Genomic DNA, 60,944 nt, shown 5'->3' with positions numbered 1-60,944 from the left:
TGTTAAATCCTGCCTGAATTAGTACAGTTAGAGATAACTTCAGGTTTTATCTTTAATTTTTTGACACACAAACTTATGACCGACTTGCTCATTACTCATTCAGTCTGCTCACTTGCGAATTTTGCACCATTAACAAAGACAATTGTGCAGGAACTACTGAAAAATCTGAGTGAAAATCTGTCATTGTTTGAGTCTGTGGGCTGGACCTTAAGTACATTTCCAAAGGAGTAACCTGAAAGTTAACTTCCCTGGTATGTCATATAATAAGACTCTGCCTTGACCTCTGAAGTACTGAGCACCTACAAATCTATTTGGTCAATAGAGAGATGATAATTGCCTCTGAAAGTGAAGATCACAGCCATCTGTAAAAAGCACTTTTTGTCAGCTTTGTACCAAATATCTTCTTAGTCACTGGTCTGCTAAAATCATTCTGCTTCTGCAGGAAGAAAATTTATTAGAAGATGTGTTTAGGTACTTTGCCTTTTTGGAAAGTAATATATTGCTTTGTTTATCTTCAGCACAAGCTACCGAAGACCAATGTGATCCATTCATCATGTTAAAGTATTTTTAATTGGTTGTTTTTGCACACCTTTTAATCTTCAAAGGAAAACACAACCAAGGATTCATTTTAGTGTAAGTTAGATTCTTTCATTGACTGTAATTCATTGCTTCCTACAAGGCAACAAATGTTTCCATGCAGCAAGATACTTACTTTGCAGCTATGAATGATTAGAAGTATTTAGGTACTAAAGAGAAAAAAAATCCATTTAGCATTTGTACTCCAACACTAAATATTACAATTCTAATTAGTTACAGCATCATACTTTCATAATGAAATCTAGGTGATACGCTACCAGTGGGGATAAGAGTGGTCTGTTTAAATAGCCCAGCTGTTGTCCCACCTGAGGCAGAAATTTCAATTTTTATGGTTGTTGCTTTGTTCATTTACTTCTGCTTGTACGGATGCCTTTTGCCACTGGATAATGAAATCTCGGTTGTAACAAGACCAAAACAAAATGCAGAAAGAAGCAAGGAGTATTTTCACTTCATTAACGTGTATTTGCCAGATGATCTATGAAAACTCATTGTCCTCAGACGGGCTTCTGACAAGCCTGCCATGAAAAGGGGCTTGGCCTAGTGGAACTTGGCCAAAACCACAGAAGTCACTTCCTCTGCGGTGCAGCCTTGCTGCTGTGCAGCTATGCTTCGCAACAGACCGCATTCACCAGGATGCAGAACTCAGCATGCTCTTTGCTCAGCTGTCAAGGGCTTGCTGCCACTCCTTGCAGTAGCACTACTGTAGCACTTACGCCAAAGAAGCTGCGAGCAGGACTGCCTTATAGTCAGATCATGTTTACTGCATTAGCCAAAACCTATGCTGTCCCCGGACCTTAGGAAATCTACTCGGAGAAGAGAGAAACTGAGCCACAAACACCAATTAACACAAGTGCCCGGTTGCTGCCTGGCTCTGCGGGGCGTGGAGGAGGCAGCCCTCTGCCCCGGAGTGCCTTGGGGAGGGAGCCACAAACTGCTGACTGTTGCAGGCCTGGTTTCGAAGCACTCCCCAGGTTTTCTAAAGAAGCTTCCTGATAAATCCAATCTTTCCTTCAGTCATGTACCTTAATCTCCTAATCACGTGGTTAAAGCATTTCCCATTTTGTTACTACTTTGTCACGTGAGTCCAGTTTTATCAGAGAATTGTTTTGTGGATTGTCACAGTTCATTTGGGTCTCCCAAATTCACAGAGCAACATACTCTGTGATTCAAGTTCCATCTCATGAGCTCATTGGCAAAGGCTCAATCTCCTTTCAAAAGACTTGTCCAATTTATTAATTCTCTAGATTGCTGTTTCATTAATTCACCCACTCATTAGTTCACAAAGTCACTAACTCACACATTTATCAGTAAAATAGTTGCCTGGCTGAGGGCAAGAATACTCACCCCTCCTTCTCCTCCACCACGGTGCAGCCATCTCCTGTATCACACTGGGACGACTCACACATTTACTTCAGGCAGCTTTTTGGGGTAAGCAGGTGCCTTCCAGCTTAAGGGTTACTCTATACCTTTCCAGTGAGTTGTTGCAGTTAATCCTGAAGAGTTTGTCTTATTAGAAACTACCAAGGAGTTACTCCCGCAAAGGTGCAAGGAGAGCCGACCTTGTCCCCTTCTGCCCTTGGTACCCCCTGCACGTGCTGCTCTTCCTGAGAAGAATGGCGCTGCTCTCAGCCAGCACCAGGCCTGAGCAGGAGCTGTGTGCTAGGGCAGCACCTGACAGGAGTTGAGGGAACAGCCACAGGCATTTATTTCCAACACTGCCTTTTTTCTTCCTGACTTGATTCATGCTGGTACTGAACACAGCTCATCATCTAGAGCTGAGTCTGGATTTTTTCTGTTAGAGATCACTGTTAGCAATAGCATTGCAAGAGTCCAGGGCCTGATTTCCATGGCAGTGCTGCCTCAGACACAGTTCTAGGTGCACTTGAGGTGCATTCAGTGTCAACCTGTAAGAAATCAGCTGAGCCTCCTGCCGGCAGAAGGCCTGGCTGTGAGCATGCGGAGGACAGCACTAGATGGTGCAGTCACACCAGCGCAGCCACCCGGGCCTCCTGGCTCGCTGTCCAGCAGCCCGTGGCAGAGGCAGGCACCTGGTGTCCCACAGAGCCTTTCTGCAGCCGCCCCTCCATGCCCACCAGCCCAAGCGGGCAGAACGGGCCCTCGCTGCCCCTATCTTGGAGCAGTTGAAGTAAGGGCGGTAAATCCAGCGCTCAGGAGGGGAGCAGCCTTTCCTGAAGAAGCTTTTCCTTTTTCTAAGCACCCAGTTCCTGCAGAAAGAGGTGCTGGAGGCAGGAGGTGCTGCAGGCTGCCACAAATGGCATCCACGGGTGTCGGAACAGCCTGGCCTCAGGTGAGGCCAGGTGGGGAAGGGGCAGCGAGCCTCCGGGGGGTCCTGTCCCTGCTGTCTGTCAGCAGAGCTGCCAGGAGAGAGACACGAGCCAACAGCTGGGTGGCAGGGAAACTGCAAGGTGGAAACACCGGCACTTCCCTTATTACTAGAGAGGAGCAAAGGCAGAGGGGAAGTAGACCTGACCCAGGACAACCCAGCAAGTTGGGTCTCAGTTCTTCCCACCCCGAGCCTTTTCCAGTGCCACCGGAGAGCAGAGCAGGGGGCTGCCAGGACACGGCTGTGCTCCCAGCTGCAGGGTTGCAAAGAAAATGGCCAGCCCCTTACCTCCACTTTGCCTCCTGTTCACCTTCTCCACCCCAAGCCCCCCACCACCACCTGGGCACCAGGCCACCAGGGTGAGCTCTGGGCTCCGTATCCCACGGGGGTGTTTGCCCCCGATGCTGGTGCTGCAGCCAGCACTCCACATCTGTCCCAAGGCTTGTTCTGTGCCTGTGTAATGGTTTTGTCCTTCCTTCGGTGCCTCAGAAATCAACAACACGTCTCTTGGCTTATTTTCTACATCTGCATAACTTGTTGCTGACTGCTAAGGTAGCGTGTTTCACTCTGGCTCACTGCTGGAGCTCTTGTTTTTTCACTTGGTATTTCTTCCTGTTCCACAAGGAGCAGACGACCCACCTGTGCTCCTTCCAGAAGATCAGGTGTATCGCTGGTGGGAGGGCTTTCTCCTGCTTGGTGGGGCCTACTTGGGTGGGCTTTGTGTGCTGCGTTGGCTCAAAGGCAGCTGCCTCTTTTTTCTGGAAGTTTGTACATAGTTTGTGTACTCTGGGGATCTGCAGTCTCAGGCTGAACACCGCTCTCCTCTGATTCAGCATGGGACTGTCTCCACTCAAACACGCTTCCAGCAGCAGCTGTAGAGCTGGGCAAAGCCCACAAAGCCAACCCCTTCTGCATCTCCAACAAGACCCAAACCTGAGGCCTTTCATGACAGAATTTTTTGGAGGGAAATACAGGCTCACCTGTCTCCTGAGTAGTGCAGGCGCTGGGATCCTGCCTCACACGGGAAGCCTTATGTACGATACCTGTACGGCCGGGCTTGCTCACTGGGCCGACCAGGGCAGGGTGTTAATTCCCCACAGGTCATTGCCAGAGGCTGGCTGGAGCGGTTTTAAGGACGGAGTGTGGCTGCCCTGGGGGATCTCAGCTGATAAAGGTGTGTCTCAGAGAGACTGGCTGCAGCATCGCTTTTCCTTTCTGATCTCCACCTGCTGCAAGCAAAACGAAAGCAAAAATCAGCTGCAGGAGTCAGAAGAGACTAGAGAGCTATGCTGCCTTTCATCTGTGCGCAGAGCCGTGCGATGGAGAATGGGGAGCAGAAGTATGTTGAAACAGCAAATGCAGGCTCGAGGGGAGGGTCTGAAAGATGACTAAGCAGTTAGGTACTCAGCAAGCAGTCACCTAAACTGTAAAACTGTGACCATGCATCTAAGGACACCACCTTTCCTGTTTTTTTGGTTCGGTTCGGTTTGGTTTGGTTTTTCTTCTCTTTTTGGTAAGCGCTGTTAGGTTTTGCTTTTGTTTGTTTGTTTGTATTTTTACTCTGTTTCCTCTCAAGACAATAGGAACATATAAGGCGTGGAAGTAACAGTGAAGTATTTTACATTTATAGATTTTTTTTGACATTGTAGATGTTTCTGTGATAACTTTGTAAGGTGGATATGTCACGTGGGCAGCTGGCAATGACAGCAGTTTTCACCGTGCATTCAGACCATGCCCCAGTCCTAGAACAAGCAAGGATCTAGGGGTCTGTGCCTTTCAATGTCTTTCTCAGACTGAATTGAGAACGCTTGGCTCCTGCTGTGTCAACAGAGGGTAGCAGCACTCCAGTGATAGTGCTCCTCTGAGGGCTGGTGCTTCCTTCTTGCCACTGACAGCCAGAGAACAGAAGGTGATACCGAATGCAGTGTTCTTGCTCCAGAGAATGGGAGCACCACCTTCAGTTCTCATTGGCTTGAGGGTCAGAAATCTCTTAGTATGGGATTTGTATCTTTGTAGAAAAAATAATAATAAAAATCATAGAATCATTAAGGTTGGAAAAGACCTCCAAGATCATCTGGTCCAACCATCCCCCTACTACCAATGTCACCCACTAAACCATGTGCCTAAGCACCAGGTTTGTCTTAAAGAGAAGAGCATACTAGGGATTTGGAGTTGATGGTTGTATTGATATATACTTTTTTTCCCCTTCAGAAATTGTGAGAGATGGATCCTCTTGCTAGAGAGCTTCCTAAAGGAGTTGTTTTCTGTTCCAAAAGGAAGTTGTCACACAGAAATCAGAAGTCCTCAAGACCTGTATTTGTGTCTCAGCACAAGTCCTTGATACAGAAGGGCTAAAACCCATGAGAAAGTCACCTAATGTGGCAGTGTCACGTGAAACATTTTCCTCCTTCTGATACTGGTGAAGGAGAGTGGGACATGACGGCTTAATCAGAATCCGGCCATGCCCTGGTGGTGGTCTCCTCCAAAGTGCTTACAGGCGCTGAGGTTTTGCACGGTGAGAGAAGACAAGCGCAGCTGCTGCTGCCAAGTGGATTTATTTGCTCTGGCGTGTGACTGCTGCTAGTGGTACTAACTTGCAGTGCCACACCTCTGTGGTGATACTGAAATGAGAAACGAGCACATTTATTTCCTCCTGCTGCCAAGGAACACAATTAAATGTGGCTCTGAGGACCAAGAAATAGGGATACAATACCACAGACACTTAGCATTGACATCTCTGCTGCTCAACATAAGGGAGAGAGGTCATTTGCAAGGGTGACACTCAAAGCATTAAGCTGTCTCCAGGATAGCATTGAGGGCTATGGATTGCTCTGGTTGAAATGAAGCAGGCAATTTTGCAAAAGCGCCAGCTTGCAAGCTGTATATAAGAAGGCAGTTCCTCAGTTTGCTTTTAAAACTTGCCAGCTGAGTGGCAAAATCCTTCAGTGTCTGAAGGGATCAGCAGAGAGGCATTTCTTGGTATCAGCCTGCAAGAGGAAACGTGTTAAGATTACACAAACAAGTTGCTCTGGCTACTCAGAAACTCACGAGAGGCTCTAGGGAGTAACCAGAGCAAGTCAAACACCTGCTCAGGAGACGCTTAGGTCCAGGAATGACACTGCCTCTTCAGCTGACAGGGGCATTTGTGGCAAAGACTTGCACTGCAGCCAGAAACCAATGACCTGCCAAGCAGGCCTCAAGCCCAGTGCTCTCTTAGACTGCCCTTTTGATGCAGAAAAGCCACAATCCAGAAAAAGTCATCTAAATGCAGCTGGGGGGCCACAGTCTGCCTTCCCCAAGACTTTTTCACCTTGAATGAGGGCTGAGGGTTTTAGACAAGGCTCAACTTGTAACCAAGGTGTAGGGTTAGGGCTAGGGCTAGGACTGGGAGGGAAACAGAGACAAACCTGCAAAGGGGCCACTGAAGGAAGTGGGAGGCTGCAAGGACTGTGCAAGGACTGTGGTGAAGATTGCGGGCACAGGACATTGCTTGTTCAGCTGGAGTGACACCAAACGCATTGTTCAAGCATTCAGAAGTAAACTGAATGTGTTTCTCTCCATTTCTTTCTCTGTCTATTCTCTCCTAATGTCAGCTTTATTTTCCATTTCACCCAAGAGCATGTGCAGGAGATGCCCCTGTTTCTGTCCCTGCCTCCTCACAAGAAAAGGGAGAAGGAGAAGGGGGACTCCTTGCTGCCCCCCTGTGAGGGAAGAAGACCAAGAGTCTGCTGGTATCTCAGGGCAGTAGTGCCTTTGCACCACATTCACGTGGAACACACATTCACCTGTACTTGGCACTAAAGGCATTGCTTTTTAATGACAATGACAAAAAGGTGAAATCTTCAAAAGAACGAATGTTAGCATCCCTGAGTTAAGCCACATGGATAAAGCTGCTGGCTCTGCCACAGCCTTGCCAGTTGTTCTCTAGAATGAACATCTCTTCAAATACCACATGGATACTCAGCACATCTAACAGAAAAAGGCTTTGTAAATAACATCTTACTCTCCCAAGAACATCTTATTTTCCCAAGCAGTTCTCAGAGATGGAGATAAGGAAGGTCCCCTGACTTAAGCAAGTGCAGTAAATAGCTTGGGGCGGGTCTGTACCTATCATCTGTTCTGATTCAGATTTCACTGAAGTGCAAACAGCTTTGGGCATGAGGCACTCCATGTTTATCATGGAAAGCAATAGTCACGTCCTCTTGGATTTTCAAAAAGCTTTACTAGAGGGGAAGTGTAGTGCAGACCAAATCTCATAAACCCTCAAAGGTAAAATATCTATAGTTAAGAAAACTGGAAATTATATGCTTTACCTCTCACAATAATCACCTTAAACTACAGGCTGGAGGCCAAGATAAAGGGAAACGCTATTAAAGCAAGGGGTAGTGGTACATGAAAGAAACAAGGTGTTGAGTGGTGAAGAGAGACAGTAAGGAGAAGGGAAGAAAATGGCCTGATGATTAAACTGATGAGCAGCACTGCCTCCAATCTCCTTTTCACTAGATTAAAATAACAGCTAAGGAGACAAGATTGGAAGGGGCCCAGAAATTACCCCAGAAGGAGAAAGATATTGTTTCTTAAGATGTTACTTACATTCAAGGCCTCAGGAGCAATTGAGTCCCAACCTTATGGAAGGCCACAACTGCCTTCATGGCAAATATCACCCTCCCATGTCTATTTTCCCATCTTCCACTGACAGGGGGTGTTCTTCTCTCTCTGTGTGTGTTTGCTGACCTGTACGTTGGTCTAGGATATCCATAATCTGCCCAATTTCTTTTTTCTTTAATTCTACTTGGTCTATGTCTAAGGGATTCTATGAATTTATTTCTGAAAGATTTTGTTCCCAATCCTGAATTCAAAAATTTGCTGTTTTCATTGAAGTGTCGTCAAGGTGACATTTCCTAGTAGAGCTCCTGCCCCCCCCCCAAACACACATGTAGTCAGCAGGGTAATTGTCCAAGGGTCAGACAAGCCTCAGCAGTCTCTTCACAACACCCCAACATGAGCCCCCAGCAGGCTTCAACCATCCCTAGATATCAGGTGAGGTGGGAAGCTGGGGGTGTCTGTACCCTGCAGCAAGGAGTACCGTACCCACTTTTATCACACGTTTCTTCCTCCCAGTGCTGCTGCGGGATTCAGGCTCAGCGTGCATGGGTGCTTCATCTGACACAGCTCCCAGCCTCTTGCCTGCTCCCAGCGCACTCAACGTGCTTAGAAGCTGTGAGTCTTCAGACGGAGCAGGGGCCACCCTCCACAGACCACAGGTGACAAGCTTCCAGCCATCACTCTCGTGGGAGCCTTTACATACCAGCCGGATTACACATAGATGCCGCCTACTCCTCCTTCAGTACCGCTCCTCCCACTGCTCCTCTGATGACCTGTGGTGGCGTAGATCATCAAAGGAGACCTGCAGAGCTGTGTCCTCCTCCTAGACGCAGCTCTGAAAAGCAGAAGTTTGAGCAATGCTGCAGCTTGTTTTCTGTGTCACCTGAAAATTCGTGCTTTTTATATCAGTGAGTCAGCAGGGCAAACCGTGTCTGAGGACTGGGATGTAGGACAGCTTCTGTGAAGGAAAACTCCAAAGCTGATCTCCAACACAAAACCAAGAGTGAGTTTCTGTGTTGGCTCTCCATGAAGTCTGCTGTGCTTCTTGGATGCAGTTCCTGAAAGAGCATTTCATTCAGCCCAAAAAGAGACACAGAGAGTGTATCTGCTAACCAGCTGTGCTGAAACATGTCTCTGTCTCCATAGCCTCTTGAGAGACAGTGACAAAACCAGACATTACTGAGTTTGTTGCTTTGGAGAATGATGCTCTGTGTCTCACCCCATCAGAAGGGACCTTGAGATGACAGCGCAGCAATGTGTTTAATTTGAATTCTGCCTGTCTGGTACTGTAGGGATAATTGTCCATCCTCAGAAAATAAGGGGGCTGTGGCATACATAAGATGATCAACAGTAGGCAGGGGGAAGGGGAAGAGACCAAAACTCCCGTGTTCCTGTGTTCATTACGCAAAAATCAAACAAGAGTTTTATCCCCTTCCAATGCACTAGTCTAACTTATCAATTTGCTAATTCATTACTTCATTAATTCACACACTCTTTAACTCACAAAGTTGCTAATTCATGAGCTTACAAGCAAAACAGTTGCCTAGCTGAGGGTGAGAGTGCTTGTCCTTCTTCCTCTGTCACACTGCAGGCATCCCTTGTGTCTCTGGGAAGCACGGGAGCCTCAGCAGCTCTGCTGCTGGTGGATCCGCTTCAGAAAGCTTGTGCTACACCTAAAGGCAGTGGTTTGCCACCAAGAATAAGCTTAAGAATAGACAGTAGCACATGCAGTTTTACATCCTCTTGCTTGGGTCATAGATTCATTTGCTACCAGCCCTTTGTTAGCTGCTAATAACACCTTTTAAAAGTTGAACAATTGTGCTGAGCAATCTGCCGTGCTTTGGAAAGCAGTGTTAGGGTGTTGGCCCCTGCTGCCTTTGTCCCCACCAGCATCCCTGCTCTCCCACCTGGATGTACAGCGAGAGGGGCTGCTTAGGGTGGATGAGCCCCAGTGGTTGGTACACATTTACATGTTTCTTTAAAAGTTTTGGGGTCCTCATCATGTCGTGGGGTCCATTCCTATAGTAGGTTATAGGGTGGTTAGGCTATTACACCACACCCTGGAATACGTGCCCTCCGACATCCTGAAGTCCCCATCACAGCACACAACTCCTGTTCTTCTCCCCCCTGTCCGTCTGACTCCACAGCAGATCAATTCCTGCCTGGGAATTTTTTTTTTCTTTCGGTCTCTACCCCAGCAAACCGTGGATGTGTTCAGACGAGTGTCCACAGCCCGGCCGCAGGATCCGCCGAGCGGCCACCCCGAAGGCATCGCCGATGCATTGCCCCACAGTGACCTCTTGTGGTAATTTGGTGCTTCCAGCTTCTCAGCCAACGTAGCAGGAGCAGAGAGAGTGGGAGGACGATGTGCCAAGCCTTGCGATTCACGAGTAAATGTACACCCGAGTCTTTGCCAGTGACTCTCCCCAGGGGTGCCCACAATAGAAACAGATTGTTTGCTAGCTGGAGCCTGTTCTTTGTCAGTGTCCGTACCTACCACCTACATTTGGGCTCCTGTGTCGACAAGGGTTGTTGTAACATGGTGGTCATTAACTGCCACCGTCATCTTGGTACTTGGATCCTCAGCAGTGCAATTAGCACTCTGACTGCCACCAGATCAAGCCCCAGCCCTGGTTGCCTGCATACGCGTGGTCCAGGGGCACTGCAGGTAGATGTCAGCACCCCTGAGCTTGCATCTCCAACATCTCCCAACTTAGTCGTCATTTTTTTTTAATTGCACAGTGTCACCACCATCCCTGGGTACAGAACCCAGAGGACTATCATGGGGAGTTGATGAGAAAAACTTGGCCAACTGATGTAAAACAGCAGTTGTCAGCCCGTTTAACTGACTCAGGGAGAGCTCTTTATCTAAACACAGTTTCCATAACTACTTACACTCAGAAGTGACTGGGGGGTGCTTCTCTATTTCCCCCATTTTCCTTTTCACTTTCGCATAGAGACAGGCCTCTTTTCCATTACGTTAGCTGAGGTTCTCCCCATTTTTTTATCATTTGTGATATATACTAGTACGTATCACATATTCTGGGAACCCCCTTGGAATGTATTACTACTTAAACCTGGCTAAGGCTAATGATTCCAGTGCTCCCTCTGCTCCCTTTGCTACGGGACTGAGATGTCCCTGCTCACAAATAACTGCCCAGAGATTTGGCTCTGCCAGGGGGGTAGGGGTGGGGGATGTTTGGCTGGCACCTGGGACAATGGGGGCTGCTTCCTCCATTTCAGCTAAAACAGGGGGTTTCAGTTAGGTAGTTTTCAGTCTGACTGCCACAGCAGCCAGGCAGTAAGGCTGGTGTCTAGTAGTTATTACAGGGGGAAGCAGGCACACACTCATGGGAGTGCTCTGTTGTCCTGTCTTCATTACTGGTAGAGGGATGGGGGTAGGAGGATCATCCCTGTTATCATCTCCCCCTGAGGACAGGGGACGAGGATCCAATAAATCCCAAATATCCAACAGACTTTAAGTTGGTCTAACAGTGGCTTCCAGCAATCTCCTACTGTGCCCTTTGGCTTCTGCAATTATCTGGGGCTGAAGTTTTGATTCAAGCAATTCGTTTTGCTTTTCTATCTGTCTATACTTTACTTCCCAGGTACTCCTTCCATTTTCCTTTTCCTCATTTTCCTCTTTCACTCATACAATCTCTCCCTTCATCTTGTCTGTTGCTGCTCTTAGACAACTGCCTAGTAGCCAACACATAGCATCTTTCCCTTTTCCCTTCTTTAAATTACAAGAAGCCTATCTTCAAACTCATGCCAAATTTCATCAGCATCCATGCAGCAGCTTTCCACCCAGGACACATCTCACTTAGATTTTCACAGTCCCTCTTTCCCAAATTTGTCTCCCAGTCGTTGACACTCATTATTCAGTTTTTCATTTGTCACCATGACACACACACTCACTTAACCAATTGCCTCAGTTGGCATGGTGAAGCAGCTCGTCCCTGCCAACAGACGTGTCAGGGAGAGATCCAACTTCTGACACTGATAAAATGTCACGGTTCATTTGGGTCTCTCACATTCACAGAGCAACATACTCTGTGAATCAAGCTTTCTTTCATGAGCTCATTAGCAAGGGTACAATCTCCTTTTGATAGATTAGACCAACTTCTTAATTCTCTAAATAGTTGCTTCATTAATTCACCCGCTCATTAACTCACAAAGTCACTAACTCATGCACTTATAAACAAAACAGTTGCCTAGCTGGGAGTGAGAATGCTCATCCTTCCTTTTCCACCACACTGCAGGCATCCCCTGCAACACTCTGTGAGCACACGAGCCTAGCAGCCTGGCTGCTGATGGAACCACTTCAGAAGGCTTTGATCAGAAACTACCAAGGAGTTACTCTTGCAAAGGTGCAACGAGAGCAGACCTTGTCCCCTTCTGCCCTTGGTACCCCATGCATGTGCTGCTCTTACTGAGATGAACAGGGCTGCTACCAGCCAGCACCTGGCCTTAGCAAGAGCTGTGTGCTAGGGCAGCACCTGACAGGAGTTGAGGGAACAGCCACAGGCATTTATTTCCAACACTGCCTTATTTCCTCCTGACTTGATCCACACTGGTACTGAACACAGCTCATAATCTAAAGCTGAGTCTGGATTTTTTCTGCTAGAGACCACTGAAGTAGCTTATTATTCTACATGTGCATCTTATGCACACACATTACCAATGCAAGCTGATGCTGTGATTCTTTTTCCTCTTTAACGACTTTCCAAGCTGGACGAGAGCTCATGTAACAGCAAAGACAGTGGCTTGAAGTAGTTGCTGCTTTTGCAACATCAATTTCTCCAGCTTTTGGGTTATTTATGAAACAAGAAGTTTCCTGCAGAAACAGCCACGAGGACCCCTGTAACTGGGGCTGCAGAAGTCACTCTGCTCCAGGGAGCCCATTCCAGCCTCACTCCTGCCTGGGCAGCCTTGAGTGCTGGCTTCTGGTTGGGTTTCCACATTAGCAATAGCATTGCAAGAGTCCAGGACCTGATTTCTGTGGCAATGATGCCTCAGATACTGCTCTAGGTGTAGGTGTGCTTGAGGTGTTGTATTGGGCTTACGTGGCAAGGTTTTGGTAGACAGGGGCTACAGGGGTGGCCTCTGTGAGATGAGGCCAGAAGCTGCCCCATGTCAGTTAAGGGGCAGACCCAGCTTTCTTCATAAGGGACTCACCACTGGGCAGATCCAAGCCAGTAATTGATGTTGTTTGTGCCTCTGTGTGAGCAGATTTAAGAAAGGGGAAGAAAAAAAACTGCTGCACAACAGCAGCTGGGAGAGAGGAGTGAGAAGCAGCCCTGCAGCCCCCCAGGTCAGTGCAGCAGGAGGGCAGGAGGTGCTCCAGGCACACAGCAGCAGTTCCCCTGCGGGCTGTGGAGAGGCCCCTGGTGGAGCAGGCTGTCCCCCTGCAGCCCACGGGTCCCACACGGAGCAGATCTCCACGCTGCAGCCCGTGGAGGAGCCCCCGGTGGAGCAGGTGGATGTGGCCTGGAGGAGGCTGCGGCCCATGGAGAGCCCCCGCAGGAGCAGGCCCCGGGCCGGAGCTGCAGCCCGCGGAGAGGAAGCCCACGCAGGAGCAGGGGGTCTGGGGGGAGCTGCCGCCCGTGGGGGACCCGTGCTGGAGCAGTTTGCTCCTGGGGGATGGACCCCGTGGTACGGAGCCGTGTGGGAGCAGTTCCTGAAGAGCTGCTGCCTGTGGGCAGCCCCCGCAGGCTCAGTTCGGGCAGGACGGCATCCCGTGGGAGGGACCCCACGGGGAGCAGGGGCAGGGAGGGACCCTGAGGGAGCGGCGGAGACGAAGCCTCGGGGACTGACCGCAGCCCCCATTCCCTGTTCCCTTACGCTGCTTGGGGGAAGGAGGTAGAAGAGGGTGGATGGGGAGAAGGTGGTTTTAATTTGCTTTTAGTCTCTCACTGCTCTAGCTTGTTAGTAATAGTCAATAAATTGCATTAATCTCCCTACTCTGAGTCTGTTTTGCCCGTGACAATAATTGTTGAGTGATCTTCCCGTCCTTATCTCAACCCTTGAGCCCTTTCCATCATATTTTCTCCCCCTTTCCCTTTGAGGAGAGGCAGTGGGAAAGCAGCTGTGATGGAGCTCAGCTGCCCAGCTGGGTAAAACCACCACGGGTACAATTCGTGTTGACCTGTGAGAAACCAGCTGAGCCTCCTGCCGGCAGAAGGCCCGGCTGCAAGCATGCGGAGGACAGCACTAGATGGTGCAGTCACACCAGCGCAGCCACCCGGGCCTCCTGGCTCGCTGTCCAGCAGCCCGTGGCAGAGGCAGGCACCTGGTGTCCCAGAGGCTGCTCTGGCCAGCCCAGGTGGGCAGAACGGGCCCTCGCTGCCCCTGTCTTGGAGCAGCTGGAGTAAGGGCGGTAAATCCAGCACTCGGGAGAGGAGCAGCCTTTCCTGAAGGAGAAGCTTTTCCTTTTCCTGAGCACCCAGTTCCTGCAGAAAGAGGTGCTGGAGGCAGGAGGTGCTGCAGGCTGCCACAAACGGCATCCACAGGTGTCGAGACAGTCTGGCCTCAGGTGAGGCCAGGTGGGGAAGGGGCAATGAGCCTCTGGGGGGTCCTGCCCGCACTGTCTGTCAGCAGAGCTGCCAGGAGAGAGACACGAGCCAACAGCTGGGTGGCAGAAATGATTTACGGGGGGGAAAATGCTGGATGTTCCCTGCACACCATGTTCCAGCTACGCGAGGGAAGTTCAAGGCCTAGGGGCAGCCACTCTCTGGGCCCCAGCACTGCCTGTACCAGTGGATGGTGGGAGGCTGCTGCAGCTCCGCGTCCCCAGGTCCAGTGAGGAGACAGAGCCTGAGCATGTCCTGTCAGTGAGCACACACACACAAATACATAAATGCCCAGGCACAGAGGTTAACACAGAGAGAAAGCTCTGTCTCTACCAGCACCCAGCTGCATGCCCACAGCATGGGTGGCCTGATCCTGCTCCTCCTTTCCCACTGATCAGGATTGGAGTCTGCTACTGCAATGTGGCCCCCACAACACGTGGGTTGCTCCTGCTGTGGGCTTTGGGCCCTCAGCCTGTCCAGTAGCAGCCCCCAGCCCTCTGCCCTACTCCAGCCACTGGCAGCAGCACCCAGAAGCCCCGAGGCCGTGGCTCACCCAGCTGCTGGCACACAGACCTCTGCTCCTGCCTGCGGTGTTCACACCTGCACGTGCAGAGCACACAGCAAGGCCATGCAGAAAGCAGCCAGAAATCAGATTTACACAGGGTAGGGGACTGATTGTGCTGATTAAGCACAGGGCTCAGTCTGACAAGCTGCTGATCAGCCACCTTTACATTCAAACAGCCCTTTCTTACCTCTATCCTTTTCCTACAGTTGTTCCTCTCTAGTCTGCCTTATTTCCTTTCCCCACCTTTGTTCCTCTCACTAAACACCCCCTAATTCTTAAACCCTTCCTACAGTCCCCTTCAAACATCCTGTAGTCGGTTTTATACAGTCCCCAAATGCTCTTCCTCCTGCATCCCATCCGTCCCTTAGCAGTTTCAGTTGGCAGTTTTCTGGGGAGTTTCCCTGTTGACTCATCCTGGTGGGTTTCACACCTGAGACAATGGTCTCATCCACGAATGGTCTTAGGAAACAGCCAATTCAGTGTGCTGTAATTATCGCTGATTAGGTTTTCACTGATTAGGTTACAAAGGTTCTTCCACCTATCATTGTTTCTCTGATTTTCCCCCTTTCCCGGTGTCCGTGTGTTTATGATGATTAGAAGTTGCCCTTAGTTGAATAACTAACAGATGTCCGTAGATTTGGTTAAAAGTAAACGAAGGGAACTCAGATCTTTCTTGTTTGCCGAAGTAAGAATATGATACCCTTTCTCCACACCTGTTTGAATTAAGCATTGTTAACAAATGGCAAGGTGTGAGCCAAGGACTGCAAATCTTTGAACAACAGAGGATGCTGTAGTCAGCCCACGTGGCACCAGGAATCTGCTACATCTGAGGCCGCAGAAGAGACAGACGCTCCTGGTGTCAGCAGTATTACTACAGAAGCAATGGTAATGTCTTGAAAACACCTGGCACAGAAAAAGCTTATCCTCTGAACTCTGTTGAACAGCTTGTGCTTAATGTCTGTAGTGCATGTGGTACCTTAGTCATCCTCAATTACAGAGCTACTAAAGAGTTGGTCTACATTCAGCTGCTGTGTGAGCATTAGTGTCCTTTCCTTCTCTGAGGGAATGATTTACTTGGAGGGAATACTGGGGCAGAGAAGAGGACTCCTGTTGGATGCAGAGAGATTATGATGCCTGCTTCTCTGGCAGTGGAAGGAGCAGGTGCCATGGTCTGATGCAGAGCCCTTCTAGCTTTTCTGGATAAATATTAGTTCATAATCTAGTAAATGGAGGGCTGTAGTGTTTTGTTACCAGGATTATGAGATACTTCTGAGAGGTAGGTAGATGTAGTTACACATCTAAGGAGGGCTTCAATTACTGTCATCCTCATCAGACCACAGAGGGCTTACCCATAGGGGAAATCAATGTGTCTCTGACCAAAAGCTGTCTCTAAGCAATATCTTGGGCAGAGAGAGAACAAAACCTGCCAGAAATGCTGGTGACAGGAAGGTTTGGAGGCAGGTGGCGAGTCAAAGCAGAACTTAACTCCCTCAGTTTCTGGGTACAACCTCTGAACAGCAGCACAACCAGCAGCCATTGCCATTCCCGAGAGGCAGAGCAGAAATAACTACCTCCTGAGGGAAGGGGAAAGCACAAGCGTCAGACAGCCTCAGTGACAAGCAATGTGGACAGTGAGTCAGGAAAAACAACCCATTTTCTTCTGCCTCATGCTAACTTCAGGCATGTGTTGATTCCAAAGTGCTCCAGCAGGTAAGAGTGCAATAGCGATATACTACAAAGCACAACTGTAACATTAGATCCTGTCACAGACAGCGGCTCTAAGCGGGTACGTGAGGCAGGGTGTAAGTACATGACGAGCATATGTGGTACTTCCCTTTATATTTTCACAGACTCAGTTTTGGGATTTCCTGACTCAGGTGTGCCTTCTGCATATTTGAAATCTCTCAGTGGATTTTCTTCCATGAATTAATGCAGTGTTCCCTTTCTATCCATATAAACTTTCACCAGGTTTTTGGCAAGGAGTCTGGTAGGATAGTTACCTTTCACACATGTTCCCTGAGAGGTGTCCCTTCTTCAGCACAGATCACCTCCTCCCAGCCTGGGGAAAAATGTTAATTCTCCATGCGTGATCACTACTACTCCCCCTACTTTATTTTCTTTGCTTAAAATCAGAGTATCTTTTTTTTGTTACTGGTGCTCTGTTCCCATGATTTGGTTACATTTTGAGCTCACAGCAGAATCAAGCAGAGATTTCTCACCGGAACATTAAAACGGGCTAACCTCAGCGCTCCTCTTTCAACAGCCTATTTTAAGCTCTTCTAAGCATAAGAATCATTAATATTTCAGTCTAACTCATTTAAAATTCAAATGTAACCTTCTAAACTTTGGTCCATGCCCTTTATCTATAGTAGATTATCCAGTTATCCAGACCCCTTTATCTAAACCCATTATCTATTCTCAGTATCTCCCTTTCTATTACTCAAGAAAATAGCCATGAGGGGAAAAATAGAGCTACACTGAACTTTATTCTTTAAAGGTCAGAATTGGTTGTTCAGATACTTTTATATTTCTTGTTTTTATCAAATTTTAAAAGATGCCACTCCCACCGCCTCCTGCAGAAAGGGAAATCACTATCTTCACAGCATTTTCAATTCATTGCTAAGTATAACTTTAAAGATATGAACAGATTATTCTTATTACTTACGCTGGTATGTATGAGCATATTCTTTAACAAGGTCTTCATCACAGAAGTTACACTGTGGCCTTCTGCTGCATTTAGGTTTTATTGATCAACTTTATTTCTTGTAAAGCTAGTTTTCTATCCACGCACACACAAAGGGAACTCACTTCAATTTGGTGGCATTTCTGGGGGTGGCGGTGGTGGGATTGCTTTGTTTGCCTATTTTTTATTTTTTTATGTTGTACATAGCAATGAGTAGATCAGAACATTCCTGAATTCTTTACTGTTATTTTTCATTCTCTCTTTTGTAAAGACTAAACTTAGCGTCCAACTAGAAATGCCATCAGCCCTAAATTAGATATAAATATTGTGGTGGCCAAGCTTCCACCTTGCTAGCAGCATCTTAGATGTGTTCACACCCCTTCTTTTGCCACTGCTCGTCCATCACCAAGAAGCCAGGACTTGACACGCTGTGCTGCCGGTCCCACTGGGCCACAATTCCTCATTGCTCCTCGTACCAAACCATACCTTTCCTTGCAGGGCCGCCAGCCTCCTCAGGCCCGCTCCCCTCCCACGTGGCTGTGTGACCGACAAACATCCAGCATTCGGCATCCAGACGCGACCATCTCAGGCATCCTGTTTCTGGCAAGCTGCCGGCCCGTCCCCAGGCACTTGCTGTATCCAGGCTGTGCAGGTTCCTCCGCGAGCACAGCTGCCTCCCATATGCTCCAGGTCTGAACGGGAGAGCCAGACCTGCTTCCAGAGCTTGAGCTAACAGGCAGGATACTCAAGCTATTTCCAACAAAACAGCCTCCTGCTGATTCAGGTGGCTTGGTCGCCAGTCCCTGCACTGATGCTTGTTCAGGGACCTTCATATTAACGAGTACCAGGATATCATAAATGCACAAACCTTGCACAAGGATGGGCAGAGGACTTGTGTCTGCATTTACTGTGACCAGCGCAGGTGTTTGCTGATAATGAATTTAGCATCTCAGCTTCATGGCTGAGACAAGAACACAAACATAGCTTTTACAAAATGAGTTCAAGTGTGAGTCTATACAAGGCACGTGATTTACTGATTTTTCATTCTGGCTCGCTGAATACTATTATCTATCTTGAATTTAATGGATTTTTTTTTCTTTCTTCACAGTTTTCTGAAGTATCTTAATAGTACATGCATATTTTATAGAAACTTATACCCAAGTTGCCATTTAATTCTGCAATTAGCTCCATTAATTCACATCAAAAGCTGAAGGTCAGTCAACAACAAATGAATCGTCAGGAGCAAATCTAACTCTGAAGATTAAGCAACCATCAAAATAACTTACAGTAAGCAAGCTGAAAAAAAAAAACACATACACACATTAAAACAAATTTGTAGTTGTATTTTATTTAATCAATGAAAATCTACGTTAAAAACACAAAATCAAATTCAGTAACCCAATACATTGGATTAAAGAAAGCTTCAAGCTTTTAAGCACAAGCCAGAAGTCACAGTCTCAAATGAGAGTTTCAGAGGCCAAAGCAATATGCTGGAACAAAGTAGGATATTTAGACGGAGTCATGCTCCTTGCACCGTTAGCATGGGTTCAGGTGCAATATATATTCTTAGCTGTCAGTTACAAGAAGCCTTTGTATTTGTTTTATAGTTACGGTTGTTGCATTGCTTACCTAGGCCCTGGATTAATGGAGAAAACAAGCAAGTTTAAGCACTTGCCTGCCCAATTACTACCAACAGACAATTTACATTGTGATAAAGCTAGCTTTATTTAAATGAGGTTCAGACAAGAATTAACTTTACATATTATTAACAGCTTTGGAACTACAAACATAGGAATCAGGATTACACAGGTCATGCTATTGTTATCTCATTTTACCTGCTGCAGTCATTGCAATATGGCTTAACGTACATAGGTACACAATTTGTACAAATTCAGCCAAGTTTGCACTTGTGAGGTGTTATTAAGAGCATGATTAACTTGCAAGCCAACTTAAACCTGTGGAAACCAACAGAATTTGTTGGAATTGCCCAAAGCTAAGGGGGAAAGCTGCCACTAACAATGGACAAAGACAGACTGGATTGTTTGAAACCACATTGTTTGGCTTTAAATATTTATATAATTTGCTCTGAGGTAAGGAAAAATCTTTTGATGCTTCCACACAGGGCAGCACCAGATGGTGCAATCACACCAGTGCAATCAGTCGCATTGCTTGCTGTATGTGCAGCCCCGAGGAGAGGCAAGCACCTGCCGTAACAAGAGCATTTGTACACTAAAAGTTGTTTTTAAAATAAATTACTATACAGGTAGGATAGTGAGCTATTGTTCAACTTGGTGGGCATCGGTTTCACAAAGTGCGATCTGTAACCTTCACTTTAGAAATCAGAGCTGTGACTGGTACCCCGTGTTTGATTTTAATGTAAACAACAAAAGGGAAGACCTACTCCTGTTAGGGACGGACATCCCAGGACCTCAGCACCCCAAACTTCTGTCTTTTGCAATCCAAAGCAGAATTCATTACCTGCCTGGATGTTAGATGGTGTGGGTGGAGGTAAAGGCTTGGGGATGAATGGGGCAGTGACCAGGACTGAGCAGGGTGTGATTTGGGTGTTGTGGTACAGCTGGGGTTGCTGTATGAGTAAGACAGCAGGGAAATACTAAGTCTGGAGGGTTCTCAGAAACCTGGGAGGACTGCAAGCTGAAGTGACGTTGGTCAACACAGTTGGATCTGACACAGGTCAGGGCTCTCCTTTTGTCTTTAGAAATACCATAGTTCTACATTAAAATCGGAACTGGGCTTAGGATATACATATAAATATTCAAAGCATGACAGCCAAGTTTTGGAGAGATTTTACAAAGGGAAAAACCTGGAACAATAAATAGGAAACTACATGTTATCAAATTCCACTCCACCAGTATCAATTTCCTCTCCAGGCTACTCTACAAAATTCCTTTAAGGGTACGCCTAAACGGTACAGAAGTATCATAGCTCTACAATAAAATCAGAACTGGGTTTAAGACATACATATAAATATTCAACACATTACAGTCCAGTCCTGAAACCTGAAGTCTTGAACAACAGAAAAAGAGCATTCTCAATCTCCTTTCAAGCTACACTGTAGAAGTAATTTCTGACTAAATCAGGCCTGCACAAACACAACTGAAGGATGGATGGAGATACCTGAATGGGACTGAAAGGCAGAAATCTTGAGCATCTTGCTCAAGGATTTGTGCGTGATCCAGTTCCTGCTGTTTGCTAGACACGTCTGCTAGTCAGCCAGAAGTCTCGTGTGTTCTCATCAGTCAGCTCTCCTCTTTCCCCTCAGCACAGAAGTTGAGCAGCAGCTGTGGCCGCTCGTAGGTCGGATCAAGGCAGCTACGGAAGATGTTTGGGGGTAAGGGAGACTGCAGAAAGGAGGTAGGAGATTTTGGGATGAATGAAGGGATTCAAGAAGTCAGGGCAGAGACAGGACGCGTTAAGTGAGGGGACGGTAATAACTGTGGCACAAATTTTAGTGGTCTGTCCATTCACTCGGTTGTGCATTTCCAGTCTAAACGGGATATTTTGGGCAGAGGCAAATGACCTTTGAATGGAACACGTGTAGATATACCCAACATTAAAGGCATTGTTTTTTAATGACAATGACAAAAAACGTGAAGTCTTCAAAAGAGCAGATGTTAACATCCAAGAATAAAGGGTAGTGAATTAAGCTCCTGGTTCTGTCACAGGATTGTCAGTTGTTCTCTAGGACCAGCATCTCTCCAAATGCCACGTGGATACTTAGCACATCTGAAAGTAAGAAGACAGTAGAAAAAAAAAGTATTAATGTCAACTTACTCTCTCAAAAACACCTTATTATCTTTCCCAAGCAGCTTTAGAAATGGATTTAAAGACAGTCATGTGGCTTTGTTAAGCATAACAGTAAATAGCTAAGAGAAAGACTATACCTATCACCTTTTCTGATTTGGATTTCACTGAAGTATAAAGAGCTTTGGGAATGAGGCACTTCAAGTTTACCATGGAAGGCAACACTCACCTCCTTTAGGATAAATTAAAAAAAAAAGTCTGTGGATTAAATCTTATACACATCTGTATGGCATGTGTTTAACGTATCTTGGAAAACTGGAAACTACATGTTCTGCCTCCCAGAAATATCACCCTAAACCACAGGTCAAGACAAAGGCCTTTAATGTGAGCACAGCTGTACAGAAAACTAACAAGGTGTAAAGTAGTCAGAGTAGGGAAATCTGTGGCCTGTTGGTTGAAAAGGGGAGCACTTGTCTTTCACTGGAATTAAAAAAAAAAGAGGAGAGAGACAACAGTTGTAGAGAGCGCAAAATCTACTTTGGGGAGAAAAAGAAATTGCTGGCTAAAATTGCTACTTACATTCAAGGCCCCGGGAGCCAAGGAGTTCTGACTTTGTGCACCATCACAAGACGTGCCTTCTTGGCAACCATCATCTTGCCACGTCTGCATCTTCCCGTCCTCCACCGGTAGGTGACATTGTTCTTCCTCCCTTTCTGCACACGTTTGCTGACCTATATGTTGGTCTGAGATTTCTGTAACCTGCCCAATCTCCTTTTCCTTCAGTTTTAGTGGGTGTACATCTAGAGGGTCTTTGGTTGAGTCTTCTGAAGTACTTAGCTCTAATGCTGATTTCTGAAGTCTTACACTTTCCTTTGAAATGTCTTCAGGGGTAGGCACAATACTTAGAGAATTCTGACTTTGTCCATCTTCCAGCACCTCACAAGTTAACAGCATGTCTTTTGTTTTTCCTACAGTTGCATGAATTTCTGCAGACTCTATTAATGCAGCATGTTTCTCTACTTTGGATTGCTGGAGCTCTTGTTCCATACTTGATATCTCTTCCTTTTTTACCAGGAACTGGTGATCCACATGCATGTTTTCCAGAAGTTCAGGTATAATTGTACCTGATGGGCTCTTCCCTATGGTCTTAATGTGCTGCTCTGACTCAAAGGCCTCTTCTGTTTCTGCAAGTTTGTTAACGGCCGTCTGGATGACATTCAGTACAATTTCTGTACTCTGGGACTCTATAGTCCCAGAAGGAACAACATCCGCCTCAAATTCTGTGTGGGTGAGGGAGAGACCATCACTTAAAGGAGCAGCAGGCTGTTCGGGTAGTCCCGTGCTCTGGGGACTCTCTGGTATTCCATTCATGTAAGCGGGACTTAGTTGAGGCTGGGGTGCTTCTGCCCTACCAGGCTCTGCAGTTTCACTGCCTGAAGAGTCAATGGTGGTAAATGGGACCTCATCAGAAACCATTTGCTCTGGTGTGGTTGCCAAAGGCTCTGCAGTTTCGGCTGTTGTGTCTGTGGGCGTGACGGTTTCTGCCACGACATGCTCTTCAACTGCTGCAGCTGCTACAGGCACAGGCATTTTCTGAGCCTCCAAGCTCTCAGCTAATACGATGTCTGAGTCGGGGCCCTCCTCCCGCGCAGTTAAAACCTCTTGCTGGACAGCTGTTGAACAACATTCATCACCCCTCACTGCTTCCTGTTCTCCAGATCCAAATACTTCTTTGGCTCCTTCCATCAATTGCCCGTTTATGCTTTCTTCTTTCTGAAAGCCTTGATAGTTCGAGGTTTCTACAAGTTCTTGTTCTGTTTCTGCAGTCCTTTCTTCAACTAAGCTGCTTAGCGTTTCACTTGTCTTAGGACTTACGTCAGTGAGGGCAGTGCTTCCATTTTCAGTGATAGCTAGGCATGTTGATGCTGCATTAGATGTGCTGTCTCCTTCAGTCTGGGGCATGGCCTCAGTGAGAGCCTTATCACTTGGTGAGTGTGTTTCAGTTTTGAGCATGGCATCTTCTATTTTGCCACTTTTGGTTTCATCACTCTGGACGAGGGTTTCAGTTGTTTCTATGCATTTTGGCTCTAGGATGGGGACAGGATCTTTTGCCACTATCTGCCTATCATCCCCATCCCTCACACTCTGCTCAGCAGCTTCTGCTGCTTCTGAGGCTGTGGTTTCAGAGATAAGGGCACAGGTTTCTACCTCATTCTGCGTCGGGACCTCAGCAGCAGTGACTTCTGTGCTTTTTACTCCAAGGAGCGCAGCATCTTCTTCCTCTCCCTGGGCAGGTGCCGTGCTCGGAATGCTTTCAGTACAAGTTTGCTCTTGTGAGTCTAACTCAGGAATTTTGTCTTGTCTTTCAGGTTCAACAGGGACCACAGTGACAACTGCTTCTGTGCACACTGGTCTTGTGGTGAGAGTTTCGCCCTCTCCTTCAAGCTTCACGGGCTCTTCACCTGGAAGCCCCAAGGCAGAGGTTTCATCTTCGGTCTTGTTCTGCACCTGTGGAGAATCGTAACAGATCCTTAAAGAAGGGTACAAGCAGGGAGAGACTGAGAATGTTCTGGGTGAAAGCACCAGAAGATGTGACCAGGAGGAGAGGAATGTTATAAGAAGGATACTGAGATTAGCAGGTCACAAAGATCCCAGCACATCCAGTGTGTCAGGACACAGCTCAGGAAACAAAGGGCAGCCTAAAGCAAGGGACAGCTGACAGCACTTGAAACCAAGACAGCCAGAAAGATAGTGGAGACATAGGTAAGAAGATAGGAACACATCAGTCACAATAACTCCTGCACACAGATGGAGTTAGTGGTGTCATTTCTTTTCCTCCCTTTGCAGAAGTGTCTCAGCTACAACTGTATCTCTGCCTATGACTGAAGATGCCACCTGCTGTGTACGGTATCATATGGATCACAGCTGCATCATGTGTTTTCATATAATATCTTCAGTCACAGCGTGCTGTGCAGGAGCCCCAGTGGCAATTGTTTTCAGCACCTTCTGATCCATGCACACCATCTCCCACCCCCTTTCTGCAACCATTGCATCCACATCACTCTGCACATGAGCATCAGTGGCTGCTCCTTCTGGACATCTGTGTGTCTGTCTCACTAAAAACGAACTTCAAGTGCCTTGTGCTGCACAAGGAAGGTCTTTGACAGGACTATTGCCACAACCTGGCTCTAAACCAAGTATAGTAGTTAACACTTGCTGAATTTTTCTTTGACAGATCAACCTTCCTATCTCATGTAATACTTACTGCAGCCTGGACTTCTGGAATACATTCGTCTCTCATCTCATCCACTGTTAACTCTGTTAGTGGCAGTTTCTCTTGTTCTGAAGGCTCCTGCTTTGCTAATGGCTCTTCCTCGGGAGTGACTATTTTGCTGTCTTGTGATGAAGGTTCCTCAACTGTCCTCTGCATTTCAGATATTTCTTGGTCTTCTACAACTTCTTCACACGCCTGCCGCTGCCTTTCATCTCTCAATACATCCACATTTTCATATCCTTCTGTACTTTCTTTCATTGCAGCAGATACTTCACTACTTTCTGAACCTTCATGTCCTCTCTCTTCAATTTTATCTCTGCCCTGAATGCTCTCTGCACTTTCCACGGGCTGGACATCATCCTCTGTCTGTTCTGCTCTTTTCAAGGACTGATCAAGCAAAACTGTTTCCTGACCTGCAACTTTCCCATCTTTAGCATCATCTTTCACTTCTGACTCAATTTCTTGCACTTTTGTAACTACAGTTGGTGTCATGGTTCTTTCACTAACCAGCTGTGCTACTTCTGATGATTTTACTCTTTCAGCAACTTCGTGAAGAACTTTTTGCGTCTGCTTCTCTAATTCTTTCAAATTTTGTTCAGTGGCTTCTACTTCTTGTACTGGTGTAACTTCTTCTGTAGTATCTGGGGTTTCTAACAACTGTGAAACAGCAGAAACCATCTCGGTTGTCTCCTCAGCAAAGGATACTTCCACTGTTTCCTCAGCACAGGAAGCTTCAGTTGTCTCCTCCAGAGCCGTCACTGCCTCTGAGGTTAACTCTAACTCACTTGCTGCAGTATCATCACTTAGATCCTTTCTCATCTCTGGCACTGTCTTAGCAACTACCACTGCTTGTTCTACAACAACTTCTGATTCAAATGCTTTCTCAGTTTCTTTCTCTTCCTCTTCTTCTGCCTGCTCAATGCACTCTGTCAGAGCAGCAGATATCCACGATGGTGACCTTTCTTCAATACTGGTAACGGCTCTTTCCCCTTCCACAACAGTAACAGTGACTGCATGTACCAGCCCTTCACTGGGTTGCTTAACTCCTAGGGTGTCTTCTAATTTTTCTGCTCCTTCTTCCTCTGAGGTTTGTTTTTTCATTGCTTCAGCATCTTTCACTTTCTGGGCTTCAATTTTCTCTTGCTCTGCTGCTTCATATTCAGACAAAGGAACAACAGCTGGAATATCTGAATCTTCCTCAGTTGTTTCTGCCATGTCTTCTCTTGCTTGTTTAAGATGCGTTGGTTCTGGCTTTCCATCTGACTTTTTCTTCCTACGGCCAGGCATAAGTTTTCTAAATGGAACCCATGATTCATCTTTTCCAGGCTCACCATCCGATGTTGAATGTTCCAGGCTAGATCCCACAACAGAGTCTTCAGTTCTCTCTTCCATTCTGGTTTTGGATTTCCTTCTTGGAGTGACTAACCTTTTAAATGACTCCCATGTTGAAATACCTTCGCCTTCAGATGGGCTTCCAGCTTGTTCTGGAGAGGAATTCCCTTGTCCTTGATCACTCTCCTGAGAACTAGTAAGAATTGCATCTGTTGCTGTTTCTTTGCTCTGTCCAGATTCTTCTATTTTTTGGCCATCTTGACCAAACTTATGCTCAGCTTCTTCATCAGATGATGATGATTTCCTGGCTCTTTTCTTTGAAGAACCTACACATATAAAGGCTTCCCAAGACACAGAGGTGTCAACCTTTCTTTTGGGCTCTTCTGTGACTTTCTCTGTTTTCTGGTCCATCCCATTTTCTTTTAACTCTACCTGATTTTCTTCAGCTGCATTTTCAGTTGCAGACACTGCAGCACTCTTTGTCTTATCAATTTCTTCTTCTTTGTCACTTTCAGAAGGTCTTCTGACACGTTTCTTGGGAGTCACCATCTTTTTAAATGATGCCCACGGAGTAACACTTTCTCTTTTTCTCTCCACATCTGAAACTGCAGCATCTTCATTTTCAGAGACCTGCATTCCATCTACGGATTTTTCCAAAGAAGGAATTTCATTCAGCTCCTCAGGAGAAGAAGCAGAACTCTCCACCTTTTGTTCTTCCGGGCTATCTGGGGAATCTGATAGCTGTTGAGTTAGTTCTCCCTGTTCCCCTAACTTAGATTCTTCTCTTTTGCCTTTATGCTTCTTTCCAGAGAGTTTTTTTAATCCAGTACCCGTAAAGAGTTTCTTTAAAGGACTGCCTTGCAGTTTATTTTTTTCTTGAGAAGAGAGCAGTTCAGCTTCATTTGTGATACCCTCTGGAGGCCTCTTTCCTGCTGCTTCTTCAGGAGTTATTTCTGTGGTTATTTCACCTGGTTTGGTACTATCAGTCATAACTACACCAACTTTGCCTTCATCAGTGGGTTTGACTGATCGTTGATCATCCGCGGTATCAAATGACTGTTCAGAAGTAGAAAAGGACTTTTCTCTAGCAGCCTCCAGAGTCAGTTCTGTCTCGTGTCCTTTGCTTGCCGCCTTCTCTGTGGTTTTATCATGAGCTTCTCCTTGTGCCTCTAACTTTTCAGTGACATCTGTTGCGGGTGAAATTTTCAATTCTGCTCTCTCTGGTTTTTCATCAAGCATTTCTTTCACCAGTGGCACAGGTTTACTTCCTTCTATTTCTTCAGACTTTTTAAACTCTTCACTAGAGATTTCAGTTGCCAATGAAGATCCTGCTTCAAGTTTCTCTTCGGAGGATATTTCAGTTCTGTCACTTACTTCACACTTCTCTGTAGACTCCAGATTTTCTCCTACAGGTAGGACTTCCGAGGATGCCTTCAATTCTCCATTCACCCTGTCTGTGATTACAGGGATTGTTATTAGTGGTTTCTCTGTCACTTCACTTTCTCTCTCTCCTTCTTCAGTTTTTTCTTCCGTTTCACCAATATTTTCTGTGACTTCTACCAATTTACCTTCTTGATCGTCTTCAGCTTTTTCCTCCTTTGCACTTGTAGCAACAGTTGTCACTACATCCTGCTCATCATGCTCTAGTAGCTTTTCCTTCTCACTTGCATCAACTCCAATGGCTGTTTCAGTCTTAGACTCTTGCTTTCCATCTTCTGTTTGTTCTTTCTCGTGTGTTTCAACGGTTACTGCGGTCACACTCTTCTCTTCAACTTGCTTCTCAGACTCAGATTTCTCCTTTTCGCTGGTTTCAGTTGTTAATGTTGCCCCCTCTTTTTCTTGCTCTTCTTCTTTTGTAGGAGATGGTTGTTCATCTTCTTTGGGCTTCCTAAAACTCTTCTTTTTTCTAAATCCAGCCAATCCCTGAGAAAAAAATTTTCTTAATGGTGATGCAGTATCATTGGCTAAAGCAGATGACTGAGAACTAATCTCATTTGCTTCTGGTGTTTTAGGAGATTCATCTTCCGTTTTTTCATTTTTCAGTGCATCCTTGGCGTTGTCTTCTGCAGAGGGTGCATCTTCAGGCATCACTGTTTCTTCTGAGCTGACTTCTTTTTGATCATCAGCTCCCTCAGTGACTTGTGTTTCCTTTTTTACAGTAAGCAGCTGAACTGGTTCTGATTTTCCTGTCTTCTCTTTCTTCACTGTGAATCTGAATCCAACAAATTTAAAAACCTTTTTAAAGCCCAGATCATATGATGGTGTCTCAGATGCTTGTTCAAGGTCTTCTGCATCTTCTTCCGAAGATGGCAACTGTTTAACTATATGAGCATCCTCTTTCTCAGCATCTACACCATCTTTGGTGCTTGAGTCAGATGGACTTGTCTCCATAGTTTGGGTGTCTTCCTTCAGAATTACAGCAGAATGTTCTGTTTGTTCAACTGTTTAAAAAAAAAAAAGGGAAAAAATTGAAAAAAAAGTTAATCTCCTTCTTGATTAAATGTTATATTATACCTTTAGGTACATATACATGCTATTTTTCTACAGTTTTATCAAGATTTCCTAAACATACATGTTCCATTATCTGCGTGCCTCCGTTAAAATTTTTAAGGACTAGTTTTTCTGATCTAAGATTACTGTAATTCCTTTCCTTTCTCACTTCATTGTATATATCCTTTCAAAGTTTATTTGAAAATGCACCTTTAGAACTCTCTCTCTCTTTTGCAGTATTTTTCTTCTTTTGGAATTTAACACAAACTTAAGAGACAAAAAACTAATTTCTCTCCAATCAATACTCAAAGAATGTAAAGAACAACATGTGCAATTATTTCTGAAGTAAAGCTCAGGATCCTTTCCAGGTAGAAGGAAACCTAGAGGGGTGGGAGCAGTGGAGAAATGTTGACTTAAAATTACAACAAGAAAAGGAAAGCTCATTTTACAGCTCTGTCCCAAAAGAATGGTAAGATGTTAAAATGCCCATGGGAAATTCCCTATTTTTCTGAAAACTTGTAAAGCCCAGAACAGTTACATTACAACACATTTGTTTTAAAGATCGTGAATCTTGGAATTCTCCCATACATCACATCACCGCAATTGCCAGACAGAAACCTCATCCACAGCAATTCCACACTGCCTGAAAATAACGAAGTCGTTACTACGCAAGCAGGTAAAATTCTACCCTTCAGTTCTCACACGTCTGTGTTTGCATTGCCGCTTTCTTGAGCGCTGTTTGAGTTTTTCCTTCAGGACACTGGCAGCCAGCCTCTCAGTCTTGCTGGGACAATTTAAGCATTATCACACCCTCTAGCCATGAGCTGCCTAAATTCACAGACTAGCATATAAACTAATCCCCCTGAAATACAGCAGTTAAAAAGCCAGCACACATCCATTTTAAAGCACAAAACTGTAAGCTCTACATACCCCCAGATAAGTAACGTGTTCTTACAAATTATTAACAAATTATTGTAATAAGCCTAAACGCAAGTTTAACGATTTTTGAAAGAATTTTGGACCAAAAAAAATAATCCAATGTTAAGTGGCAACATCTTGGGAGAAGGAAATGCCCTCATCTTTAAGTTGTATATGTGTTACTTTGATGCCTAAGGGCATACAGGAGACAGCTTTCAAAAGTACATGCATCAGTGCATTCCCAAAAGTGAACTTGTTTTTATTTGAACCATCTTCAAGTTGGATCTAACTGCAGAGAGCCTTCCTTTGCCGGGGACTGGACCAGCTGAGCTCCAGAAGTCCCTTCCAGTTTAGATGCTTCCCTGCCTCTGTTTGCTTACGACTTCTTTAGAAAGAACTGCATCTTTGTAAGAGTATACACAACATGCCCTAGGGTAAGGCTGAAACACAACTAAATAACAAGTAAAACTAAATCTACAAGTACATTGGCTTCTAATAGCTACGTAGAGGGCAAATTATGTTTATATTCACTATCAGCAGCCTACTGGTTGTTACTTCTCAATTGACATAAGCAAAGCGTTTTTTTTCCCTCTTTATCTAGCTGTTTAAAATGACTTACTTTAATTGTTAACTCCTAATTCTCTTAAAAGTCTGACCTCTGATAACACCCTAGCTCCCTGAACTTTTCAAACAATGATAGAAATGTTCAAATTGAGTAATCTGTGCCTGAGCCAGGTAAGAAGAAATATATATATATTTGAAGAAGCAAGGATTATTACTCCTTTGGTAATAAACCTCTTGCAAACATCAGTACAGTCCACAAGCAAAAAAAACTCACTGTAAGAACACTTCAGTCATTGGCAGGGTAGGGAAGGGAAATAAGGTTCTAAGCATAGCTCGAAGCAGCAACAACACATTTGAACTCACTTTTCATTTTAAGATAGCTAACAAAGGAAGAAAATGTATTTATTTTCCTAATGTTTTTGGACTCTTATGAATCAAAAATTATGGAGTTGCATGCTAAGACTACGTAACGATAAAGCCAAGGAACCACTTTGCTATCTATGTTCGCTTATTCTTAGGTCCAGAAAGAAATGCATTGTCATTGCCATCAAACCATGCAATTTAACAGGAAGCTTATCATGGCTCAGTAGAAATTCATAAAGTTAGAGGCATTTCTTCAAACACTGGGGTACATATCACATTTTAAAAATATTTAGTAACAGGCTTACTTTAGATCTTTAGAGATACACAGATACACATATAGAGAGATAAAGGGACATCTGTAGATATATACATATATATTTGTTTATATATATATATAAAATCTGTGATAACAAAGCTTGTACATACTGCAGTTTTCAATACAGCAACATATTAATTCCTCTTTTTTTCCTGTGTGGAGAAGGCGATATTTCTTCCCTTTGTCTATGTTACAAGGTTTTTTTTGTTTGTTTGTATGTTTGTTTTCTCCCTGGGTCAACCAGCTATGAAATTAAGCACTTGTCATTTAATGTTAAATACAGATTTGTTCATAAGCCAAACCTCTTACAATCTCCTATGGAAAAAAGGTCTATAGAGCCTCCCTCCTGTTACTCCTCAATCCTGCACTAATGCCAGCACGCTTCCTCTCACATCTGGGACGCTCTGTCTCCATCTGACATGACTCAGATAAAGGTAGAGCAAAAACCAGGGCTGCGAGCCAGGCAGGAATGCTGGCTCTATGCGGGAAAGAGGAGAAGCAGAAAGGCAGTGGGAGGAGAGGAGAGGTAAAAAGGCAGTCATGGATCACTGTGGGCAACTGCTGAGCAGCTAAAGACATCTTTGTAAGGGCTCTCCTCTCCTCTCCTCTCTCAAGCAGTCCTGGGGAAGGCATATTTACTATTTTGGAAAAAAAAAAAGTTTCAAAAAACAGTTTATAGTTGCAGTTTAGGCTGCATTTCTTTCTGTTTTTGTTAATTCCTAGAACACAAGTTTAATGTTTAAGAGGAGTTTCAGAGGTTTACATGTAAACTGGTTTACTGTAAGAGGGGAATGATACAGGATATGAATGAGTTATTTCTGAAGTAAGATATAAGGCATAAGACTAGTCTATGAAGGCATCTCTTCATACTCATGATAAGCAGTCATGATTTTTGCTTATGAATGCATTAATTTACAAATAGAATAACACACTAGGACAAAGACTAGGTATCTGTTAAAAGCTTTGCAGGCAAAAAGAGCTAAAAAACTACTACAAAAGCTGCAGATCCAGTGAGTATATAGTAAGATGGCAAATGGAATCAGAAGAATAAAGAGGACACGGAAGTTTAGAGGAACAGGAGTAAACTTTTAAAAACTGTTAAAGTAGGTTGACAGCAAGTAGATCTCCCTTGCGGGTCCAGCAAACATGCCGCCTTGCAATACTTTATTAAAGAAACTGCAAAAGGTAAAAAAGACCTAAAGAAAAGTGAATTTTTATATTTTAATACCAGTCAGAAAAGCTGCAGCTATGCTACACACGTCACTTTTGCATCGCTCCCTCATAGCACAGGCAGTGGGTATTGCGCCCACAAGGTAACACAGAGCCTGGATGCCAGCTGCCAAGTGACATGCTGCCGTTGTTCCCAGCCTCTGCTTCACCTGCTTCCTTCTGCTCTTCCCCATTGAAATCACTGCACCAGCCCCTTTCAACCAAGCCCATTTCCAACGCCCTTCCTCAGCGCTGTGCGGGGTGATGCCCTTCCGGACAGCTGCCCTGCGTGCTGCCAGGGGGCTGCCGCCACTGCTTGGTGACCAGCTGCAGCGAGGTGCATGCCCAAGCGATGCTTCTGCAAGGTGACAAAGGGTGCTTCTCTATCCCACGGGCACGCAGTAAACAGAAGACCTGAGAAGCCAACCGTACATGCTGAACTTGCTCTTTCTTTGGCAGTTGGATTCTTTAATGACGTTTTTTATTAATGACATTCTTGGTGCTCAAACATTTCAGGGCACTGCTGAATGCAAAACAAACAATGAGTAACTCCATTTGGAACTTACTCACCCAAGGTATTGTTCAGAGCACTGCAGCACGTCACTGCCACAGGTATTTTGGCAGGGCACCTAGCTCTTTGTGAATGAAGTTATTGAATTTGAAAGTATCTTTAAGAAACGCGGGAGATCTTCATCAAAATACTTCTTTTAATAAAAAAAGCCTAGTAAAACACTTATGAACGCAGTTTCTTCAGGTCTTCAGGGGTAGGGCTGCATGCGCTATCGGCTCACAAAGAAAAACAGTGCAATAAAGCTACATCCAGAGGCAATGATAAAAAAAATCATAGGTCATATCATAACATTGATCCACTTCGCTATTTAAATCCACTGTGGCTAAGAACTAGAGCTGAAATTCCACTTTAACTGCTTACGTACCAGTCAAACTTTCAAATATTTTAAAATCGAATCAAGGTGCCATTTGTGTTTTTAACCACTACAAGTGGTCTCTTTTATCCCCAAGGAAACATATGATATTGAAGGCCTTGTATAATGAGAAGTGCTTGGTCCCTACCCCCCGTCCCCCAAATTTCTTTAGGTAGCTTAGTCCATAGTGAGAATTTATTTGCATTTTTATGAGAAGTATACTGATCAGATGTTGGAAAATTAATATTCTCAGACTACTTCCTAACTCGTTACATTCAAAATGAAATGAATTTATAGCACTTCTGTTTTAGCAGGCTGAGAGCCACTGTGGCAGTGTGACTTCACTGCTCCCACCATCTCGCCTGTCTCCAGAAGTGCAAACGTGTTCCTCTGCTGGTAGCTGCCAGAGGGAAAAGCAGCTCTCTGACTGCAAGAGTTAAATCCGCAGCACTTCATGTGCTTGCAGTCAACCATGTCAACATCTGGAGCTGGTTGACTTCTCCCCCTAAGGATTTGCAGTGCTGTGCTGGATTTTTTCCATAAATTCCCTGCATTCTAAATCTATCAGATGGATGTCACACACACCCTGCGCCCCGTGTTTCAAACCCAACGGGCCACTGAGAGACTCCAGAGGACTTTTTCACATTGTTGTTTTGTTTTCTTTTATTCGATGTTTAAGTATTCGAGGCCAGACCCTGCTTGTAGTCACATACACAATATCCTTGGTAGGCTTGCTTAAGCAAGAAGGAAAACTGAAGCCACAGAGCCGAGGGGCGATTTCAGAATCGTTTGCCTCCATCGTACCTGGATTTGCCACAAAAACAACTTGTGCAGAACACCTACTGCTCGAAAGCTCACGTGGCAGTGATACAGGAGAATGTAATTTAAAGAAGAATTTGAACCGAGTGTCCTTGATATTTCACACTTAACACCAAGCTTTCATTCATTAAATGCATTTTTCCTTAATGGCACAATTCTTCTAATTATTAGTAGAAATGTTTGAAGACAAGAACTGATACAAATGGAGAAGCAGTAATTAAAATACGTGGTTTGAAACAACAGCTACAGAAAACCTACCCTAAACAGGTTTATTCGGAACAAGTTATCTATTGGGGATTATTAGCAAAATTGAATACCTAAACAACAACGAAAAGCAAGCTGTGCTTTTGGGTTTTCATCACAGTGTGCAAGAATCGAACATTATTCCTCAATTCCTTTGACCTCAAATTTCAGGTGATGAATTTCAGTAAATCAAACAAAAAAGCACCCCCCCCCCCCCGCAGTAACAGAATTAAGCAGGAGTATGTCCAGGTGGTACATTTCTAACAAAGGTGGGGATTGTGTTGTTGCTTTTAACTACACAGTTTAACGTACCAAAATATGTAAAACTGCTGCTTCTTGACAATATTTCAGATTCTTGCTTCCTTTCCCTACTATTCATGATATTTATGTTTCTGCTTCTATGTATAAATATTTCTCTAATGGATAGCGCACACTTCTTCCCTCCTGATTCTATTCGCTCAATTATTTCTAAGGACTGACTCACGGTGTTAATTGTGGGGAAAGGTTTCTTTCTGAAAAATTAAACAAAAAGAAGGATTTACAAAGATTTCACATAACAAATTTCACAGTGCATAATTGCAATTCATGCGCTTTCTAATCCTGTTCTTCTGTCAAAGCATTAACAAGTCCCCTTAAATTCAGTCTTCAATTCTCTGGTACTTGGGAGGCAACCAAAGAGTTAAGTCTTAAGTTTTCACATACTTTTGTGTCTCTTTTAAAAAAAGAGAAAGAAGGAAAAAGTTGCAAAACAGCTGTAATTTTTCATGGCTTAGGACTCCTTCAGAAAGCAAAAACAATGTCCCCAAAAAAGGACATCACACACAACCTCATATGAAAGAAACCAAAAGAAAGCATGATCATTTCCGCTGCGATGCTAAAACATTCCTCATAAACCTTTTATTTTTAGAAGTTTATGCTTTAGCTGTACTTGTCTGCTCCAACCTAGAGACTAAGTTCTCAGATTCCAGCGTGAGATGTTATAAATTTCATTCATTCAAGATTTTAAGATATTTCTTCGTTCAGTTCGATGTTTCGAACAACAGCACTAAAGTTCAAAAAACAGTAGTTAAGATCCTACAAAATTGTTTTCTTTTTTTAAAAAAAAGGTCATTAACCGTGGCTTGGATATACAGTTACTGTATTTAAAGATTCTTCATTAAACGAACTCACAATAATAAACTGCTCTCAAACTAGTCCAGCTGTTCTGCCTGTGAACCAGACCAGCACGCTGCAAATATTTATGAAATTTCATGGTTATCCATACCATCCGCATCTCATGTTCTGCGACTTTGTTTTGCTTTTTAAAATAGAATGTATTCACTAAACCTAAGACAGATGCACTGGGGTATTTGAGAAAAATAGCTGCTCTGCTAAGAGCAAGGAAGGGATAAGCAACATGGCTTAGTAGTTGTTGTGACATTTTTGAGAGCCCCTAATGACTAATGAAAATGCACAATGGGAAACAGCTTGGAAGTTTTCTTTGTCAAAGCATCTGCATAAAGGATAACAGACACACACAAACAAAGGAGTTTTAGCTTTAGCGACGCTAATCAGACAAATGATAGCTTAATACACTCCCGCTTACCAATAAGGAAATGCAGTCTGTCCCTTCAAAGAATGATAACGCATACCATGAGCTAGATGCACTTCTTGCAAAATGTACTACAGAAGCAGCTGTGCTACAGTGAAAATCCAAGTTTCCACAAGAATTATTAAATAAAGAAAACCTCAGATGATCAAACTGTGCAACCCTACGAAGAAATTGCTTTTGAAAAACAGTTTAACCTTTAAATACTAACAATAAAAGGAAATAAAAAAATACAGAACCCTTGAGGAAAAAGACTCAGCATGTGATAAGCTCATTAAACATCGAGTTTAATGAAAACCCTATTGTAAACAGCAGTAGGATATCTCCTCCCCTACTAACTGATTCAAATCACATACAGTCCTCCCCAGGGTCAGCTCCAAATGGAGCTGGACTTCTGCAGGCTTTGTTGTCCGTATGCATTGTAACACTAGAGTACTTTGCATGAATAAGCCCCCACTATTTGGGGAATTGGTTCACTAACGCCAGCAAGTAAGATAAAAGTAAACAAACAAATATTCATACAAGGCAATAAAAAAAGATTTACTAAATTACAAGAGACACATCATCAGTCTGAGGGAAGTTCTGATGCAAATTAGTTACCTTTACGGAAAACTAAGCTTTTGGTTTTTTTTAAGTACAAAAATTGTAGTGCCACTTTGTTTCCAGATAAAGACAAAAGCTTACGCAAAAGCAGCAGCATGAGGTGTTTTTTTTTTCCTTTTAGCTTTTCACTCCTGCAAATAGTATTATCTTTTCAGAAAGCCCAATTAGTTTATGGTGTTAGCTCAAACACTTCAGTGGCTCATGCACTACTTTCTTAAGCAAGATGCACAGAGTCCTCCGTATATAACATCAAGATTTTGATATCCCAGGCTGGAATCCTACTGGGATCCACACACCCACCCCCATGCCATGGTGTTAATCTCCTCTGGATTTTTGCTTCATTATAATTAATGAAAAAGAATAACAGCTTAACTTCTCTCATGCAAGTATTTTTTACAACACCTAAATGATGCCTACTTCTCCATTTCCTTACTTTTGACTGTATTTAGCCTGTAAGATATTTTACTGCATTATGCTATTTTTTCTTAATCAAGAAATAAAAAGCATTGTAACTCTTGATTGTTGCTGCTCAATTTCAGACCCTATGTCACAGTCCAATACTGCAGAAAAAAAGTAAGCGTCCTCTAGTTTATAAAAGTCTTGTATTACAAGTGCCACTTCAAGCATGCAATTGAAGTGACAAGAAGTTTTAAAATTTCAGCAGCCTTCACTGTGAAATGGTTCTCATTTTGATAAAATATTTAAGGCAGACCTTTTAACTCCAACTATGCCGCCAGGAAATCTATCGAAAGTAAAACAATACTTCTGAGAGCCCAAGGAGCGTTCCAGCATGCACACCACAGCTCGCCCCACCCCAGCAAGTCATAAAACCGCTGCAGCACAAAGTCACCAGATGTCACACACGCAAAGCCAGGCACTAACCAGCAGAAAGGGGGGAAAAAAGAAAAAAAAAGAGGAATGTGCTTACGTTTTAGCAATGCCACACTGCCTTACCCGTGATTGTTATGGTCCCCAGCATTTTTAAATTACACTAATAATAAGAAACTTCCTCCTCACAGTATGAGGTTCCTGATATTTATTCGTCTGGAGCAGCCTGAGCGTGGGGAGCGTGCAGCAGAGCAGCCTCTTGCCTCAATGAGAGCGCGTGAAGCCTCGTCCGTCTGATGAGAAAGGCAGATTGAAGCTGTGCTTCCACAGCCTCTCTCACTTGGCAGCTGCTCTTGGTGGACCATTCCCTCCTCAGCTGTTTGCTGCACAACTAAGGGAGCAAAAAGCAACTTGGGGGTGGGCTGGGCGCACGTGATGCGCCATAAGGACCTGGATCCCTCCCCTCGTCTGCTCCAGCACCAATTGCTGGCTACCAGACCTCATGCGAGGCTCTGGAAGTGTTCGCAGGCTGCAGAAATGCAGTTTAACTATTCTCTTTCCATCGTTTCCACTGCTGGTAATTAAAATAATTATACTTTGAAGTATTTGTCTTGATACCTTTCAATTCAAGCACCTTTTTTTTTTTCCTCCTTAAGAGAGGAAACGTCAGCTTTGCAGTAAGAAATAATCACTTTTAAAACTGACTGCTTCATTCCCAACTTTTTAAATAGTTTTGAAGCAGCCATGAGACATCCAGACCAAGCTGATATCTCAATATGTGCTCGTTAATATCCCTAGGTAATTTAGTCTTCATAAACAAAAAAGCATATTAAACCCTTTTGTTTATCCATAGCAAATCACTTGCTGCTTTGCATATTGACGGTCACTTTTGGTTGGGTAACATGAAGAACTGTAGAGCTACAATGATTTATTTCCTTGGATGAAGAGAATTCTCCTCATGGAGCATTTAAAAGATACCATCCCCACCCTTATTCACCTGCCTAAAGGACATGTGGACCAGACACTGAAAGGTCCAGAGGATTGATATGAACAATGATGGATATCTAAGTATCATTTTCACTTGAAGAACTAGCTTTTCAGTGCTTTACCAGACAGTTTTTGTCTTCTGGATGGTGTGATTTTCAGCTACTGCTACCAGAAAATATATGCTGTATTGCCTCCATAAAGGTTTGTTTTTTTTTTTTTTAATAAAAAATTAAAAGTTACTTTAAGATCAAACCTGTGGAATTGTTTTCCCTTTCATATAAATTATGCTACCATCTAGGCTTCGTTCCACTGACAACAGTGAGATAAATCCCAAATAAACAGCAACATCATGCAACAACATGACAGATTAAAGAAAGTAAAGCCTTTTGGGGCAATCTATTCAAGTACAAATTCCTAATACTATCCATATTCATAAATTCATCATGCATTTCGTCACCTATAGTCATCTACATCTAATGGAGCTTCTCACCTCTTCTTCTTTATATGCCTTAAGAACACAATTCCAATACAACCAAAGCTACAACCCATAGTTATTCAACAAAGATTACTTTGTTAAGTTGAAATCCACGCCCTTTTAAAGACCTTTTCTATTACTTGATCCAGAAGCTGAATGCCAACACAAAACCTACTTCAAAACATCAGGTATTTTCTCCTCCTTTGTGACTTTGTTGAGTATCCTCTCTCATACCTATCCTCTCAAGAGGAAAGCTTTAAAGGGGAACCAGTGAAAGCCAAAACATGCCACACCACAGTTTTACAGCGCCCCTCTACCAACGCCAAGAAGGTCGGCCTGCTGCTAGGCCTCTGCAGCCAATGCCACCCAGGGCCGGGAAGGGGCAGGAGCAAGAGGCTGGTGAGGGCAGGGCCTCTGTGAGAAAGATTTGGGGGTGTCAAAATGCAAGTCTGATTAAAAGCAGTTTGAAAGAGAGCTTTAAGCAAAACCAAGCCAAGGGATTAGCAGCCTGTCCCTTCCTCCTGAGAGTTCAAATGGTTCCTGGGCACCCTGTTCGAGATGGCCCTGCTCAAGCAGGAGGTTGGACCAGGTGACCTCCAGAGGGCCCTGCCAACCTCAGCCAGTCTGTGATTAATATTAATATCATTAATGAATATAATAGGATTTCTACCCTATGAAAGAAGGGATATGCCTATTCAGCATAAACTCCTAACACAGGAAGAGAAAATTGAGCTGTTCCCTCAGGTGAATGCTCGAGCAATTGGTAGCAAGCAAGCAGAAGCACTGCAGGCTCCCACTAAGGAAAAGGAAGCACCTCAAAGGCAGAAAGGATAGCATCCTGTACCACTGACAGCATCAGCCCCAACTCGTTTGTTGTCTAAAATCTTCTATAAAGAAAATGCATCCCAATAAAACACCCTAGAAGAAGCACTTAAGCAACCAACAGATAACCTGAGAAACTCTCCATTCACAATGAGATGGCCAGCTGAGTCCCATTTCAACTTCTCATCCTGCTCAGCACCCAGACCTCTAAGATCAGTCTGTTGAACCCAGATTTTTTACTTACCATCTGTTACAAGGGCCTCTGCTTGCTGTCCAGGAGGTTCCTGGATTGGTGAAGCTACCTCTGGCTGCTGCTCATTCAGCTCCTGAGGTGTTGTGACGGCTCCTGGCTGCTGGGGCTCCTGTGGTGGGGCATCAAGCTCCAAGTTGTCTTCATTAACAACAGGTACTGGTAAACTCGCATCTAAATCCTAGGCAGCCAAGTATTGGATGAAGGATGGTAGCAGAGGAGAAAGATGAAGAAAGAAAAGTAACATCAGTACCGGGTCAACCTTTTTTGCACAGAACATTGTTCTTTTGTTCTCATTTCACTTATATACGTGCAAGCATTTGGGGAAGTAATTACTTCTGTGCAGCATCACTCCTTCTCAAGGTTATTAACTTTAATAAATCAAAGTACTTCTGTGAGGAAAAAAATACACGATATAATCTGGGACTATTTATTGTACTCTTCTGCTGCATGAGATGCGTGGATGAAGAAAGTTTTACAGACAATGGCCTATAACCTTGTGTAAAAATACATTTCTAGCATTCCTTCTAGCATGAAGGAAAGCTTCAGGATAACGTGAAAAATATCTTTCCATTAGCTAGATTCATTCTTCAAAGTGTCTGGCACAATTGCTCCTATATGTGCAGGAATCCTGTCTACATTTTGGCCTTTGGTATGGCTCCTCTGCTGACGTGCTTATCTTGTGATCATAAACAGTACAATTGCAAAGAAAATTAACTATTTGGGACAGAAAGCCGAACATGTACACACAAATCCCATGAGGAAATTTAATGAAACTAGGATTAAAACTAGAGTTTTGGGGCCTCAGTTATTACGTAGAGCTTATTCTTACAGGGGAAAAAGAAGTTTGCAATACTTTGGGACTCCTCACTATAACATTTGAAACTTTTTTCCTAGATGTGCCAATAGAAGGGAAAAAACTCTCAGCTTCTACATTTGATACATTTTAATCACTTCCAGAATTTCTATAGGCATGCCATATAACAAGGGAGATACTTTTAAAATAAAAATGTACTTCCAGAAGTATGAAGTGTGTTGTGGTCATAAAAAAAGCTTCCTTACGCTTTATTTGTTTAATTGACTAGCTCTCCAACTGATCACATTCCCTTCCAACAGGAGCTGCTTCAACTAATTAACCACATCTCAAATCTCTGCTCCTGAAGTGCAAGTTTAAAGTTCCTCTGGTGGAACAGCAGACCTTAATTACATATCATTTTCTTATTACTCAGCTGTATTCCCAAAATGCTGGCATTGAAGACCTGTTAATTATATGAAGGAACCACAGATGCATCCCATTTTCCAATGTAATGCAACATCCAAACGCTTGAAGCACCAAACTGGGATCAGAAAGATGACACAGTTGATGAGTATCTTCCAAAAAGCCACTAAAACAGGCTTCTGAATGGGCAGACCTCTTTATTTATTTTTATTAGCAATTAGCCTGCTGCAGTGGAATTCCAAATCAACATGCGAAGTGCCAGGCAAAAGGCTTTCCCTCTTATCCTTCAACTACCTATTCACGTGCCAGGTCAGATCTGAGGAAAGCGCTGCACCTACTTCCACAGGCAAAGGAGTCTGCATTAGGGTTCCCGATCTCCAGTTCAGAAGCCCTTAATTAAGCCAAATTGTTTCCACCTGGCGTTGCTGCACTCCTCAAAGCTGCCTTTCACAGCCACATAATCCACCTCACGAAAAAGGACACCACTCTGCTCTACTGCCAATACCACAGATGGAATAATCTGGCTTCAGAGTTTTCACATGCTGAGACCAGATATTAAATAGAAGAAATACGCAATGGCTCAACACTCAGATTGTGCTCCCACTTCTCACATCATCCTTTTCATAAATCTAAAACACAGGAACTCAGAAGAAATGAAAATGCCACAGAACTGAACAAAGGGATGTAAAATCTGAGTCGCTCTTCTGCAATTGCACACAGGATTAATTGAATAGTAACAACCAATCGAAGACTAATAACAAATAGACACAGAAAAAAACAGGCTTTTTTTTAAAAGTACTTTGAGATTCTTCATTACAAACTTATTAAAGGACTTTTCCTTTAATACATATAATAAATTTTAGTCATTCGTTCTTTTAAGAAGACTGTTAATCCTGCAAACACAGGAACAACCTTAGCTTTACTGGCTCTAATGGCACTTAGCTAACCATCCATGGATGGTTATTTTGAGGTGACACCCTCAGAATTAGCACCAACAACTCTTTGAACTCACAAGAAAGGCAACAGCACTGAATATTTTAGCACTCCTCACCTTGTTCAAAAACTTCCTTCCCTTTCTTTTCAAACTTCCCCCTGTCAAACCATTTTAAAGCTAGAGTCATATTGACAAATGTACTTAGATAGACATATACTTAAAATCTACCATTTGTGTAAGTCCCTAACTACATGAATGGACACAATCTATGGACTCTGTAAGGATGATGTGGTATAAAGGAACTAGGTACCCCAATGCAGTGCCACTTGTCTCCTCCTTAAATTGATCCCTCAGTGTAACAAGGAAATATTAATTATTACCATAGCAAGCATTTCCCCAGTCCTGAATTTATTCTACAGTCACAATGCATTCAGGAAAACAGTGACTATGTATTAACCCAAAGATATATGACCAAAATCCAGAAATCACTGAATCAGTGACTAAAGCAGATTATGCTTTAGATTTGTAAATGCTATGATACTTTCCTTCTGTTCTTCACACTGGGAATGTAAGAACATTGCTAGATGTAAGACTAGAAGCTGTTTTTACTACCAGCTGGTAGAATTATAACCAGTATTTACTCTGTCCATAAATTCAGTTTAGAAAGCAGGACACACGATTCAAAAAATCAAGAAAGCTGTAAATATATGAAAAACTCAGTATTTTCAAATTTGACCAGATCTGCAGTACAGCCCAGCCCTTCCAGGGAACAGTGACTGTTTTAGACCAATCTCTAGGACAGGAGCTGGATGTGATTCTTGGCCACAGGAAGGCAAATTTAAATTTTCACATCAAGTGTTCTGCTTTAAATAATTATCAAAACCAATAAAGTATTTTTTCACAAATTAAAATGCATACAAAGGAGAATAAAATATGCACCTTCAGGGGCTGGGGCATTTGTAACATGAAGGGATACAACAGCATAGTTTTAAAACAGAAAACTTTTTTTTTTTAAAGAAAATTTGCTCAGGCTCTTTATGAGGGTCATTGCAGTCTGTCCCACTGCATTAGTTTGTGAAAGAAACTAATTTCAATTTTCACTCACATTAACTGCTTCATTTCTCTGAAGGGATCTGAACCACAGTTTAGACCAATTATGTCCAATTTATTCAGCTGTGTTCTTAATTCCATTGAGAATAATTATAAAGCTTAGACAAATAAAGTCAAAGTTTAGAGAGATGGGTGAAAATCTTAAAGACAAAAATTAACAATATTGGGAGTCTCATTATTTAGCTCTGTGTTTATCTACAGGTAATGAGACATTACGCTTGGTGCATTTATCGGTATTTATCAGGTTTCTGTGGCATTCACTCATATCTCTCTCCTTGGGTTATGAATTAACTTATGAACGTGTTGTCTCAAATGCAGGAGAAACTGAAAAGACTTGGTTATCCAGTTCACTGGTCCTTCAGCTTGATCATTCTCAAAACAAAGGACCATCAGTGATGTAACACTTCTGCTCCTGTCATGCCACCGCCATAAATCATGCAAGCAATTTTTAAAGACTTGCCTCATACCCACCGCAAAGGTGGAAGCCAAGCGCTGGTACGCAGCTAATGAGACTAAAACGCATACCGCTTGTTGCCCATGCCTACAGCGGCTTCTGCTCCATTTGTTGGGTAGTGTTGAGCCCAACCGTTAGACTTCAGTAAATGCATACACCATTATAAACGTCTAAAGAAAGATAACAAAGAACCACACGAGATGTGGATTAACAGAAGGCCCCTGACTGCTTGTTGTACGTTTGAGCACGCTTCATACGCTCACTCACTATTCACCACGGGGCTAGCAGTGCCCAGCTTCTTCCCCCACCAGGGATCACCGTCATTCCCAACATTCCTTGTACCAGACCCAAATCATTCCAAGGATTCCTCATACCGGGCCCAAATGCACCAGGGTTAATTTTGCCTCATTCTGTTAATCCCACTACACTGATTCTACGTGAGATTACTAAAATAGCCAGATCCAGCTGTCTGAACAACTGAGCAAACTAACACAAACGTCTCTAGTATTTTTTCTGAAGTTGGATTTCAAAACTTTGGGAAGCTTAGAGCACTGTTGGTCAGCTCCTTACACACACTGCCTCATTAAAAAGATCTTCAAACAGCAACATTAAAAAAAAAATTTAGGTCATTCTAGTTCTTTGTTCGCAGCAGTTCGTCTTGGTTTGCATTAGCTAAGGACTAGAGGTTCATGGGACGTTACAAATTCTAGGTGGAGATACAGAATAAGGCCTTCTGTCAAGGCACATAAGAACATACTTAGTTTCAGTATCTTTTTTCTGGGTAATGTCTCCTGCAGACAAAGTCAAGAGCCTTCTCCTTACCTTTTATTCCCTTGGATCAAGCCTCTTCTCTCCTAACTCTATCTCCTTATGGATGACTAACCTTGAAATCCACTTGGCTAAAACAAAGCCTGGTTTTTACTCCCAAACCGTCACCATGATCTTTTTGCAAGTTGCGAAGTGCTCCTCCCAGACTGCCATTCAGGTCCGTACCCTAAGCTGGAACCAACATGAGCTCCTTCCTCGGTCTCATCTCTCAGCTCTCTCTGCATAGCAATCCTAGGACACCACTACAACGCGGTCAGAAGGACAGAGCACAAAGCAGGTTACTCTTGTTTCAGTAACTAAACACATGGCTCGCATTTCCAACCAGAGTGACTTTCAAAGGCCGCATTGCTCCTCATTGCATCTCTTTAGCTTCTCTGTCACATCAAACACAAGCTAATTGCCTTCCCTGGCCTTCAAAGTGCCCGGACACTCCCTCTACCACCTCCCTCTTATCTCCTAGATGATTAGAGGGCTATTTCACACTTTCAGTGGATCCATGGCATCAATTTCCATTGTGCATTTTTTCAATTAAGCGCCTTTATGCTTTCTCCCAAGCCACTCCACAGGCGTGGGCCGAACTCCAAACATCACCACAAGACGACATGACTGTCTTCCTTCCAGGTCTGAAGAGGACTCGGAAGGAATCAGCCCCCGCTGTACCGGGAGCACCCTGCAGCCTCACCCACACCATTCAGACAAAAGACTTCAAACTCAAGTGCTTTTTAACCAGGGCTCTTAGAGATGCTGTTTAGGGACTTTCCTCTGGTACTTGATTAAGCTGAGTTTTACCATCGCTAACGTACGACTTGCTTGTATTTGCAGGCTGACTCAGCCCCGTCACCAGCACACAGTTGTTTAAACAGCAGATGTAAGTCTGTCACAGCTGTTATTTGTCATGCACTCAGACAATAAGACATTCTGACATCTCAGCTGGTAACCTCTTTAGAAGAGACAGTTCCAAATATTTACTGTCTAGCAGACACTTGCTCTCATTACAAGGCAGGTAGCGTAATCAAGTTACTACTCAGAAATAGGAATTATCCAGAAAACACGGTTTGAATGATCACTGCTCTTGAGCCGGGGCCCTTGCATGGGAGCAAGCCAGGAATTCACCACACAAAGTTTTAAAGCCATCAAAATTCCCGCAGAAGGCTATCTTTGCCAAACCTCTATTTTGCTGCAAGAATAGCTTGTTGCTCTGCCAGGCTTTTTTTTTTTTTTTTCTTCCCCTGCGTCCTACCTTTAAAAGCTTCCCCACATAGCGGCAGGTAGCTGTTCCTACACAGCTCTCTGCTTTCTCAGCAGGGCCACAAAAAGGTACCTGTATTACAGCTGCTGCCCTGAACTTCTAAGTAAGACAAAAACGGTGTGGATCACACTTGCTCTGGCTCAGATGTTCATAGCATGACACAGCTTTCCTCTCACAGGCCCTGCAGCTTGTAGTCGGTTCCCTCCCCACAGGGCCCCAGAGGGCCCCGCTCCGAGGGGCAGCAGGCCAGCACCTCTTCCCAGTCTCTCTTTTGGATCTCAGCATCAGAATGGGAGGTTGGGTGAGAGGGGCATCACCGCTATGGACAGAGATGAGCACACAAGGTGAAGATGACAGCACTAATCTAGCCATTCGCTGCCACCCAGAGGTGTCACCCAGGTCTGGCCTGCTCCCTCCACCCGCTGCACGTCAATAAATTGGCAGAGACCAGTCTTGCCAAAGCAGCTGAACAGCTTCCTATGGGGCTAACTCGCTGAATGAGCTTGCTGAGTGCCAGAAGCAGCCCGGACAAGCTGCAGGCACCCATACTGGAGAGGAGGCAGAAGCACAGGACCCATACCAGCAGACATTTCAAAGCTTTTGCTAGCCTGGGACAGCTGAGGTTTGTCTGCTCTCTCCAAAGAGATCCTGCTCCTACTTTTAGCACTATTATTATTGAAATCTGTTAACTCCTTCTCAGACCAAGCTTCAGTCCTCAGTGTTACTCAGGATAGAGTGGCAGGGAGACCTCAGCCATGGTCTACCATCTCACTGCCACTGGTGTGGAAATGTTTCCATTTCCCCTCCTGCCCCGCACACCTGGCTGCCTGCCACAGGTGCTTGCCTTGGCCTGACTCTAGGTATCACCTGGGCATTGTACGAGGCAAATGAATCCATCAGGGAACTGGCCCAGCATAGAGACTGGCCTGAAGAATTAGTGAGTTTGCTTGGCTTATGGAAACATAAGGTGAGCACCAGGCACAGCGCGAGGTGGGGCTGTATCATATGGAGCAAGGCAGGAAAGAGGGACGGGGGAGGAAGAAAAGGATGGGAAGAAGTATTGCTGCCGAAACAGTCAGGAAATATCTAGATCAGATCAGGCCTCTGTGGGACCACACCCTGCCCACAGATTTCAGCAGGACGTTAGATGTTGATTCACAGGTCGGATGGATTTGGTTCAGACACGCGGAGGGGTTAATACCTCCACCTATGTCCCGTTCCCTGCAGAGGGGGCTTCCCACAGCAGGGTGGCTACGCACGATAAGGATCTGTTACAGCAAGCAAAAAACAAGAAACCACACCACCAATTTCAAGTCCCAATAACATGCTGGGCTGGAAACTCTGGAGCTGCTGCATGTATAAATCAGCAACAACCTGTGAAAGGATGGGGTGAACACCTGAGGTCCTAATTCCTAGAGCCTATGTTTAAGCTGCAGTGCTTCCAAGACAACATGCCCAAGGCTCCCAAGCATCTCTAGCACTGCAGCCCAAGTGCTTAACAGGGCATCTGACGTCTCCCGGGCTGCAGTAGTGAGAAACACAGTTTCTGGACCCCCCCTTCCAGTAACTAGGACACCTCAGGAACTGGTATCTGGCCAGAGAGTCACAGGGGGATAACGACATGACTTGAAGACTGTAAATTTGGTCTTTCTGGAAGAAAAAGCAAACAGGTTTTCATCTTGTACAAAATACAATTGTTACAAAAGAAACTTGATTAAATATTTTGAGGAATTTTAAGTGACTAAGAAGTACAACTGCTGAGATTTTACATCACACATTAGAACAGTTGCCTAGACAATTCGTCTGTAATTGACTTGCCAAGGCTCACTCACATTAGACTACACTGAAGCCAGTTTTCAGAGTTTTTCTTCTAAAAGAGAGGGTAGTGATGAGCATTTTAATTTGAAAACCATAAGAAAGATGACCATCCTTTAAAACGGCCCTATTGCATATTCTGCAAACACATTAGCTCATTGATAGATTTCTCCAGGGGCATAGCACGATCTGGTGATTTTCAAATTCAAAGGGCTAACTATGAAAAATTACGTCTCAAATCCACATGAAGCTCTCTCACTGGAGTAAGAACAGATTAAGTGAGATACAAAAAAAAATAGCAGGGCTAAAGTTCATTAAAGCTTCCTTTTCTTTTTATCTAATGTAATGGAAGACAAAAATGGCTGTTTTAGAAAAGCAGCAGTAATACAACTTCTAACAGCAGTGAAATGCAAAAAGAACTTCCCCACCTTTAACCAGTTTGACTTAAATAATAAAATTTAATTATTCGAAAGCATGTTTCCTAAAGAGCGGAAGATATAAACCACAGCATTAAAAACAATAATAGTCTGTAGTCGAGAACAGCATCGGCGGTGTTCTCTTTTTATGTCTTGGTTCCCATAACTGGATAAACATGGCTATGAACATTATGTCCCTTCTTGAAAGTCACATTATCTTCATTTTAAAACAATCACGGTAACCAAACGCTTGCCCTCTGTAAATTCACTGCCGTCTAGATTTCAGCATCTGAATTCTAGAACCGCTCAGCGTAACTGCTAAATATTTTGTTAACCAACACCAATCCCTTACGCTTATTTGGTTAAAAAGAAAATAAAATAAATCTCAGTTAATTTAAAGTTCATTCTCAATGCGGTTTTCAAATCTGTCAAAACACGCACAAGGAGGTCTAGGGGATGCCAGGAACTATGGGAAATTCAACTTGAAAGTTAAATCTGAACCACAAGGTCAAAGAAACAAAGTCATAACCAGTTCTCAAGCTCTAACAACACCCACACGCCAGCTTACAGAAACTTCTGAGTGGCCGTGCTCCGGGGACCCAAACTCCGAGCAGCCTGGGTATAACGTCGCATTATTCCCCCCCTAACAAACCAACGCCTGACCCCACGGCGATGCTGTGTAAACACGCCGGTGGACATAACCTCCCTTTCAGTCCCAGAATCCCCTAAACACGCCTATTCCAGAAGGATAAATGGGTTCATTCATAATCTATTTTTAACCCCCAGACATGTTTTAAAAGAATTTCTTTCAATTCTTTCGGCGGCTCCGTTGAAAATAGCGCGTACCCGGCCCCCCCCCCAGCCCCCAGCCCCCCCTTCAGGGGCTGCCCCCCGCTCCGCCCGCCCCGGTGCGCCGCGGCACCGGGGAGCACCCGAGGCAGACAGCGCCACCGCCCGCGGCCGTGCCTCCAGCCCCGGGGGGGCTGCGGAGATGCCCGGGGGAGGGTCGGGAGAAGGGGTGGGAGGGACCCCCCGGGCTGGAGGCCAGCGGGACAAAGTTGGGGCAGCGCGGGGAGGGCTCCGTGCTGCAGCCCCCGCGGGCGGGCTGGGCTGGGCTGTGCCTCGACGCGCCTCCCACCGCACCCTCGGGAGAGATGGGAGGGCGGCGGGGGGGGGGGAGAAAAAAAGGAAAAATTAAGAAATATTAACAACAGGAAAAAAAAAAAAAGAGGCTGCGGAGCGCGGCGGCTGCGGAGCGCCCGGTCCCGCCGCAGCCAGCCCTGCTGGCGCAGCCCCTGCCCTCTCCCCCCGGCTGGGCGCGGCCCCGCTCCCCCCGCAGCCCCCGCGGCCACACACAAAAGCGGCGCCCCCCGCCCTCGCCCCCGGCCCCCGCCGCCCGTTTTATGACTGCGGCGCTGCCCGTGGCGCAGTCCCGGCCCGGAGCCCCCCCCCCCCCGCCGGCCGCGGCAGGTGCCCGAGGGGCCGCAGGAAACTTTCCCCGCACCGGGGGAGCTGCCACCGCCCGTCTCCCCCCCACCCCAGCCCCCCCGTCCCCGGCCGCCCCCTGCCTTACCTTGGCGGTCTCCGCCGCCGCTTCCCCCGCCGGCGGTGGGGGGCTGCCGGGGGTCCCGGCGGCGCCGTCGCCCCCCGGCTCGGTGGAGCTGCCGACGCCCATGGCGCTGCCCCGCGACCGGGCCGGGCCGAGCGGCGGGAGGGGGCTCGGGGGGCGGCGGCGGCGCAGCCGGGAATGAAGGAGCCCGGCTGTCCGCGAACTCCTTTAGGGAGCGAGGGGAGGGAGGGAAAAGGGAGGGAAAAAAAAAAAAGGAGAGGGAGGAAAATCACCTCCGCCCCTGGTCCCCCCGCCCGTCTGCCTCTTGCTCCATCACATGAGCAGAGCCCCAGACACGCCTTGCAGCATCGAGCCGGGCTGATAAGGAGCGCCGGGGGGGGCAGCGCCCTGCCCGCCGCCGCCCCGCCGCCGGGGTCCGGCCCCTCTCTCCCGGGCACCGCCGGGGCCGCTCGGGGCGGGGGCGACCCCCGGACCCCTGCCCTCGGGGGCCGCCCCGCGGCGCTGACTCAGCGCTTCTGGCCCCCCGCCCGCACCGGGACCGCACCGGGACCGGCACCGAGCCGCCGCCCACGGGGGGCGCCGCGCCCCGCCCGGCCGCGCTGCCCCGCACCCCCGGGGGGCTCCTGCCCGCCCCCGGGGACCCCCAGGCCGGCGGCGCCCAGGGCTCGACCGCCGCCGTGCCGGGCCTTGTGCGGGAAGCCGGGGGCGCATCCTGGCTGCAGCCGATGCAAAACGAGTGGGGTCCTGTGCCTCAGGCCGCCTCGGGGTGGGGAGAGATAAAAAACAACAAAAAAACGTGTTTTTTTCTTTTTTCTTTTTTTCTTCTTTTTTTCCTCAGGTATTAATTCATGCCAGAATACAGGGCATGCAAAGCAAGCGACGCAGTAGTCTCTCTCCTGACCTGACACAGGAGCAGGACCAACACGTATGTAGGAATATGCTGGTCCAAAAGCATCCCCCGGGAAATGACACACACTAAAGCACACCAACCACTATGTGCCAAATGGATCCACGCGCTTCAAATCCGCCCATCCTCTGTGGGGTTCGTAGTTCAAATCAGATATCAGGTACTCAACAGCCAATTTCCCTTAGAAAATTTAAAACAATCCTCGCTCATCAAAACACTGCTTCATTCAGGGAAAAAATAAAAATAAAAAATAATTCTCTTAAAAAAAATCCATTCTACAAATTGTCTGATCTCTGCACATGGCCATTTTTTTCCCCCTAAAGCAATCAAACCATACCAAGTCACTGAGTGACAAAGCCACTGCAGCAACTCCCTTTAGCCAGTACGAGAACCTACCAGAGCCTTCAGCAGAACAAAACTGCTGTCGTGGATGGTGCAGGCAGAACCAACACCCCTTCCCGTGCTGCTTAGTCCCACTCCTCCTCAGATTCCCTGTAGGTGTGTGTCACAGCAGGATCACATTGTCCTAAAGCCGCTTATCTGCCCAACAGTTTCAATCGTTTATCTTTTTTTCCCCCCTCATCTCCAGGAAATTGGTGTTTTAAGGGAGCTCAGGAAAAATAAGAAGGGATTGAAATCTGGTTGTGCGGCCAGTTGGTTCAGGGGGGTGGAAGTGAAGCCCGCCCGAAGTCATGGCTACCCCCAAGCTTCAAGCAGGGGAGCTGCACCCCGCAGAGCAGAGCGCTCAAGTCCTTGCTGCAGGAGCCATTTTGAACACGCTCCGGCCTCCACGCAGCCTCCGAGCCCAGAGCCGCCCAGCCCGTCTTACATCTGGTGCTCTTGTCACGCCTCTGCGCTGGGAAGAGCAGCAGGTACAGATATATTCCAGAGTGGGCCTACGGGATCTTTTCTGCAGTGAAATATTAGTAAATATATACCAGTATATATGCAGAGTCAGGCCTAAAGCAACTCACAAAACCACACGGGCAGGCCTCTGAGGACCACTTTACAGCGCACGTTTCTGTCTCCCTGCTACCAGGGCAAAGCTCGATCTCAGGCTCTTGGTGCGCCCCGGCCCATAGCACTGTGCACGTGTACGGGGCCATCAGCTGGGCCTGTGGTGCGTCGTGGCCCCTGTGTGCCGTCTGAGTCGTTCCTGGTGGTTCAGGTGAGCGGGCAGAAGACAAGCCTTCCTCAGACGAGATGCCCAGCAGCTCCAGGGAGAAGAGCCACTGGATGGTTACATCTGAGCATCCCTCAGCATCTAACAGTGCCTCTGAAGAGGAACTTCCCCATAGGCACCCACCAGCCAGCACCCGTGACTATTCCTAGCCTCTCCTCACCATCGTCCTTTGAAGGACACTCCTGTGGTGGAGGAAGAGCACCTCTAGCAGCACCTCCATTCCCCGCCCAGCTGGCCTTTCTCCCTGCCTTCAGCTGCCACACCATTTCTCTTTCCAGTGCTGACTGACCACCAAATGCTTCTTTTGAGAGCAACTAGGATGCAGCCTGCTCTCCTCCACCTGAAATTGCTCTGTAGGCCTTCTGCTCATGGCAGCACCCCCTGCTCCATGGACCTCATGGCTGCAAACACTGCAGCGGAGTGCGAGCACCTCAGTGCCTATCCCCCAATCATTTTCCAAGTGTGGATTTCTTCCTTTTTAATGGAATTTCTGTATCTCAAAATAAAATGTGCTGTTTTCTGGTTTAAAGGCTGAGCAGTGCAGAATGGCTTGCGTGTACACGCTTAACTTCTCCCCCCTTCCAAACCAGCAAGTTTGTGCAAACCTGTGGCACAATCAGCAATGGCGCAGTGTCCCATTTCCTTTTTTTTTTCTTTTTTTTTCTTCTGTTGCTGATTTTTTTCTATAGTTTCACCATTCCTGGGGTAACTATAGCACAGGGACTTCAAGAGAGAAATCCTCCACCCTGGCCCAGAGGCTGGTCACTTCTCTTTTAGCCTTTCACCGTGTTTTGTACCCGGTCTGTACAGAAGGAATCATGATGAATGACAGGTCTGGCTCCGGCGTGTGTTGTCCTGTGTTTCTCTATCTTCCACATGCTAGAAGGGTCATTGCCCAGACCTTTACCCAGACCAGAATGCTTCAGAATGGCTCGACAGTCTTTTAGTATCGCCCTTAACATGTAACTGCTTTAAACATCTTTGAACTCTGGGTAAATTTCATAATGAGATTTAAGACACAGTCTGTGGACAAGGCTTAATTCCCTCATTTTTAAAAAATTTTTACTTCTCTGAATATGTTTATAACTGATGTCACCAGTGCAGATGTATTTGTAAAGAAGACATGAACCAGTGGACTCAGCCAGTGCTGATGAAATATTTTCTTGCCATCTTTTGTCCCGTTTGTGATTTTCCCCACCCACTCCTTGTGGTCTTGACTCTGTGTCCCTGCGAGTGATGCTGCCCATGAGCTCTGCCATTGCCACCCACACCATCTGTGCCTGAGGAGCAGCGGGGTGCCTGGGAGGGCTGGTCCCCTGCATCTGCCATGGGGAACGGGGCCACCTGGCCCTCATGGGCTCCCCATCTCTGGCCCAGGGTGTTTGGCCGCAGGTTTGTGCAGGAGCACGGCAGGAAGTCCGGGCAGCTGCCTGGAGCCCTGTTCACACTGACACCCCTGCTGCTTTTATCAGCGGGAGCCGCACTGGGATATTTTTGGCATAAAAGCTAAGTGGAAACATATCGTATAAGTGTTCTTGAAATGGGAAGCTCTCGAGAACATACCTTAGATCTGGATAGAGAATGTAGTGCTCTGACTTCACCTCAGCTGTATTTATCTTCAGCTTCCCCCACCCCACACCCCTTTTTGGCTAGTTGTGGTAGGAAATCCCAGGATGCTGTTAGAAATAAATGCATAACCCTAAGGAACTAATATGTATCAGCCTGAACTAATATGTATCAGCCTAACAAAATACTGACAATGAGTGTAGAAGGAAGAAAATTACAAAAATAGCCATGTAAAAATAGTTTGCTTGCAAGCAGCCGTGATGAAGTCATAGGAAAAAAGAACAAGGGGCAAAGGAATAAAATTTTCAAAATTATCTTTTCCTTACTTCTCATGAGCTAAAATAGAAAAATCATGCTGATATACAAAACTAAAAACAACAAACAAACAAACAAAACCCACAACCACCCTCTAATTCTAATGTAGAGCTATGTCAGAAAAGACCTATTCATGGGTAAAGACTCATACATATATCTATATGTATATATGAGTTCGATTAAAAAAAACAGCATTAGTAGCAGAAGATGACTTTTAGCCTTGAATTTGATTTAAGTAAAGGCCATACATTTGAATAACAAGTGTGTCACCCAGTGCACATTTGCACGCTGTGGCAGGTCCCAGATGCCACTGCTCAACATGCTGGAGCCATTTGGGGATAGCTGCCCCCACCTGTGGTTTAGTTTCTCTCCTCACCCTCTCCTCACTTACCCTGCTCTTCGCAGGAGGAGTTTGACAAACATGTTAAGCTTCAGTAGTCCAATCGTCATCACCTGCCTGAAAGCAGTTCTTCACAAGGGCATGGGACAGGGCAAAGGACTGCAGAAATCCACCCCGTTGGGAGTTTTACTGAAGAGATGCACAGCATGGCCAGGTCACTGCCCAAGTGGTGCGGTCTCAGCACTGTAAGAGCTCTGGCTGCCAGACAGCCTTCTGATCTGTTCTTATCAAAATATTGGGGTTCCCAGGAGACAATGTTTTGGTGTCCAAGCTTAAAAGAGACAGTGGCTGAAAAGTTGTTCTTCAGTAAAGGAAAAAAAAAAAAAAAGCTTGGCTTCATAAAGAAAAATAAAAGTTCACTATTATGACTACTTTTTTAGAGAAGAAAAAAGCTCAAAGGAATCCATTTCATACTGCTCCTACAATACTTTCCTGTGAATGGGGGGAAGGCTAGACCAAGGCTGTAGTTTGGTTTCCTAGTCTTAGTTTGGCAATTATGCGGCGTAGCAGAACAAATAATGCGGTGTGCAGATGCATGGGCCGTAGAACACCAGTGTGGAGCCCAGCTTGCAGCAAGCTCAGTGACAGTGGCAAAGGGGGAGGAATGTGTCCTCCCTTTTATCTGCTGCATAGATAAATGCATCTGACCCACGGAGCCTTTCAGTCAGCGCTCTGAGGAAATTCCTCATCAGGGAAGGAATGCCCAGGGGACAGAGATAAGGAGGCAGAGCAACTCTCTGTAATGCCATTGCCCCATTGTCCCAGCAGCAGGTGAGTGACTTCCCTGCTGTTTCGTCTTCAGGAGGAAACCTCTGAGGACTGGGACTGAGAGTGGTGACTGTTCAGAAACGCCTTGGCACCACTGGCGTTGTCATGACAGCTGAGAAGAATGTCAGGGTTCAGAGGCAGCAGGTGCTGGGACGCCACTCTGAAAATTAAATTTTAATTTAGAGTGGACTCAGAGAATAATATAGGTTGTAAGAGACCTCCGGAGGTCATCTTCTTGCTCAAAACAGGGCTAGCTTCAACCTTAGATGAGGTTGCTCAGGACTTTATTCAGGAGAGCTCCTGCTCCTCCTCACCTATTGCCAGTGCCTGCAGTGATGCACTTCCAGCCTCCGCTGCTGAGGGATTCCCCATTCTCCACAAGCTTGGGTGAAGCCCCGAGATGCCCATCCTCTGCCTGTCACCCACCAGTCTCTGCCAAGCCCGTGTGTCCCCAGCTCCCCTCTGGAGGTGTGTGGCCACCACCATCACCCTGACAGGCATCCAGCTCTGCCCACCACCCAGGCAGCCGCGTCCTCTCTCAGGAGTCCTGTGCCATAAATGGGAAGTAGGACATGAAGTTGTTCCTCATCCTCCCACCCCACAGAGACTACCTGCCTTGTGGGCCATTTCTCATCGTGTTTCATGGCTCCTGGACGTGCAGAGAGACATTTTCTGAGTGGGACTGTGTAGGCCATGAAATACTTCCTCTGTGCTTCACTCCCAGGGAAATTTCTATCGCTGTAGGTGGGAAACACCAAAATGCTTTCTGGATCATAATGCCAGCAAACAGAGCAGGAAAACAACTTTAGAAGGAAACTTGCAGACCACCGGGATCGTGTCTCAGTACTGTCACATTCTTCCTCTGGCCCAAGCAGGAACCGTGCTGCTCTGCCACTGCCCACCCAGAACGCTGCCGCAGGGATGATTTTCCCAGCCCGTTACCTTGACCTTTCTCTTTGCAGCATTCCTCTGGCTCTCCATCGAGCACAATTTACTTGTCTTTGCCTTCACGAGCTTTCCTCATGTAACCCCACCATATTTATAATCTGTCTTTCAGTATTGCTGACAGTCATGGCTACCTGCCTCCTTCGTCTGCTTTTGAGATTTTCAAGCAAGAAACTCTGTGCTTTGCCTTGTGCTGGAGGAAACGTCCTTCAAGTCCTTCATTAAATCATGCCTTTGACATGCCATCTACAGAAAATGGGACAGCTGCCGTGATGTGGCTGATCTACGATCACTGCCTGGCGTGCTGAGCAACCTTATTTCCTCATTTCCTCATGTTCCTGTATCAATACACATGAATTTAGTGCAGGATTACCAGGCTTCACCTCTGAGCCCTAGCGCCATTTCTTCACCAGGAGCCGTCCTGCTTTCATGCAGCAGGCACAGGGTGCTCGTGCTGCTGCCTCCCGTTTTCCTTTAGCCCCATGCTGGTGGCACAGGGTCCCACCATTGGCTCTGGACACAGACGATCCCACCAGGGGGACATCTCCTGGGCAGCAGCTGGGTTTCCAGGCCACCCACTTCACACCTGAACCTCTCCAGCTGGGCAGGCAGAGCCATCCAGTGGTCCTTGGGTGGGTGGGTGACACTTCATCCTGTCCTTGTAAATTCTCCAGTGGACGGAGAGCATTTTTGTTCTGTCTGGTAGGCACAATGCTGAAAATAATGGGGTTCAGCTTATGAGCTCTTTCTCCAACAATACAAATAATAATAAATAGGCCTTAGCTATTCATAATTTATACATTTTGTCATGAGCAATAAGTAGAAATGTTAGGCTCATCGCTTGACTGACAAAGTACAAAGAAGCCCCCAAATCTTAACCGAAAGCTTTTAACCTGTCAGTGATCAAAAATAAGCTTGATTCCAGAAAAATAACCGGAAGAAAGATAGCCTGAAAGATAACCATCATGTTTCAGACTTGTGAATAATTCCTGAGCTGGGACTCTAACTCAAAGCCTTTCCAGCCCTTTTGTTGTCAAGGCACATAAGAAGATTACTGACGCGGGAAGAAAGCGAGAAGTGGAGCAAGCATAGATCATTTCTGCAGTCAGGTTTTGTCTTAGTCATTGTACCAGAGGGCATTGATACACCTGGCAATCAGAAACCTTTAGGGATGGTGAGAACTACCTATGGTCTTTGTGTGGGTCATTGTATTCATCTTCGGCTTGGCAAACAAAAAATGCAAAACCATTGGGGCAGAGCCAGAAGTCTTTCTATAAAGAGTCATGTATATGTGTAAAATTTAGATAAACTTTTGCAGTTTTAGCACATGAAAAGGTAAAATGCTTCTCTTGATAGCATTTTCTCTTGATAGCTCTTTAACCATTTCTGGCAATAGTAGCAGATCCTCAGCTGGTCCTGTAAATGCTCCGCGCACCTTCCTTGTAACAGCAGGAGCAATGACACAGCTGGTGTCATTTCTATGGCCAGCTGTATTGCCACAGCACTTCAAGTGATCCTTGATAAGATTTTAAGTGAAAGAAAGGAAGAAAGAAAGACAGCAAGAAAACCTCCCCCACGTCAAATTCTTCAGGCTGACCTGTCAGCTTCTATGTTACTACATTTGGACTTGAATTTCTCACCAAGGTCAGAGCAGATTAGAAACTGCTTTCATATCTGACAGAAATATTGCTCCCCTGTGAACAGGGGGTGTATCTTGAACGTGGAAAAAGAGTTCTGTCTTCTCAAACCAGCAGTGTAGAGGACATGGAGGCCTCTCTATTCACTCTGATTTGCACCAGCAGGTCATCTTCTTTCCCTAATCCAACCTCCCCCACTTTCTGTCTGGATCTAAGCAGCAGACTCCAAAAACACAACTGAAAATACCAGAAAGACATAACAAGATTTTAAAGATCTTATGACCATCTCATGATCACCAGCATTCATTTCTTTTTATGCTGTTTGTGGGAAATGTGCAATATTTTTTTCTTAAACCATGCCTAAAACACAACAACAGAATTATGTGCAGCCAGGCGAGGGCTTTATTTCAGGAGTGACCTCAGGACTCACATTTCCTCTTGCCTGAAGCTCAATTCACATTTGTAGGGAACTTGCTCAGTGGGAGACATGTTTTTCTTAAATGTTCAACAGCTGCATGGAAGCTAGGCAGCAGGAAAAACAGAGGGGCAGGCAAAGGATAAAAATAATAATAATGTATTCCCCCCTTGTCTTTTAAAACTCTGGTTCCCTCAAATAAAAAGTAAGAAAGGAAAGTCTGAAAATCCCGATCTGATGAAACTGAGACACATCATTTGAGTGGCACTCCAGAGGTCATGAAGAAGTCTGTTATGGCAATTGGAACAAAGCACAATATCCATTTCCCAGCCATGTTTACAGAAATGTCTAGCTCCACCAGAATTAGTAATGGGATGCCAGAATGCAGAAGAGCCACAGTTTTTTCAAGGACAGATCTAAATGACACAGTGCTGAAAGAGCATGATGTGAAAGCAAAGGGTGGAGAACTTTAAAAAACATCTTTATTTTAGAACAGGCTGGCAAAGTAAGATTTGTTGAGGAAGATGTTTGGGAAAGATGTACAGTAGCAGAAAAGAAAGGTGATTGTGCTAGTCAGCAGGTGACCTCAAAGTACTGAAGATCAGCACTAACCAGAGTTTTCTGTTTGGTCACTTGGCCTCCCATGTGTGTATCCCACGGTCACTTTACATGTCAGGGATTGGACGTGCACCCCCGTCACCTCTAGTGACAGTCTGCAGCAGTGAAAGCAGCTACTCAAAATAAATGGGAAGAAATGTTTCCCTGGTTATCTTTCCCTCTGTGGGATGCCTTTCTCAGCTGGAAATCAACTTTTGTGCATCTCGTAAACATGACAGAAAAGAGAAATTAAGAAGAGAAAGCCAAAGAGAAAGCTGCAATCAGCAGGGAGGTGGGGTTGGTGATTACGGACTCCAAAGACGGAGGAAGCAAAGGGCAGGTATGGAGGCAAAGAAAATCAGTAGGAGCAAAGAGGTACCAATGAGGATTAAGGAGCAAGGGGAAAGGAAGTATTCCACAGAATATTTCAAAAATGTATTGCTTGGTTTGCAAAGCTAATGCAAAATAATCCCAAATCTTTTACTTATTCTGATGCATGGCTCTAGTTGTATCAACAAGCATTTTTAGGCCAAAATCAGGAGCTGTCACTTGGCCTGTGCACCTGCAATCTTTCAGAAGTCTGTAGGCTGAGTCCTCCTCGCTCGTGGTGGGGAGAGGATGGAGATAATGCTGACAGAAATCAGCATTTTTATCTGATTTATCTGGCCTGGCTCTGACTACAAGCTGAAGATAGTGCTCTTGTTGATGACAGGTTTTCCTCAAGCGCAGTGAGCACTCTCAAGATGTCCTTCTGGTGACAAATCTGAGTACATGGGGCTTATCCGAGGTGGGGTCAAAGCACATAGGCTCAGACCCGGAGCACACATGGTGACCAAGATTTATCAAAGTATTGCTGCTTTTTCTGCAGGGACAGGCTGCACACCCCCGGCACATCGGCAGCCCTCTGAGGAGGGCAGAACTCCTCACCAGCATGGGAGCTCCTCCGTAGCATATTTCTTGTTGAATCAGAAGCTGTAAAGAACCTACTGCATGTGGCTGTTCATATTCGAGCATCGTCTTGTGATCGTGGCATAAAAAAACATCCTGTCAGCAGAATATGAGCCCTCTGGCAAAGCTCAAACACTGTTGTTTTGTATAACTCTGCTCCCGAGTCTCAGACCTCGCCTCACATTTAAGCCGCGTGGTGCAGAAGCTTAGTAAATACCATTGGGCACCGCGTCTGGCTGCTGGCGAGCAGCTGCGTTACCAACATGGGCAGTTAGCAAGGCTGCTCACAAAACCCAGGTGGGTTTTATCACATTTACTCTCACAAGTAGCCAGTACTGACCTAAATCTTCTGCTCCCAAACAGACAGTGACGGGGCACTCCCCGCCAGGGCTGGGGCTCCTGTCCTCACGCGGCAGGGTTACCCAATTCGTACGAAGAGAAGCTATGCCTCTTCTGAGGAGGGCTGCCTTTTAAAAATATTCTGCTCTTTTCAAGTCTGTAGTGCTGGGCACGCCAGAAGGACAAAGATTTTGAGTTATCTTTTTGTTTGCTTGTTTTTGAGTACGTACTAGAAGTGATGGGCTAGGCCCCTGCATGTGTTTGCACAGTGTGAGCCCTTCACGGATGCTTTTGAAATAGCTTTCTATTTCGTAGGTTGTGTTTTGTTCTGTTATGTAGTGGCCAATATATTTCTGGAGTAATGAAGGGATGATCTAGTATTTTATCCATCTTACCACCTATTTTAAATCCAGTTTCCAGAAACAATAAATACATCTGGAAACTACTCCGGTTTGTACTTTTGTGGTGTCAGGAAACAAACCTGGCAATGAACAAAGCGGCAATGTCTTCTAGGGTTCTAGCCACCCTCCGTCTCCTGTTATGATTTTGTCATTTTAATTTCTATTTCAGTGAGCACCAGATCTGACTAAACTGCTTTGCACATTAATTTCAAATCCATCGTCCATTTACCCCAAAGCATGCAATAATGTAACTACCTGCCATACCCGAAAAGTAATGTGAGATGTGGCTGGAAGCTAGCTAATTGATAATTTTTTTTTTCTGTCTAGACATCCACACTGCAGTATCAAGCATATTCAGATTGCTCTTCTGTCCCAAGAGGTTTTTCTCGTGACTCTCTGATCCCTTTCAAGCAAATGGAGGTTTGGGTGGCCCTGTGGCACTGTTTATTTCTTTCTCCTCTTGACCATATGGAAAACTATCAGTGCAAACGCAGGGAAGGATGTAGTAGTATTTGGTGGTGCAGAGACAGAAATTCCCTTTGGGAAATGATTGCCCTCTCCCCAAAACCTGCTCTCTCATACTCCCATTCTCCAGCACAGAACCGGGTAGAGCATTGGTGGCACTTTAGGTGTTGAAAGTATTCTTATGTGAGCATGTTTCTTGTCACATAGTGTCCTTGTGAGCCTTGGGAGCGTCTGACCCCTGCACTGCACTCAGCTATGTCTTTTTGTTTGTTTTTTAGCTTTGGGAATTTTTATGGGGGAGGGGAGGAGAAGGGCCTCTAGTTTTTACAAGAACTGGTTTCTGTATGATGTAAGAGAAGTTTAGTTATGTGATATCTTCGTGGCTGCAGGATAATACTGCACGAAAGAGTAAATGCAGACCACTGACTGGGAGATGCGTATGATGGTTATAACTATACTTACAGTCATAGTTAATGATGATGTGATCCACGGCCCCAGCTGAACCATGGCTATGCTTAAGCAGCTTCCTAAAATAACTCCTTCCTGCCCCGTGGTGGAGCCTGGTGCCTGCAAAGCACCCAGGAGGCCAGGGGTCTGCCCGCAGCAGCTCACAGAGCTTTGGAGAAGGGGAGAGGGATGCTCCTGGCGGCTCTCAGGCTGTGCTTCCGAGCTCCACTTCCCTGCAGCACTGCTCCAGTTTTCAGCATGGGGTCGGGGCTCTTGTGCCCAGCCCCGCAGGGACAGCTGCTCCCTCCCTCATGCCCCGTCAGTGCTCCAACTCGACTTTCTCACCAGTTAACTAACAACACCTGGTCTTAACTGGGATGTTCCAGCAATTGTTTTACTCCATCCCAGTCCTCCAAAAGGGTCCTTACACTTACATGTCTGGGGCTCTGTTCCCAAGCACGTGCATGCAGAGCAGTCTGAACCTCAACCTCAATAAAACCATTTCAGATTGTTTTGACAAAAGATGCTGGCCTATGTCTTGAAGTAACCCTTTACTTATAGCTTGTAAATATACCTTAAATTAACTTTGATCATAGCAACTCAAAAACATCGTGATATTTTTGAGAACGTGAACAGTCTTATTTTCCTTTCTGTTGTACTTTGCTTAACCTTAAAAAAATGCTGAACCAATTCAAACTGTTTTAGAAAGAGATACTGCCCTCAAGCTCTGTCTGTGGAGGTTGCTGGTGGCATTTCACTCCACAGACACACTTGACAGCAGAGATCTAATCCTTAGCATTGATGTTCACAGTGGTAGCGTTGACAGATCCATAAATACGGAGACTAATGAGCACAGCAATGCTCAAACTGTTTCTTTGTGA

General features: G+C 45.4%; 1 protein-coding gene and 1 long non-coding RNA gene across 4 annotated transcripts; one reads left to right on the top strand and one right to left on the bottom strand.

The window, feature by feature from the left end:
- Positions 1-14,370: 14,370 nt before the first annotated feature.
- LOC308192337 lies at positions 14,371-19,253 on the top strand. Its single transcript, XR_013948733.1, has 2 exons — positions 14,371-16,393; positions 17,865-19,253. It is a non-coding gene; the product is annotated as an uncharacterized lncRNA (long non-coding RNA).
- AKAP12 (A-kinase anchoring protein 12) lies at positions 18,695-48,986 on the bottom strand. Of its 3 annotated transcripts, XM_080585788.1 has the most exons (5): positions 48,734-48,986; positions 39,130-39,316; positions 24,397-28,178; positions 21,711-23,639; positions 18,695-21,113 (listed from the first exon to the last, which is right to left on the bottom strand). In XM_080585788.1, the coding sequence occupies exons 1-5, from the start codon at positions 48,833-48,835 to the stop codon at positions 21,105-21,107; spliced, it is 6,009 nt and encodes a 2,002-aa protein (XP_080441914.1). In that variant the 5' UTR covers positions 48,836-48,986; the 3' UTR covers positions 18,695-21,104. The 3 variants fall into 3 exon arrangements, with proteins under 3 accessions (XP_080441914.1, XP_080441916.1, XP_080441915.1); XM_080585790.1 differs by lacking the exons at positions 39,130-39,316; positions 48,734-48,986 and adding an exon at positions 36,702-38,638; XM_080585789.1 differs by lacking the exons at positions 39,130-39,316; positions 48,734-48,986 and adding an exon at positions 36,728-38,638.
- Between the last annotated feature and the right edge of the window lie 11,958 nt (positions 48,987-60,944).

The sequence above is a fragment of the Anser brachyrhynchus genome, assembly GCF_964034855.1.
Source record: "Anser brachyrhynchus genome assembly, chromosome: 3".
NCBI lineage: Eukaryota > Metazoa > Chordata > Aves > Anseriformes > Anatidae > Anser > Anser brachyrhynchus.
Note: the sequence above shows the minus strand (reverse complement) of the source record. Positions and strands in the feature narration are given on the sequence as shown.

Bases quoted from the DNA above. Each gene is read 5' to 3' on its own strand.
- AKAP12 (XM_080585788.1), bottom strand. From the start codon at position 48,835: ATGGGCGTCGGCAGCTCCACCGAGCCGGGGGGCGACGGCGCCGCCGGG. The intron at 39,317-48,733 runs GTAAGGCAGGGG...TTGGCTGCCTAG, and splicing joins CGGCGGCGGAGACCGCCAAG to GATTTAGATGCGAGTTTACC. The intron at 28,179-39,129 runs GTAAGTAAAAAA...TTTTTTAAACAG, and splicing joins AGAGGCCCTTGTAACAGATG to TTGAACAAACAGAACATTCT.